Raw genomic sequence first — 72,089 nt, 5'->3', positions numbered from 1 at the left:
ATAAAGAGCTAAATGGCCAATAGCAAGACAGGAGAAAGGATAGGCAAGGCTGGCAGGCAGAGAGAATAAATAGGAGGAGAAATTTGAGAGGAGAATAGGAAGAAAGCAAGAAAAGGAGGAGAGGAGGACACTAGAGGCCAGCCACTAGCCACCCAGCCAGTCACAGAATAAGAATAAGATATACAGAACTAATAAAAGGAAAAAGGCCAGAGGCTAAAGGTAGATGGGCTAATTTAAGGTTAAGGAAAGCTGGCTAGAAATAAGCTAAGCTAAGGCCAGGCATTTATAAGTAATAATAAGTCTCTGTATATGACTTATGTGGGAGTTGGGTGGTTGGCCCCTCAAAAGAGGAAAAACAACAAACAACGCTTTGGCAGCAAATGTGGGGCTAGAATAAAAGAAAAACCAACATTTTGGTGCCAAACATGGGGCTGTAGAAAGCTCATTGCATGAGTTGGCTGTTTGAAACCTGGGGCCTATGCAGGATTGTTTGGCTCGGCCTGGGAGGAGGGGACTAGACCTACCTGGACTGAGTCTACCAGGTTGACCTCAGTCTGTGGGGAAGGCTTTGCCCTGGAGGAGATGGGAATGGGGGGGGGGGGCGTTGTGGGGAAGGTGAGGGGGACGGGAGGGGGGGGAGAACAAGGGAATCCGTGACCGATATGTAGAACTGAATTGTATTGCAAAATAAATTAAAATAAATTTAAAAAAAAAAAAAAAAGAAGGAACAAAAAACTAAGTAAAAATGCCTGCCACTGTGCAAGCATTGGCATTCTAGAGCTCTAGGAAGGTTAAGGGTAGTTCTTGGTCACCTAGTTCTGACCAGGTCATGGGTTTTAGGCTTGGCTTTCACAACCCAAGAAGGGAGCGTAGCCAGCCACCAAAGTCACCTGCAGAGGTCTCAAGTCACTCCACATAGCAGCTTTTTTTTTCTCATGCAGACAAAAAAGGCTTAAAGATACTCAATAAAAGAGGTCCAAATGGAGAAACCTCTAAACAGTTTACAGTGTGTTTAAAAATGTGTGTAGGCTTAAGAAAAGAAAAATGGTATATTCATAGAAAAAAAGGTTAGAAAATAATAAAGTCTTTAAAGAGAGAGTAAAAGTAATACAAAAGAAAAAAGCCACATAAGATGGGAAATACACAGGGATTCTGAATCCTGTATGTTATTGTGTTGACTGTGAATTTTTTGAATGTTGATAAGCAAACAACTGCTAAGAGACATGGGATTGTGAGCTGGACTGCTAAATTGAATCAATCTAGATACTTTAGAACTGCCTTAACTTTAAAAAGAAGTAAAAAAATGTATTTGTCAAATGAAAGTAAAAAATGCTTTGGAGAAGCAGTTTTGCTTTTGTTTTACAGGAAACAAGAGGCTGTGGATTTGTTCCAGGTTAATATGGATCAGGTATAATCAAGGAAGACCTCCTGAAATTTGACAGGTGGTATCTATCAACAAAGGTTACTGCTGGTCTTCCCAAGACTTGGTCATTATCTCAAAATTACTCTCTGGGACTTTAAGATACTTCATCCACAGACAACAGGAAGCAGTCTAGAGAAAACTACACCCACATTCCCAAGAGTTGGGGGTAATGGGTAGTTTTTGCTTATTTGGTAGGTTATGAATGTTTGTTATCATTTAGGAGAATACAGCAGAATTTAAAGTTATTTTTGTTACACTGTATATATGTTTCTACTCTTATTTAAGTTATTGTACCTATGCAGTTCATTTAAAAATATAAGGTATAATTCTAGTTTTTGAAATTCATTATTATAAACTATATAGGATAATCAAGCAACATAGGTCAGTAGTTAGTCACCTATAATAATCAAATTTTTAGATATGTTATTGTAGCAGGAATCTTAAAAGTTCTTATTAATAAAAACAAACCCAGAGCCAGGTATTGGGGTGAAATGCTGGAAGATCAGAGAGACAGAACATGCCACAACTAACCTCACCTGGCCAACTTCTCAGCTGATATGTTTCCTCAGACTGGATGCCTCTTAGCTAAACTGTGCTGCTCAAAAGCCTAAAAGCTTAACCAGGCCAAAAGCTTCTAGTTTCTGGTCCTCGTGCCTTATATACCTTTATGCTTTCTGCCATTACTTCCTGGGATTAAAGATGTGAGTCACCATGCCTGGCTGTTTCCAGTGTGGCTTTAAACTCACAGAGATCCGGATGGATCTCTGCCTTCCAAGTGATAGGATTAAAGACATGTGTGCCACCATTTTCTGGCCTCTATATCTAGTGGCTGTTCTGTTCTCTGACCCCAGATAAGTTTATTAGGGTGCACAATATTTTAGGGAACACAATACCACCACATGTTATATGTGTTCTCAAGATCATATAGAGATATATCTTAGATAGACAAATGGTTTTCAAACACTTCAAAGACCTACAGAATATGGCATTTAAAATGTTTTGTTAACCTAAAGTTTTTCATGATAATGAGACACATCTGCTCCTGGCAGCACCAATTTACTTCAGAGATGATGGGCATCAAAGAAACTTCAACAACAAAGGACTTCTAATGACATTATTCTATACTTGTATATCAGTTTCTAATTCAGCCATCATCAGAGAAGCTTCATCTTGAAGCAGATGCAAGCAAATACAGAGATTGACAGCCAGACAATACACAGAGAGTGAGTCTTTAGAACACTCAGTCCAAGCTTAGCAGCGGTGGCACACACCTTTAATCCCAGTACTCAGGAGGCAGAGCCAGGTGGATCTCTGTGAGTTTGAGGCCAGCCTGGTCTACAGAGCGAGATCCAGGACAGGCACTAAAACTACATGGAGAAACCCTGTCTGAAAAAAAAAAAAAGAAAAGAAAAGAAAAAAAAGAACACTCAGTTGTAAATGTGATGTCTTCATCAAATCCTTCCCCTCAGAGCTCAGGAAACTGTGGAAGAGATGGTGGGAAAAGTGTAAGATCCATAGGGAATGGGGGACACCAAGGAAACGAGGCCTTCTAAATACAACAAGACTGACACACATGACCTCACAGAGATTGTGGCAGCATTGGGCCAGGACAAGTATTCACCAGATTGGGTCCTAGGGATAAAAAGAGAAATGGACGCATGACCCATGCCTAACCCAGAAGCTATTTTGGGTTGATAACCACTTACAAATTTAAAAAAAAAATGTTTTCTACAAGGGAGTCTCACTGAAGAAACAAACGACTCTTAAGGGTAGAGTGTATGCCCAGCAGTAGATGGCCAACAGAAAAAGAACTCAAGGGCATCTTTGGAGGTTGTTGGTCTCATAATGTTGTGTCATGGCAATTTTATTCTTTTCTTTTCTCATTATACCCTACGTGCTCTTTGTGTACATATTATGGCTTCCAGTTCTGTGTTTTTATGGGATACCTGTGGGTGGGAATGTGTGTTTCTCTGCATTTATATGTGTTTCTTGTGCTTTGTCTTTGGCCCTTTTCCTTATGTTTGCTTGCTTTGTCCTGTTTTGATTTGTTTGTTTTCATTTCATCTTATTATATTTTATTTTATTATTATTCCTTATATGCCTGTTTGTTTTTTAACAAGAAACAGTGTGTAGATCCAGATGGGAGGGGCAGTGGGGAAGAATGGGGAAGAGTCAGCAGATGGGAAATTAAACCATAATTAGAATATACTGTATGAAAAAGAAGTCTATTTTCAATTTAAAAAAAGAAAGAAAAAACCTAGAAGAAGCCAGTGTGGGTGAAGAAAACATTAAGAAGAAAATGAAGTATTAGAGCTTATAAGTTCAACCAACTGAACCAGAGATATCAACTTGAAAGTCATTAAAAATGGTGAGTGAAGTTAAAAATATATTAGTAAAATTACCACTAGGAAGAAAAGTCAGAAAAATGCTTTTTAGTAGAATCACAAAGATTTAGAAAATATCAAAAGTTCTGAGTGTGACTATTACTGGAATGTCTAGAGATAAGAGTGAAAATGAGCAGAGAGAATTGGATAAATAATGTCTGAGAATATCTAGATCTAATGCAAGAAAATAATTTACAAATTTAACAAACTTAAAAAACATTCAAGTAATAAATATGAAGAAAATTGTATCTGTAAAAATCATGTGCATGTTGCTTATAACTAAAAATCATGTGAGATATCTGTCATATTGCCAAAAATAAATGATATGGTATAAAGGGAAGTAAAAATTGGAAACCAAGGAAGCTAGGTGACACTAAAGGATATGTCTAACTACTAAATTAAAAAAATGTACTCAAAATCCCATATTCAGAAAAAAAGGCCTTCTAAGAGTGACAGAAAAATAAGACAAATGAAAGATTATTCCAGACAAATGGAGCTAAGCTTGCTAGTTTCCACTAAATCTATACTCAGAAAATGTTAAAGGAAGATCTACAAACAGAACAGAAAGACACAATATTGACCCTCAAGTCTTCAGAAAGAAACAAGGAAGGTTTTAAATTATAAATACCTATGTTAATACACAATCATATTTCCTTTTAGTTTCTCTAAAATGCATATTTATTATCTAGAACACAGACTATATTTCCTTGTGGGCCTCAAACTCCATATTAGTGTATCACTGTCGAAAGCTGATAAGGAGTATTGCCTGCAGAAGTTGCAAGATTTTCATAGCTTGTGGGAAATATTTTAATACTAATTGTAAGTAGACTGTTGAAGCACCTGGAAGCAATTTCATCCCTTGAGACCACTGAAAATACAAAAGTGCATTTTTAAGCCAAACACTAAATTAAGAGAGAAATTGTAAGACTATTTAAATAAGATAAAATAATAATGAGATAGGAGAAGAAAAAAACCAACAAAAAGACTATTAACATATTTGACACTGAAAGCACAAACCATTGAAGATACAATTAATACATTAGACTTAACTGCAACTGAAACTATTACAGGGTTAAGGACATCAATAAGAGGATGAAAGCATGATACAGATTACAAGTAGACATTTGCAAATTATATACTCAACAAATTACTAGTATCTATTTTATATAAAAAAATTCTCAAAACTCAGTAGTTAAGAATGTATTTGAAAATTTGTATATTGAATAAAACACCCATCTGTTTGCAGGAAAACCCTGGCCTCATGGTTTGCTCTAGCCCTTAGGATAAGGCCGAGGAACTGTGGATGTATGAGATAGCACAAGGGTAAAGTAGAAGATACATATGCCAGTCTAGAAAGAGGCTAGCTAGGCTAACATAGTATGATGACAGGCATGAAGAAAACCTTTCAGATTATCCATATGACTGCATACAGACCTACATGGACTCTAACCCAAACATTATGAAAGCAAAGGGAACAAAAATGATATAAAATAAGAGACAAATAAGCTTTTTATCCCATGCTAGTCATTCATCAGACATCTACCTGTAGGCTCTAGTAGAGCCAGTGTTTTTGGAAAAAAAAACAGACTTTGAGTTAATACAGAGTAATCAAGGGGTTTGTTACAACCCACATGTCAGAAGTCTTGTCTTAGAGAAAAGCTCATGGGATACAAATAACATGTCCCTCACCTCTAAAACCTCCCAGACAGGTGATTTTCAAAGGGAACCAAGACCAATTCCAGAGGCCTCTTTGGGTTTTTCTTTGATAATATCATGGAAGAGAAGTCATTATGAATGTCCTGACTCTGCTGACAGGTTGACATCTGAGTGGATTCTGGAGAATTTTCAAGGGTATTTTATAAAACCAGTTTTCAGGGGTTTTATTTTTTTTTAACTAATAACACACACCGTCTTTGCTTTATGTGACCATCTCAAACCCCACTGACTTTTATGTGGTCTAGTCTTAAGGGGAACCTTATAGATAATAGATTACGGGACCCAGATTGCATTTCCTTTCTGCCACCATGTCACAGTCTGTAGTTGTCTCAGTGATGCGGTAAGATTATAATCCAATGAAAATAAATTTCTGTGAGTAGCTCATAGTTGTAATAACTGGGCATGACTATTGTCTGCTTCCCTTCCTTGGAAGCGTGCATGGCTCCTTCTGGTACCATGAAAGCTAGTCCTCAGGTCAGATCCATCTGGAATTCTCTGGATCCTATGTCTAAAGTGTATGTTGTCTTCAGCAATAAGGACTTGCTTTAAACTTCTGGGAAGCAGCCAAGGGCAACAGCAAAAGCTGATAACGTTTTAAGAGTCTTTTAGACTCCCCTGACAAACTACTCAGAAGGGAAATTTCTCACGGTAAGTGCTGGGGTTTCTGCTAGATAGTCTGTGGCTCTTCTTGGGAGCATTGTCAGCATGACACAGTAACCCTAAAAGGGATTCAAGAGTAGCTTGCACATCTTGGTAACGAACAGCTCTCTAATAGGATTTAATAAGTCCCATTAAACAGTAGGGAAATCATGCCTGGTACTGGAAATATAGCCAGCTACCCAGGGCTAGTGAGGTCATGGATCTTGGAGGAGAACCTACAACCACCACTTTACTAAGGCAGCATAATTCTTAACTGCATTATAAAGGCCCTCTGAATGTGGGTGACAGTTACGTGGCTAGATCTGTTTAGGGTGCCCCTGGCAGTGGGTCCAGGACTTATCCCGGGTGCATGAAATAGCTTTTTGATTATATAATCAAAAAGCTATTTCATGATTATTTATTTATTTATATATATATATATATATATATATATATATATATATATATATATATATATAAATTACAGAAGAGGCCATAAATCTGGGAGATCAAGGAAGGGCACATGGGAGGAGTTCAAGTGAGAAAAGAGAACAGGAGAAATGGTGTAACCATATTTCCAGTTCAAAAAAATGAAAAAAAAATTTCTTTGAGTATACACTTTTAGAAATAAATTGTGAAATAAATATGTACAAAAGTCAATATATCCTTCTTAGATAAGAAATGTAATTAATGTAGAAAGAATAAGGAAACCAGAACAAATTAGAACACACATTAATAATCACTACGGGCAGAATCCACTGGTAAATGTTAAAAGTAGTGAGCAAAGGTTTGAAAATAAATAGGATAATTACAAGTCTTCAAGGTATTGCTCCTCAAAGTATTTATTTCAGAAGGAAGAACAGTAATTTGCTATGAAAAAAACTGCAAACACCATTTTAAACAGTGATAAAACGAGAAGTAACACAAATATCACCCATAGGGCTGAAATTCTCTCAAAGTCACAGATTTTAAAAGATAGAGAGGAGGAAAGGGTAAATCTATTAATAGGTAGTTCAGAAAAGGTTACAGTTTCCAATTATGTTGGAAAATATGCCTACTGCCCCTCATAATCAGATAAATGCAGATTTTAAACTTTTAAAACTATCCTTCTAGATCTACCTGACCAGTTAGAAACTGAAAATACCTCCTAACTGTGAGAAGGTTGAAAAGAGACTCCTACCTCAAGTGACCTTGTTATACACAGGAGCATGGATACCATAACCCCTTTAGAGTTCAACATTATTCTGTCTTCTGGAATTTAAGTAACACATCCTCTTTTACTTAGTATTTCATCCTTGACATTTACTTCACAAAAACAGGAGTCATCTTCAGAAGTATAGTAGTCACATATCCAGTGATAGCTGCAGCAGCTCATTCTAAGTCCCAATGAAAAAGCATATTCAAAATCCAAAGAAATCAATGAAAATACAAAAAATTACCAGGTACTAAAAAATTAATTAAAACTATATAAGGAAAGCAGTTTTATTTTGTTTCATTTGTTTGTTTGCTTGCTTCCAGTTCCTGGCTACTAAGAATAAAGCTATTATGAACATAGTTGAGCAAGTGTCAGTGTGGTATGATTGAGCATCCTTTGGGTATAAGAACAAGAGTGGTATAGCTGAGTCTTAGGGTAGATCAAACCCCATAGGCAGGACAGACTGCAGGTCGAAGGTTATCTGGCTGGGCTGACAACCCAATCCCTTCACTGGAAGTGTTGCCTGGTCATAAGAGATGGCCAGTTCAGGCCATATAACCTCTATTGCTAGGAGATCCAGCTGAGGTCATCTCTTTGGATTCCTGGGAGTTTCCCTTTTACCATGTTTCTGCCTAACCCAAAAATACACCCCCTTTCCAGTTGTCTCTTTCAATAGTCTGTCCTTCCATCCGCCCAAAACTGATCACTCATGTTCACAGCCCCAAAGGCCCCAGTCCGCCCATAAAATCTCTTCAATTTCCCCTTCCTAGGGAAAGCCAAGCATCCCCCTTGAGCCCTTCTCATAATCTAGCCTTTCTGAGCCTCTGGATGGTAGCATGGTTATTCTTTACTTACAGCTAGTATCCACTTACAAGTGAGTATATACTGTATTTGTCTTTTGGGGACTAAGTTATCTTACCCAGGAATGTTTTTTCCTAGTTCCATCCATTTGCCTGTAAATTTCATGATGTCATTTTTTTAACCACTGTTAAAACCATTTTTTTAACTCCATTGTGTGAATGTACCACATTTTCTTTATCCATTCTTTAGTTGAGGGGCATCAAAATTGTTTCCAATTTCTGGGTATTATGAATAAAGCTGCTATGAACATAGTTGAGCAAGTGTACTTATGGTATGGTTGAGCATCCTTTGGGTATATGCTCAAGAGTGGTATAGCTGAGTCTTGGGGTAGATCAATTCCAAATTTTCTGAGAAACCACCATCTTGATTTCCAGGGTGGATGTACAAGTTTGTACTCCCACCAGCAGTGGGAAGTGCTCCTATTTCTCCACATCCTCCCCAGGATAGGCTGTCACTTAGGTTTTTTATCTTGGCCATTCTGACAGATAAAAGAAGAAATCTCAAAGTACTTTTGATTTGCATTCCCCTGATTATTAAAAATATTGAACATTTCTTCAAATGTTTCTCTGCCATGCTGTGGATATCATTCCGTATAAATAAAACACGGATTGGCCAGTGGCCAGGCAGGAAGTGTAGGTGGGACAAGGAGAGATGAGAATTCTGGGTAGTGGAAGGCTGAGTGGAGGAGACACTGCCGGCTGCCACCATGACAAGCAGCATGTGAAGATGCCGGTAAGCCATGAGCCACATGGCAAGGTATAGATTTATAGAAATGGATTAATTTAAGATGTAAGAACTAGATAGCTAGAAGCCTGAGCCATTAGGCCATACAGTTTGTAAACAATATAAGTCTCTGTGTTTACTTGGTTGGGTCTGAGCAGCTGTGGAACTGGCGGGTGAGAGAGATTTGTCCTGACTATGGGCCAGGCAGGAAAACTCTAGCTACACTGCCATTTGAGATCTTTCTGTTGAAAATTCTCTTCTTAGATCTGTACCCAATTTTTTAATTTGATTATTTGGTTTTTTGATGTCTAGTATCTTGAGTTCTTTATATATTTTAGAAATCAGTCCCCTGTCAAATGTAGGGTTGGTGAATATCTTTTCCATTCTGTAAGCTGCCATTTTATGCTATTGACAGTGTCTGTTGCCTTACAGAAGCTTTTCGGTTTCATGAGATCATATCTATCATCAATCTTACTGCCTGTACAATTAGTGTTGTATTCAGGAAATTTTCTCCTATGCCAATGCATTCAAGGCTATTTCCACTTTTGCTTCTATCAGGTTGAGTGATTCACCTGGTCTTGTTTTTTGTGCTGATTGATAGATATGGAGCTATTTTCATTCTACATGCAAAAATACAATTAGACTATTTGTTGAAGATGTTGTCTTATTTCCATTGTAAAAGTTTGGCTTCTTTGTCGAAAAATTAAGTGTCCATGTGTGTGAATTTACATCTGCATCTGGGTCCTGGATTTGATTCCATTGATCCACCTGTCTGTTTTTATTCCAATACCATGTGGTTTTTATTACTATAACTTGGTAGTGGAGCTGGAAATCAGGGATAGTTATACCTCTGGAATTTCTTTTATTGTACAGGATTGTTTTAGCTATCCTAGTTTTTGTTTTGTTCTGTTTTGTTTTTCCATATGAAGTTGAGTATTGTTCTTTCAAAAATCTGTGAATAATTGGGTTGAGACGTTCATGGGGATTGCATTGAATCTGTAGATTGCTTTTGTTAAGATGACTGTTTTTGACTATGTTTATCTTACCAATCCATGAGAATGGGAGATCTTTTCATCTTCTGATATTTTCTTCAATGTCTTTCTTCAAAGACTTGAAGTTCTTGTCATACAGGTCTTTCACTTGCTTGGTTAGTGTTACCACCAGATATTTTATATTGTTTGTGGCTTTTGTGAAGGGTGTTGCTTCCCTGATTTCTTTCCAAGCATATTTATCATTTGTATATAGGAGGGCTACTGATTATTTTTTTAGTTAATCTTGTATCCAGCCACATTGCTGAAGGTGTTTATCAACTATAAGAGTTTCCTGGTAGAAAATTTGAGGTCACTTATGTATGCTATCATTTCATCTGTGAATAATGATACTTTGACTTCGTTTTTCCAATTTATAACTCCTTGATCTCCTTTTGTTGTCTTATTGCTCTAGCTAGAACTTTGAGTACTATATTGAATAGTTATGGAAACAGTAGACAGCCTTGTCTTTTTCCTGATTTTAGTGGAATTGCTTTGAGTTGCTCTCCATTTAATTTGATGTTGGCTATTGGCCTGCTGTATATATTTTTTATTATGTTTAAGTATGTCCCTTGTATCCCTGATCTCTCCAAGATTTTTATCATGAAAGGGTGTTAGATTCCATCAAAGGCCTTTTCAGCATTTAATGAAATGATCATGTCATTTTTTTTCTTTCAGTTTCTTTATATGATGGATTACATTGACATGTTTTCATATGTTGAACCATCCCTGCAAGTCTGGTATGAAGCTTACTTGATCATGGTGGATGATCATGATGGTGTTATTGGATTTGGTTTGCCAGTGTTTTATTGAGGATTTTTTTTTATCAATGTTCATGAGGAAAACTGGTCTGTAATTTTCTTTCTTTGTTGAGTCTGTGAGCAGTTTGGGTATCAGGGTGACTGTTGCCTCATAAAATGGATTTGACAATGTTCTATCTGTTTTTATTTTGTGAAATAATTTGAGGAGTGTTGGTGTTAGCTCTTCTTTGAATGTCTGGTAGAGTTCTGCACTGAAACCATCTTGCCCTCAGCTTTTTTTTTTTTTTGGTTGGAAGACTTTTAATGGTTGCTTCTATTTCCTTAGGGATTATAAGTCTATTTAAATTGTTTAACTGACCTTGGTTTAATTTTGGTGAGTGGTATCTATTAAGAAATTTGTCCCTATCTTTTTGATTTTCCAGTTTTGTAGAGTAGAGATTAGTACTGTTAGTATTGGTATGACCTAATGATTATTTGTAATTTCTTAGTGTCTGTTGTTATGTCCCCTTTAATTTCTGATTTTGCTAATCTGGATATTCCTATTATTCTTAGATTTGATCTTTTCATAGTATCCCCAATTTCCTACATGGTTTTTTGTCAGGAATTTTTTATGTTTAACATTTTTTGACTGACATATCTATTTCTGATTTCCCTCCTTTGACCACAAGGCCAATTAGACTGCTGTTTCTTGCCACTGACATACGAATGACACTTATTGCACCTTTATGAATATATATCCATGCTGATAATTATTGTGATTCATAGGTGTTGCAGCTGTATGAGACTGTTTAGTTGGTTCCCTTCCTTAGCAGTTTGCATAGTACTGAAACCATGGAAGCTATTCAAACATGTTTTTTATAGCATTTTTATTTTATAAACTTATATAACTTAATTTCACATATCAGCCATGGATTACCCCATCCTCACTCCTCCCACCCCTAGCCCTATGCCCCAATCCACACCCTACTCCCACCTCCTCCAAGGCAAGGTCTCCCCTGGGGAGTCAGGCCCAGCCTGGCAGACTCAGCCAAGGCAGGTCCAGTCACCTCCTCCCTACACGAAGGCTGAGCAAAGTGTCTCAGCATAGGTCCCAGGCTCCAAAAAGTCAGCCCATGCACCAAGGACAGGTCCTGGCTCCACTGTCTGGGGGCCACCCAAACAGTTCAAGCTAATCAACTGTCTCACTTATTCAGAGGGCCTGGTCTAGTTCCATGGGGGCTCCTCAGCCATTGGTTCACAGTTCATGTGTTTCCACTAGTTTGGCTATTTGTCCCTATGCTTCCTCCAACCATGGTCTCAACATCTCTCGCTCATACAATCCCTCCCCTCTCTTGCCGACTGGACTCCCAGAGCTCCACCTGGAGCTCATCCATGGATCTCTGCATCTGCTTCCATCAGACACTGGATGAGAGTTCTATCATGACAGCCAGTGTGTTCGGCCATCTGATCACGAGAGCAGGTCAGCTCAGGTACTCTCTCGACCATTGCCAGTAGTCTACAGTGGAGGTATCTTTGTGGATTCCTGGGGACCTCCCTAGCACTCTGCTTCTTCCTACCCCCTGGGGTCTTCATTCATCATGGTATCTCCCTCTCCATTCTTCCACACTGCTCCTGATCCAGCTGGGACCTCCCTCTCCTCTAAGTTCTCTTTCCCTTGCCCTCCATTAACCCTCCCATACCCCCAGTTTGCTCATGTAAATCTCATCATCTATTTTTCTGTTGTTGGGCAATCCCTGTGTCTTTCTTTGGGTCCTCTTTACTAGGTAGCCTCCCTGGAGTTGTGAAATGCAATCTGGTTATGCTTTGCTTTACATCTAGTATCCACTTATGAGTGAGTACATATCATGTTTGTCTTTCTGAGTCTGGGTTACCTCGCTCAGGATGATTTTTTTTTCTAGTTCCATCCATTTGCCTGCAAACCTCATGATGTCATTGTTTTTCTCTGCTGAGTAGTATTCCATTGTGTATATTGCAACATTTTATTTATCCATTCTTCAGTTGAAGGGCATCTAGGTTTCCAGGTCCTGGCTATTACCAATAATGCTGTTATGAACATAGTTGAGCATGTGCCCTTGTGGTATGATTGAGCATTCCTTGGGTATATGACCAAGAGTGGTATAGCTGGGTCTTGAGGGAGGATGATTCCCAGTTTTCTAGGAAAGCACCATATTGATTTCCAAAGTGGCTGTACAAGTTTGTATTCCCACCAAAAGTGGAGGAGAGTTCCCCTTGCTCCACATCCTCTCCAACATAAGCTGTCTTCAGTGTTTTTGATCTTAGCCATTCTGATGGGTGTAAGATGGTATCTCAGAATCCTTTCGATTTGCATTTCCCTGATGATTAAGGATGTTGAGCTATTCCTCAAATGTCTTTTAGGCATTTGAGCTTCTTCTGTTGAGAATTCTCTGTTTAGCTGTATAGCCCATTTCTTAATTGGACTGTTGGATATTTTGATGTCTAATTTCTTGAGTTCTTTATATATTCTGGATATCAGGCTTCTGTCAGATGTGGGGTTGGTGAAGATCTTTTCCCATTCTGTAGGCTGTCATTTTGTCTTATTGGCTGTGTCCTTTGCGCTACAAAAGCTACTCAGTTTCAAGAGGTCCCATTTATTAATTGTTTCTTTCAGTGTCTGTGCTACTGGTGTTGTATTTAGGAAGTGATCTCCAGTGCCAATGTGTTCAAGACTACTTCCTACTTTCTCTTCTATCAGGTTCAGAGTAACTGGATTTATATTGAGGTCTTTGATCCACTTGGACTTAAGTTTTGTACATGGTGACAGATATGGATCTACTTGCAGCCTTCCACATGTTGACATCCAGTTATGCCAGCACCATTTGTTGAACATGCTTTCTTTTTTCCATTGTACAGTTTTGGCTTCTTTGTCAAAAATTACATGTTCATAGCTGTGCGGATTCCCCAACGCACATGGGAAAAGATAGGAGCAGTGGTATCCACCTGTAATTCCATCCCTGGGGAAACAGAAACAGGAGGATCCATGGGGCTTACTTGCCAGCTGTCTTGTGGAATTAGTGAGCTCTAGATTCAGTGAGAGACCCTTTCTCAAAACAATAAGATGAATATCAACTGAGGAAGACACAAGATATCAACATTTAGGCTCCACAAACACACTAGAAAGTACATAAACAAAACTAAAGATATAATGATCCTTAGATCTACATTATATCCTTATTCAGTAGCACATTTAGTCATTTGGGAAATTTGGTAAATTTGGTAGTTACTTCTCTCAGTATACTTTCACAAAAAGAGCTATGGTCACATTGCTGGGCTGGATTTCCTCCACAGAATCACGTCTTCACTATCTTTTACATACTTATTGTAATTTCCACTATTTCCATAGATTTCTTTCTTCCTAGGCCCCATCTCTTGCCTGGGAACCCCCGCCTAGCTCGGCCCCAGATGCCGGCCATCAGGCAGGGCTCCTGCAGGAAGGCTCCCTGTTCACCAAGACCCCTCCACAGCAAACTCTGCAATCTGCATGCCCTGCCACCATTCCCATCCATCCAAGACCCCAGCCACTTCCTGAGGCTTGGAAACCAACCCCCAGCTCTGTCCAGGTGAGTGATTGTGTTCATACCCAACCTCAAACATGTTTTTTTTTTTAAAGAATTGTCATCTTTAGAGTTTTGCCTTGATTTGACCTACCTGCTAAGTATTGAAAAGAGATAAAGGTGGTCCTTTGTCATTGAGTTAAGTACAAACAGTTGTGTAGAATGCTGTAGACAGGTAAGAAAGGGTATCTTAAAGATTACAGATGCCAAAACACTAACATAGAAGCACAAGGAAAGACAGATGTGAGAGTGCCTAGAAATAATCTAGCCAGACTAGTGTAAAATAATATACTTGAAGTTATTAACCCTGAACAATCATATGTGTTGATGTCAACCTTAACTTCATACCCTACAATGTGTCTCTGGACACAGAAAAGGGAAATCACATGACATTGATATGTAAACAACATGTGAGTCTTCACCTTTCCATGAATGCCTACATATCATCTTCAAGCACAAAGGCTGGTGACAAATGCATTACGAAGATGTATCATAGCAAGAATCCTATCTCAAGTTTGAAGAAAAACTATGGTCAAAGGCATTCATCATAGTACTATCCATCAAAGTAAGTCATTACTTGTGGGTGACATGATCTGCATTAATTTATTTCCACATTTACAATGTTAACTTATGAGTGTTGGTTTTTCCCTATCTGTACTTTAGTTTCACATATTTTATCATTTCACAGCAGGAATCCACCTAGCTTATGTTTCTTTCTACTATTAATTCATAACAGATGAATACAATATTTCACAACATCATTCAATGCTGAATCTAATTCATTAATTAGTAATTTTTTATTTCCCCCACTCATTAACTTACTGAACACCATTTCCTTCTAAAGACACTAACCAGCATTTCAACAATTATATTTTATAAGCACCAGATTAACATTAAAAAGGAGAATTTGTTATCAAACCAGACAGACGCTAACTCAAATTATCCAAGAATTAGAATGTTTTTAAAGTAAATATATCAGCTGGGAAGGAGGCTCAATAGGTAAAGTACTTGCTATGCAGAATGAGGAGTTGAATTTGGATCCCCAACGCACATGGGAAAAGATAGGAGCAGTGGTATCCACCTGTAATTCCATCCCTGGGGAAACAGAAACAGGGGGATCCATGGGGCTTACTTGCCAGCTGTCTTGTGGAATTAGTGAGCTCTAGATTCAGTGAGAGACCCTTTCTCAAAACAATAAGATGAATATCAACTGAGGAAGACACAAGATATCAACATTTAGCCTCCACAAACACACTAGAAAGTACATACACAAAACTAAAGATATAATGATCCTTAGATCTACATTATATCCTTATTCAATAGCACATTTAGTCATTTGGGAAATTTTAATACCTAAATATGATAGTTACTTCTCTCAGTATACTTTCACAAAAAGAGCTATGGTCACAATGCTAGGCTGGATTTCCTCAATAAAATCATGTCTTCACCATCTTTTACATACTTATTGTCATTTCCACTGTTTCCATAGATTTCTTTCTTCTTAGATGACACAGAAAAGTAAATCTTAGGTGAAACATACTGAAAGAAAAACACTTTGACTTATAGTTGGAATTTAAAATTATTCTTCCTGTGGTATGACCATTGTACCTGTGGCCCAGCAGTGGGGCTCTCCTCTCCCAATAGGGCAAGCAGCATGAACTGCAACAGAAATGGCCTCATATTGTGGGCCGGGTCTGTTGGCCCAGGCACAGGGCCCACCCTGAAAATGCTCTGGATAGGGATGCATTGCATGATATTCCCAAATAATCAATAAAATTATTGTGTTGGAAAAAAATAAAATAAAATTACTCTATTCCTGTAAGATAAAGAGATAAAGATGAAATAAACAAACCTGGGTGAGATCTTTTTAGAGAAGCAGTCAGGAGCAGACAACAAAGGCTACCCAGCCATACTGCATTGTCTACATAAAGGTGCAATCAGCAGTAGCTGCTAGGAATGAGTTTCCTTCTGGTATACATCTATAGCACAAGAACAGTAAGTTAGAGAGAGATTGCCTGGGTTGCAATAGACACAAACAGGAGCTGAAAATACCATGGATGGAGAAGCTAACTGGAACAGCAAGTGCGTTCAGAGAAAGAAGAGTCATATAGGAACCCGAGAATAATATTCTTATCAGAGCTCTCTAGTGAATCGCCTGAGAAGGAAGGACACTCAGCACTGTCTGGAGCAGTAACATGAGGGCATGGGAAGAGTACAGAACAGTTTCCAGGCTGAACTCCAGTAAGCCTGACAACCAGGAGCAGAATATCAAGGTAAACACATGTAAGCAGACCTTCCACACCCACTCAGTCAAGAAAACCCTATGGTCACCAAAACAACAGAGGATAAGCTATAACTGATGGGCAGGGCTTCTCAGACCAGGTAACCACAGTGGAAAGTATAGTCCGACCCAGAAAGTCTTCTCTGTAGAAAAACCTACAGACTTAACTTCTTTGAATACTAAAACTAGCACCATCTCCTCCTGAAGAGACTGCTACAAAAGACAACCAAGGGCAAGAGAGAAACCACATCATCGCATCTAGGAAAAAATGAAATAACTGCCAAGATTATATGTATTCGGGGTCACTTCAGTTCCTCTTTTTAATTTCTGTCCCTTTTTACACTTTGGTACTTCAGTAATTTTGATTATCTTACATCTCACCTGAATAGGCCTCTGTGACTGACCTTTTTTTTTCTGGACCTATATTACTCAATAAAAATTGCCCTGATGTTCCTAATGCCAACAGCTATAGACTCTCTCATCATTACTCCTCTGTCCTCTGTCTATTGCTTCTCAAGTTATCTGTCAATTATTAATATCCTTAACTCAAAAATGGAAAACTAAATTATATTTCCCTATAAAAAAACTGGTGTCATAGTCTGTGATGATATTTTGTGTATCAAATAATAGCCTGTAGCTAGAGTTTTCCTGCCTGGCCCACAGTCAGGACAAATCTCTATCACCCACCAGTCCCACAGCCGCTCAAACCCGACCAAGTAAACACAGAGACTTATATTGGTTACAAACTGTATGGCCGTGGCAGGCTTCTTGCTAACTGTTCTTACAGCTTAAATTAATCCATTTCCATTAATCTATACCTTGCCACGTGACTCATGGCTTACCAGCATCTTCACCTGCTGTTTCTCATCGTGGCGGCTGGCAGTGTCTCTCTGACTCAGCCTTCCACTTCCCAGCTTTATTCTCCTCCTTGTCCCGCCTACACTTCCTGCCTAGCCAATGGCCAATCAGTGTTTTATTTATTGACTAATTAGCAACACATTTGCCATACAGAACATCCCACAGCACTTGCCTGAGGATCAAAGTACAGAGCCAGCAACTAGATTAAAAATAGAGTGTAGCAGGAAATTTTCTCTGGTCAAAGTTTTCTCTGGTCCCGCCAGGCCCCTGCAGTCCCACAGCCTATATAAAATAATCACACAGAGGCTTAATATTATTTATAACTGCTCAACCATTAGCTCAGGCTTATTACTGATTAGCACTTACATTTAAATTAACCCATAATTCTTATCTATGTTTAGCCACGTGGCTTGGTACCGCTTCTCAGTTTTGCCTTGTCATCTTGCTTCCTCTGTATCTGGCTGGTGACTCTGACTCTGCTCTTCCTCTTCCCAGCATTCTCCTCTTCTGCTGGCCCCACCTATACTTCCTGCCTGGCTACTGGCCAATCAGCGTTTTATTAAACCAGTGTACAAGGGCATTATCCCACAGCATTTCTCCCTTTCTGTCTAAACAGAAAGGAAGGTTTTAACTCTAACATAGTAAAATTACATATAATAGAACAGTTATCAAGCAAGAATTACAGTTACAGTATCTAGTCTATTTGTATTTTGCAAATTCAAAGAAAATATTCTATCTATACTATATTTGTGAGTCTAAAGTTTCATATCTAATTTATCTTTTATCATAACTAAGGAAAATTATAATTGTAACTATCTAGTCTTCAACTACATCCAGAAGGATATAATATTATCTAAGTAAACAGGAAGAGCATTGTAAGCAACTTTCAAAAATCTGGAATAACAGAGATAGTTGGTTGCCTGGACAGTTACCCAAAGTTCCTCTGTTGGGGCATCCATCTTCAGCCCATAGGTCTAGAGTCTCTCAGTCACTCCTCTCTGTGTCCTATTGAATGTCTGGCAGTTTCTTCTGTGAAGCAGGAACCTGAAGGACCATCTTGCTTTGCAAAGTTCAGTGGTCACCTTCCTATGGGTTTTGCATGTCCAGTTTATACAACACTTTGTCAAGTTGTCCAGACGAGTGTGGTTTCTTGCCCAAATGGCCAACTTTTGCCATGAAGAAGATAAACTCCATATGGAGTGTCTTTGGTGCCTCACCTTTTTTTTTTTTTAGTTAAAAGGGGGTTTGTTTGGGGGTAACTTATAGCCAGTAAACGGGTAGGTTACAGGATCTGGGAGAGGTGAGGTGCAGTCCAGCGGGGTCTCTGGAGAACTCTGACTCAGTCTGCCATCCAGCATCAAGGATCATGAGGAACCAAGAGGGCCTGCATCTCTGGATCTTGGGTTTTAAGGGCTCCTCTCCCATCCACACCCCAGGGTCAGGTTCTAGGTAGGTGTGGCAGTTACCAGCTGCTTCACAGGGGCGGTGCTTCAAGGTCAAAGCTAGAACAGCTACCCACTACAATAGAGGACAGGCAGTGGTGGCACACACCTTTAATCCTAGCACTCTAGAGGCAGAGATCTATCTGGATCTCTGTGAGTTCAAAGCCACCCTGGACTACATGAGATTGATTCAGTCTAGAAGAGAAACAGACCCAGGCAATGGTGGCACATACTTTTAATCCCAGCACTTGAGATCTCCTGCCTCTGCTACTAGTATTCAGGAAGCACATATGCCTTTAATCCTAGCACTAGGAAGGGAGTGAAATAGCTAGGCAGAGAAAGGCATGTAAGGCATGAGGATACAGGAATGAGAGCCCTTTCACCTGGGGACTCAGAGGCTTTCAGTCAGAGGAGTTGTGGAGGTGAGAAGTGGCTGTGGCTTGTTACTTTGTCTCTCTGATCTTTCAGTATTTACTCCAATATCTGGCTCTGGGTTTTTATTAAGACCATACAGATTTCGTGCAACAATATTCTCTGAATATTACAATCAAAGCAGGTGAATGAAATATACAAATGTGTTCTACTACAAGTTACCACAATTGGGATCAATTCATTACATATTACTACAGTTGTCTTCCCATCTAAATAGCAGCAAGGAACATATATCTAAGTGAATCTAACTCAGTAGGAAGACTCATATAAAATAAAACAAACTAAAATGATGGGAAACAGGGCAAAATGAAAATTAGGGGACACATCCATCAATAAAGACATGCAAAATATAACAAAGAAAGACAAAAGCTTTAGGTAAAGCAATCCACTATGGCTCTTGTTTAAACCCACAGATCCTCAGCACTAGAAATCAATGATAATGCAATAATTCAAATACCAGGAAAAAGATTACAGGCTACTACTCTAAAAAGAATAAGCAGGTACGTAAAGGACACAAACACATGGATAGAATAAGAAAATCAACCAGGAAGAAGATAAAAGAGTTAATGATATAAATGAAATAGCATTTAAAGGAGAAATTCAGAAATGTAGAAGGAAATTCAACAAGGAAATTAGGAAAAAGCACAAAAGAAAAGCATTGGAAATGAAGTCAATCAGTTAATTAAAAACAAAGAGGATACAACATCAACAAATTAAAGTAAGCAGAAGAATTAATTTCAGACACAGGAAACAAGGTTAAGATGGTAATACAATCAGACATGTATAACAAAAAAAAATGAACATGACCAGGACTTCCCAGAACTACGGGAGTATTTCAAATATGCAAATCTAACAATCCAGGGACTGAAAGATGAGATAAATTTTGAAGGCATAGAAAATATATTTAATGGGATTATAGCAGGAAGATTCTCAACCTTGGACAAAGAGACATCTAAACACAAGAGGCATTTAGCATTCCCCACAGATATGACCTCTCCATGGCATGTTGCCTCAGTTTCTTGTCCTTTTGTTGTGATAGCTAACAAAGGCAACTTAAGAAAGAAAGGGTTTGTTTCACAACAACACCAGGTTATAGTTCATCATGGCATGGATGGAAGTTACAGCAGCAATAATTGAGGGGCCAGTCACATTGCATCTGTTGTCAAGACGCAGAGTCATGAAATTAGGCTTTTGCTCAGTTAACTTACTCTACCTTATATAGTTCAGGATCCCCTACCCAGAGAATGGTGCCAGTCACAAAGAGTGGGGCTTCCCACTTCAATTAAAGTAACCAAAGTAATTCTCTAGTCTCTGTCCATACTACCTTGAATGCTGGATCTCATCTGATGATTCCCCAAAGATATGCCCAGAGGTCATCTCCCAGATGACATTACATTCTGTTAAATTGGTAATTAATACTAGCAAATACACACATGATAATAAAGAGGGCAAAAGGATAATAATGCTACAATCTGTAACCCAGAGATACTAAGTAACAAAGAGGAATCAAGATGGGACACATGGATCTCCCTGGGAACGGGAAATAGAATAGATTTTGTGAGTGGACTGAGGGCTGATGGTATGGGAACAGGAGCAATCAGGTGGGGTGGAAAAGAATGGAGAGACAGAGTACTGGAAGAGATGACTGGAATTGGGGGCAGGGGGCATTTTTTGTTTGTTTGTTTTTGTTTGGTTTTTCGAGACAGGGTTTCTCTGTGTAGTTTTGCGCCTTTTCCTGGAACTCACTTGGTAGCCCAGGCTGGCCTCGAACTCACAAAGATCTGCCTGGCTCTGCCTCCCGAGTGCTGGGATTAAAGGCGTGCGCCACCACCGCCCGGCGACAGGGGGCATTTTAGAAGTAATGTGGAAACCTAGTGCAATAGAAACTCCCTGGAACCTACAAGGGTGACTCCTAGTAATGGTGGATAAGGAACTTAAACAAGCCATCTTCTGTAACCAGGTAAGGCTTCCAGTGGTGGGACTGGACATGAACCTAGCCACAAAACCTTTGACCTACAATTTGTCCTGACTGCAAGATGTGCTGGAGTAATGATGGCTCAGAACTTGTGGGAGTGGCCAACCAATGACTGGTCCAATTTGTGGCCTATGCCACAAGAGGGAGCCCATGCTTGGCACCGCCTGGATGAACAAGAACCAGAGGCTGGATAACCCAGAGACCTAGGTAAGAACCAAATATGATTAGAAAAAAAAAAGTCAATGAAATGATTCCTAATGATATTCTGCTATATTCATAAACTGGAGTCTAGCAACCATCATCAGAGAGGTTTCATCCAGCAACTGGAGCAGATGCAGATACCCAAACCAAACATTAGGCAGAGCTTGGGGGAGTCCTTGGAAGATGGGAAGGAAGGATTATAGGTGTCATAGCGATCAAGGACATCACAAGAACACAGCTTACAGAATCAACTACCAAGGCTCTTAGGGGCTCACAGAGACTAAAGCGGCCATCAGGGACCTGTATGGGTCTGAACTAGGTCATCTGCATACATGTTATGACTGTGTAACTTGGTTATCTTGTGGAACTCCTAACAGTGAGATTAGGGGTACTTCTGACTCTTTCTCTTGTGCTTGGGACCTTTCCCTCCTGCTGGGTTGCCTTGTCCAGCCTTGATATGAGGGTTGGTGCCTCATCTTATTGTAGCTTGTTTTGTATGTTCAGTTGATATCCCTGAGAGGCCTGCTCTTCTCTGAAAGAAAACAGAGGAAGAGTGGATCTGGGGGAGAGGTTGAGAAGGAGGGGCTGGGAGGAGAAATTGTAGTCTAGATATAATATATGAGAGAAGAATTTTTTTAAAAAGCACACAAAGCATGTGCTGCTGGAGAGATGGCTCAATGGATACAGTACATGATGTGCAAGTCATGACCTGAATTTGTGTCCCTGGGACCCAGGTAAAGGCCAGGAATGGTGATACACACCTGTGATCCTAGTGCTGAACAATAGAGACAGGAGGATCACAGGGGCCTGCTGACAGCCAGTGTAGCCAATTGGTGAACTCCAGGTTCAGTGGGAGACCTTGTCTCAAAAAAGTAAAAGAAAGAAAGAAAAAAGCTCTCTCCTACACTATGCACATATGCCCATACACACACTCATACACACAGTGTTGAAGAGCCCAAATGATTTTTTTATTTGATTGTGACATATATATTCAGACAGGAGAAAGAAAGAATTGATAAGACAGGTACAAGGCAAGAGATAAGAAGACTGAGGGGGGAGAAGTTACACACATAACTACACATATATTTCTCTTTCTATTTTCATTCTCTATTTCTTAAATAGTTTCAAATAAACAACTGAGTTAGTATTTTTTAAATAAAATAATGGCTGGAGATAGTCAACTTTTCAACTCCGCTAAGCTTCTCTACATAAAGATAATAAGTCTATTTCATAAGGCTACCGTGAAAACACACAGTATCTAAAGCATTCTATTCAACAAGCTTTGGTGAGACATGCTAAGACCCATGTCTGAACACTTCTGGCTCTATTTAGTTTGTGGCCATACTGCTGCTGCTGATGATGACTCATTTACCCACACTAGCTACAAGTCACTTCCACACTCACTCCACCTTCACTTTCAATCTTGCATAAACTGCCTACTCTAGGAGCTCTCTGCAACACTTTGCTTTGTCTGCATAAAAGAATCAGCTTTGTTGAAAGAAAATGCACCTTCCTCTTGGGCAAATGCCTACTCTGAGTTAGAAGAAGTGTGAGATGTCCGAGTAAGCTTCAATATCTGCAGCATAATCCTCTTCTTGCTAATATCCTCCTACTTCCTGTGTTCCTGAAATGAATGCAAGCTTGCAAAGTGTCTTGCATTTTATGTGGTTGTAAAACAGATTTCTATCTTGTCCTCTTCTTTTTATTGAGTATTACTTTGTCTTTGGAAGCAAAAGGGATGTTTTTATTAATCAGCTTTTGGACATATAATTTATGTCCAATAAAATTACTCATTCTGGATGAACATTTTAATGAGTTTGGGGAAATGTACACAGCCATATAACCTCTATCATAATAATTTCATAAAAATGTTCTTCATTCCCCCAAAAGTCTTCCCCTGCATTCAGTAACTTTCCCATACACCAATCCCAGTTAGAGACCCATTTTCTTTTAGTTTCACTGAAAAGCCCACAGTCTTTTGTTTCTTAGCTTTAACATTCTTTTGAACTTCACCCATGTTGTTGCATATGGTGTTTCACTCTATGGAATTTGGAAATTCATTCATCCATTTACCAGTTATAGGAAATCTTTCATAATAGTCAGCTATAGTGAATGAAGTGGTTCTGAGCGTACACATAGCTATGCTGTCATTTCTATAGGAAAAACACATAGGAGTATATTGTAAGGCTCACATGGTAAGTCTATGCTGTTTTTATCATCTTTTCAGTAAAATCTCTCATGTTCAGAATCAAGGCCTCCATCAGGTAGATCTTTGGTAAATGTCATTTCCCTTTGCTCCTGCAATTTCCTAACAGTTTCACCCAAAAATCAAAAGTATTTACTTGGGGTGTAGACTAATCCACCTCTTTTATTATTCATATTTTCCCTATTTGTGAGATCTTTGCCTACCTCAAAAAGGTCACCGAGATTTTGTAATGAATTATTTCTCTAGAAATTTTATGATAAATAAAATAATTTTTATATAATTATTTCATATAATTATTTAATAATTAATAATTGAAATAAAATAATTTTTATTTATTGTAAAATAATTTCACAATAAAGCTAGAAATCAAGTCATTTAATTCTTCTAATTTTCTTATTTTTTCAAAATTTCAAATTCTTCTGTGCTTCCATGTAGAGACCCACAGAGATTTCCTAGTGAGAACTTACTCAAAGTCCAAGAATCTGTGCTTGCTTTACCCAGCAGGGCTGTATAAGGGGATGATTTGACCATGTGGTTGATTACCAGGTGTTTGGAAGGGTCTGCAGTGTGCCGTGCAGTGTGCTTTGATCTAGCAAGGGAGGGCACTGTTATAAAAAGCCCTTTTGAAGCGGCAGAAGGGACCATTGGGTTTTGATCCAGGTCCTCCTGAAGCTATCCTGTGTTTCTGTCTTTCTCCTCTTTGATATGTTTCTATCTAATATTTCTTATCCTTCTCTCCTCCTCATAGGAACCCTTCTAAAATGTAGGAGCTGGCATCCCACACTTCCACACAAATTTTTATTTAAAAAAATCAGCAAAATAAATGTTTCTGGGATTTCTAGAGGGATTATACTGAGTCATCAGGAAAGTGTAAAAATCAACATCCTAATAGTAAGTCTTAGTTCATGAAAATGACGTAGTCCTCCATGTACTTAGCTCCCCTTCAACCTTTTTTCCTCACATGATGTTAATATTATTGGCTCCTGGTTGAATCTTGCTGCTGTGTCTGGAACTTCTCCTGACCTTGAGCAGTGACAAATACGACCTGAGGAGCTATAGCCCACGTACAACGCTTGAAGCATGACTCCATCTTCTGAAGTACAGCCATCCATGTTTTATCCTATTTCCATTGTGAGTTAATTCACTTACAAAATATGAAGAGTAGGTACGAATCTGCAGTATCCCTGGGAACATTATTCAAAGTCCAAGTTCAATGCCACTTCATAAAATGTTTACCATTGAGTGAGCAAGTTTTCTTTTTAACTCCAAGAATTCATATCACAAGGCAGAAGCAAACAAGCCACTTGAGAGCCTTGATACACAACATTCTATCCTAATATATTGTATTTGCAAACCTATTTATTCACCCTCTTCTTACATATGTGGGTCATTACAGAGGCCATCACAAACAGAAGTGACAAGAATCAATCTCCCAAATCTCTGAAGACTTGGTTAGAAGATGACCCTTCCTGGGTACTACAGATGATTTCAAAGCCATGGCAAAGAGTTGGGAGGTATAGATGGAATGCTAAACCCAGTGGGTCTGAATAAAGGCTGAGAATGCGGGACTATGAAGAGATCCACATAAGCCTGTTCGGACTTACTGTGGAAGAGCCAGTAGCACAAGGTAGTAAGGCTGAAATCTAGCCTGACACACGTTAGCAGTCCCTGAACTCACTGGCCAGAGTGACATTGGAAGAGAGATTTTCCCCAGTTTTCAGGCAGGCAGCATGTGAGCTGTGAAGCTATGGACCCCACAGTCCCTCTTCCAATGCACTGAAAACTGGTTAAAGGGTAAGGAAGATTGTTCAAGGGAATAGAAATAAAATGCTTTAAATACCTTGAGCAAAAAGGGAAGTTTGTTGAAGGATGAGGGCTATCTCATGAACCAAAGGAAGGATGTTGAGTGACCCACAGAAACTTCACATCTAACAGATATCCTCACGCCTGCCTCTTCTTATTTCTGTGTCAGCTGCTTGGTAACACATGATGCTACTGGATCACATATAGGCTGAACGTGCTTCCAAGTTCAGATCCATGCTCTTCAATAGACACTCAAAGGTCTAGTAAGTTAAGAGGGAAAATGACAATCATTCTCAAACGATGTATGTATGAAGCAGCTACCTTGGGACTACAAGGAGAGAAAGCCATTGTAAAGAACAAAAATGCCTTTTCTGACACTCTGATACAAGGAGAACTACCTCACAAAATTACATGCAGAGAAAGTTCCAATTACTAGCACGTAATTGAATGTGACTCCTTAAAAAGCGAAATAGAAAAAGTCGCAGTCTATAAACAGGCAGCCATTGACATCTACAATCTCATCGCTAGTAGCCTCAAATATTTAACCTGTGTGTTGTGTACATTATTCCCTCCACATGTAGTCCCTTGGCATGTTTCTTTTTCTTTAAGAAGGCATCTGCAGTGATCATGTATTTAGTGATCTATTTCTTGCCTCTCCTGACCACTTGATTAGCTCCTGATTTTATTTATTAATCATTTTATGTAAGTAGTTCATCTATTCCACATTTTAAGCTTCTTAACTATATGGTAATTACAGTTCACAACACCCGTAACTAAAGCATTACTTTCTTCAATTCTTTGATGCTTATAGTCTGGCTAATCTTATCTGGGTAAAGTAGGATTTACCATTATTTCTACAAAGAACTGAGAAGTGGGGCCCACATTTTTCATAAACAGAATAGATTCATTGGGACCTGTTGAAAATTGAGATTATAAGGCGTATTTAAAAGGCATAATAAATGGAATCTGATTAATGGATTGTTGTTGGGATTTGGCACAGAGAGCATTTCATTTGATGATCTCCTCCCCGAGACATTATATTAGTAAGTTCACCAGGAAGATGTAAAAAATATGATCCAGAATCACTAACAATAGACTTTTATTGAGGAGGCAATTTCAGTCTTCATGCTTACACAGTTTCTTGAATTCAGTGCAGTTCTTTTTACTGCAATATGTATATGCAGTATAATATAGATTAACAGAATATTCTTAAGCAATCTGTATATAATGTTTAGAGCTTCCATAAGTGAAAAACAATAGGTTCAAAAATGTTGCCTGACTTGCCAAAAGGGATCAGATAATTTTAATATCATAAAATCTAAGTCAATGATGCTTTAATAACTGTAATTTCACTTTATTTATGACACCCACCCTGTACCCTGAGAAGCACATATGTCCTTAGGTTACAAAGAAAACAAAAAGAGGGGAAAAAACATAAATATTTTCTTTTGAGTTAATTCCCTAAAATCTTAAAGGAAGTATTTATGATGGATTTGGGGCGGTGGTAAGTCCAATCTTGCTGCTTGAGTTCAACCACGGTGTAAATTTTATTATTTCCCTTGTTGCTTTTGCCCTTCCAGTTTAAGAATTACATATGTCCAAATATATTTTTCTTTTAATAATGTAATAGTATTTTTCCATGTCTATCTAGCAAGAGCAGAAAATTGAAACCAAATTGGTCTTTTGAAGTTGCACCCAGAATCATCTCTTTCCTATCTCCTCCCACTGCTTCTGCAGAGGGATATTTGTGAAGGAAATTAGATCCACTGCTTGTATAAACCGGTGTGGTGTATTCAGCTGGTGGCGAGAAACATCCAATTAACTGTTCTAACAATGGCTGGAATAAGCGGATGGTGTTTGTAGGCTACTGGGATGTTTCTGATTGGCTGCTCGCTCTTGCTCTTTGTGTTAGATCATAAACACAGCACCGAGACATAGTCCATACGCTGGCAAACACTGGGTAGAAAGGAAGGGAAGTGTCCTAGTTGTGGCACGCCCCGTTTGAGCTCCTGTTTATATACGTAAGCGTGAAGACAAGACTTACTTGAACTAATTGGAGTCAGGTGTTACTAATAACAAAACAGGCTATAAGTACGGAAGGTGATGAGGTTTTTGGCACTGGGGGAGGTATTGGTGGATATTAGCAAAGCACATTGTACAAATATATGAAATTTTCAAAGAGTAAATTAAAATATTATTTGAAATATTGCATGTAACACACTCTAATGGCATCTATATTAAAGTTATCAATATTGTTACGGATTCATTATGAGAAAATATGTGGTTGCCATCAGATAAAATAGAAAAATCAGAAGAAACACAGTTAGAATCAATTTTATCCACATTTTTTATCCTCACTCAGTGTGCTTCTCTTGCCTGGAAAGTGAAAACAGGATGTGTTTGCTTTCTGTCATCTATACAGCCTTCAGAGAACACAAGAACATAGATAGAGGGCCAGTGAGATAGCTCAGTCAGTAAAGGCACTTGTCACTAAGCTTATTTCCTGGATGTAGAAGGAGAGAACAGACTCCCCCAGATTGTCCTCTGGCATGCACACACATGCCATAACACATTCACACCCACACAGGCACACATGGGCACACAAAATAAAACTTTGTAATGTAACTTAATTTTTAAAAGAAATATAGATACAACTTCTGTTTTCCAACAATTTATGATATCCTCAGCAAAAAAAAAATGATAGCTTATATAAAAAGCAAAAATAAACATAAGAAAAACAGCTGTGGAAATTATATTGACTTATTGCTCATCAGAGCTAAAAGACATCAGGCACTATTTATTATTTTTTAACATAGGATCCCTTGGCATGGTGCTTTTATAATTAGAAACTATTCTCTGTTAGTCAGGTATCATAACCAGAAAAAGAGAATGAAAAAAGAGAGGAAAGAGAAATTACCATCATACAGAAATACTAGGAACATGTTTTTTTTTTCCCTTTTTTTAGCTATAAAAAAAAAAACTATCCTAGCAAGGATTTGGGGAAAATAATCTTCCACACACAACATTGATAGAAATGTAAATTAGTCTAGCCAGCATAGAAATTAGTTTGGAGGCTCCTCAAAAAATGGAAAACAGAGTACCAGTTGATCCAACTCTACCATTCCCGGGTATACTACAGAGATACTTGTACATCATATTTACTGCAGTGCTATTCACAATGGCACATTAATGGGATCAAAAGAGATGCCAGCCAATGAAAGATGTGATATATAGACTATCGACTTGAGAGCAGGGAGAAAGTGAAGGGATTTGAGGATATGGGAGGGGCTAAAGTGAGGAATGAGAGGGGACAAGTGATGTAGTACTATTTCAATTAAAAACATTAAAAATCATGACAGTTAGGGTGTTCGGCCATCTGATCACCAGAGTAGGTCAGTTCGGGCTTTCTCTTGACCATTACCAGTAGTCTATTGTGGAGGTATCTTTGTGGATTTCTGGGGATCTCTCTAGCACTTTGCTTCTACACCCTAACTGTCGCAATAGAACTCTCATGCAATGACTGATGGAAGCAGATGCAGAAATCCACGGCCAGGCCCCAGGTGGAGCTCCAGGAGTCCAATTGGTGAGCGAGAAGAGGGATTATATGAGCAAGAGATACTGAGAACATGATTGGAAACAGCACAGGAACAAATAGCCAAACTAGTGGAAGTGCATGAACTGTGAACCAATGGCGGAGGAGCCCCCATGGAACTAGACCAGGCCCTCTGGATAAGTGAGACAGTTGATTAGCTTGAACTATTTAGGAGGCCCCCAGGCAGTAAGACTGGGACCTGTCCTTAGTGCATGAGCTGGCTTTTTGGAACCTAGGGCCTATGCTGGGACATTTTGCTCAGCCTAGGAGAAGCGGCGAGGGGACTGGACCTGCCTCAACTGAATCTACCAGGCTGAACTGAATCCCCAGGGGAGACCTTGCCTTGGAGGAGATGGGAATGGGGGGTGTATTGGGGGGAGGGAGTGTGGGAGGAGGGATAACAGGCGAATCTCTGGCTGATATGTACAATTAAATTAATTATAAAATTTAAAAATAAAAAAAATTAAAAATAATAAAGTAAAATAAATACATGTAAGTAGAGGGGGCAATATTTGGGAGGAGGAAAGGGGTTGGCAAGAAGAGGAAGGAAGAACAAGAAAGGGAAATAGAAGTGTGGATATGATTAAAGCACATGATGTGTAGGTATTAAAACCTTATAATGAAACCAAATTAATTAGCACAATTAATGTACAATAATGAAAACTGAAGGGAAAAAAACGTATTTTTAATTACATCATTGAAAAAGAAAAGCAAGTGGTACATTTAGAAATATAGTTATTTTTACAATCATGTAAGTAGTTATCACTACACACTGCAGATAAAAATCACCTTTGCAAGCAGTTTTCTCACTAGAAGACAAATAATGACATTGACTTGAATGTGTTTAAGTTATTCTTAGAGAATTTACCATGACTACATGTTAACGGGGCTGGAAATCAGTCAGGTTTGTCTGAATCCATTGCCTGTGTTCTAACCTAGTATGTACTTTATGTTGTTATATTGATCTACCATTGTGAGATCAATGGATTACAGGAACTTATGCCAGGGTATTTGGGCTCTTTGACTAATCGTGTCAACTATTGTGGAACACTATCTCTGGGTATGACTGTCCTGAAATCAGAATGGCTCTGATTACCTATATAATATCCCAGCAAGATTGAACACTCTAAAATCCTCTCACAGGGAAGGGGATTCTCATGAGGCACAAACATACAAGGTCGCTGTTCCAGAGAACATGTAAGTGATTAATAGTTGCTGAAGTAGACTTTGTTCAGCTGTGTATCTGTCTACAAGTTGTACATGTTCTTGTACACAACCCCTGACCCATGCTCCTATAAGTAATATCAGTTAAGCTCATGTGTTCACCAAGGTAGAATTGAGAATTAGAACAGTGTGTTTGCTCTGTGGTTGGCACTATATCTGGAATGAACAGACATTATAATCATGTCTCCCCAGAAACTTAATACAACAAAAGTATACACATGGAAGTATCAAGCATACACAGGGACAGAAATGTCCCCATATATTTGACATGCATCTAAAATTATTTTGAATTACAATATAAAGATGGGGTTGGTATTTTCTACCCATTCTACAACAATAAAGAAACTAATATTAAAAGAAAAGAAACTGAAGTAAAAGAATAAACAGCCAAACTTGAATATGAAATGCTGATCTCTTCCCACTGGAGCCATTTCTTTCTCATACTTAGATATCAAAGAGAAATCTTAAGAGTTCACATACCAGGGTATCTATGTACACAGTTTTATGACTTATACCATGAAACCTATGTCTAGTAACAAAAAATTAGTCATTTAGACTGTGGTTTATTCATCATTGTTTTTCCTTGTCATCTACCTAGATAGTCAGAGAACAAAATAATCTAACCTGAAAGTATGGTCGTGCAGACAAATTGCTAAATGGTCTTATTAAATAAAAAATACCCAGAGCCAGATATTGGGGTTAAAACCTGAGAGATCAGAGAAATAGGAAAAGCCATAAGCCAACCTCACCTTACTGACCCTCAGCTTCCAAAAGAGAGACCTACTTCCTCTATACCCATGCCTATATGCCATTCTGTTCTCTGTCTCATTCGCTCTCTCTGTCCAGCTACCTCCAAACTTTTATGGTTAACTAGTGTTTGAATTTAAGGCGTGTGCCACCTCACCTGGCTCTGTTCCCAGTGCCACCTCCCCTGGCTCTGTTCCCAGTGTGGCCTTAAACTCACAGAGATCCAGACAGATCCCTGCCTCCCAAATGATAGGATTAAAGGCATGTGCTCCCATTGCTTGATTTCCATATTTAATATAGTGGCTGGCTTTTTTCTCTGATCCTCAGATAAACTTTATTGGACTGCACAAATAAAAAATCACCACAGAGTCAGTAGATACAAATACAGAAAAGGAGGTTTATTGATTAAATCTACCACAAATCATAAGAGCCTAGTTGTGAGCTCTTTTATCATAAAGAAATTTGAATGGTATAGGCTGTGTAACTGGCAACAGAAAAAAGATATATTTTCTCACTGTCTAATGCTGCTTTGGCCAGGGGTGGTGGGAGCAGAGTGTGGAACACAGAAATGCAAAAATGTCAGCCAAGTCAATTATATTTGTTATCCTTATCAAATTTCCTCAAGCAAAATGATTTCTAGAAAGTATCAGTGGGCCATATAACAATGTTTGCCTCTTCTCGCAAGGCCAAATTGATTCAGAATTTATGTTAGGCATGTGATGTTAGCTATGATTGTCAGATGAAATGTAGAGGTCTAGAGTTCAGGAGAAAAACATTAAGTCTTCTTTTCTCTTGGAAGCCACAGTGGAATAGAGTGGGAAAACACAGCAAAATTATAGCCTGTCTTTGATCTGACTGAGAACTAAATTACAGTGTAATTGTGAGTAGAGAACAATATCTGAGAGCTGTCCTTATGATCCCAACTGCTCTCCTGTCTGAAACTTGAGAGATAGTTACCCTGGTGTAGCCCAGGTGGAGAGAAGACAATCTTAGATTATGCTACAAGTAGGAAAATAGTGGCTCAGTATGCACAGAAAGCCCTAAGTTATTTGTTTCTGGAAAGTACTATCCAAAGCAGAAATTCATAGTTGTGTGTACTCAAACATAAAAAGTTTGTACTATATCCTGAGCGCTTCACTGTTGCACTGGCTTTGGCAAGTTAATTAATGATTTTAAACTTTATTTCATCATCTGCAAAGTAGGAATGCTGCCACAAGGGTATTAAGCAAATTAATGCCAAGAAGACGGCTTATCCTTAGTAACCAGCGTGAAATAAGCCTTCCATAAATGTTCATTATTACTAACAGTCAAAAATAGGAATAAATCATTAAGACTGCTATCTCAATCACTTTTCTTGTTGCTGAAACCAATGCTGAGAAGAAGTAACTTTAAGAAAAAAGAATGGTTTGACTCTTTGTTCGAAAGGATGGAGTCCACTATGGCACAGAACTCATGGCATCAGGAAGGCAGGAGCAGAGGCTTCTGGTCACATTGCATGCACAATAAGGAAACCAAGAGTGGACTGAAAGTGGAACCTGGGTTCAACAGATTAAGGCTCACCCCCAGAGTTACACTTCCTTGAGCAGGGCTCCTCCTTCTAAAGGTTCTAAAACTTCAGAAACAACACCATTAGCTGGGGAATACATATTCCAACACATGAGCTTATGGGGGGGTTTTCACATTCAAGCCATGTTCAGGGGTTATCAATTTACAAAACTCTGTATATTAATCTAAATTATAAGAAACAAGTAACTGTTTTCAAATACCAGCCTAAGTTGGTCCCCAACTGAGATTCAGTAATTTCTAGGTGGAGTACACAACAGTTGGAGGTAGACACCCGAGTTACAAAGGTCTGAGTAAAGGTCGAATTGGCTGAGTAAGTCATTCACTCTAAGCCTCAGATCTCTTTCTCACATGAGAATCATAACATCTATGTAGTAATAGCTTCTCTGTTGCTGTGATAAAATACCACAACCAAATGCAGTTTAAGGAAGAAAAGGTTCATTTTAGCTAACAGCTCCACAGAGATAAGAATTCATATGACAGGAAAGGAATGGCAGCAGAAGCAGAAAGCAGAGAGATCACAGTTCATCCACACACAGGAAACAGAAAGAGAGATGCGGGGGGGAGAGTGGGGTAAGGCTCTAAACCCTCAATGTCCACTCCTCACCCCCAATGACTTACTCCCTTCAGATACCTCCTAAAGGTTTTCCTAATGGAAAACATGGGGTACAACCTCCATATCAAGTGGTGTCTACTCTCCAAACTTGGCCAAATACAGTTGACTGTAGTAGTTAATCAAAGATATATGACTACTGGGGGGAAAGTCTGAGACTGATTTAATTTGCTAAAAGGCTACAGAAATGTGTTTTTTAAAAGAATTTTCAAATTTATTCCTAAAAATAAAGTATACCTTCATCCTAACTTCCCCATTCTACCATGACCCAACAAAGAAACACTCCTTATGCGTCTCATGAGCCAGTAAAAAAAAAAAAATCATAACACCATTAAACTCTCCACGAAAAAGGGATAACTGAATTTAGGATCTCTGAACCTAACACCCTTTGGGGATGGGGAGACTTGGACTGGAATCCTAAGCAGAAAAGCAAGGTTTCATATGCCACACAGAGGACAGGCAATTTCAGGTTTCGAGGGACATTTTCTTATTCTTAATATTACACATTTTAGTGTTGCAAGTATATACAAGCATGATAAATAGAGGAACATGTAATGACCATTAGGACTATAATATGTGTATAAAGAACCCATCGAAACAGTCTCTGCAAATAAAAGACCGTACAAATGCTAATAGCCCCACCTCTTATGGGTAATAATAATGTGTCATCTGGCTGAAACTGTTTCTTAAGTACTTTATGTTCTCTGCTGGACTCAAGTCATTAATTCCATTTATGCAGTTAACGGGGAAATCCTGTGTCCAAATTAAGGTCCTGAATGAAAATACTGGAACTAATGACAAAGGGGAATAATTTTTTTCACTACAGCTATAATATTGCTTTGTTAAATCATATTTTTTGACCCTGAGCTTTACTTGGAATGCTGAATACTCTAACCTGAAAAGACAGACTTTGTACTCTTACATCAATACTGTGTTCAGGGTGGTCGACCCACATCGTAAGTTCTCTAAAGCACCCATATTCCCATAGGTGTATGAAGGTTCTCAACTTTTGTGATGTGTCTATCAATCAGTACAGTGACTCTGTACACCATGCCACACTTCCCAAACTCTTTAAAATGGTGCATCTCTAGTCTGTTCCTTCTTCTTTGTGAGATACAGTAACAAATGGTATACAGCAAACAGCAGGGTCAGCCTCCTAAATATACCAGCAATGGAGTTTCTGGTAAGGTGACAACTTTCAGGCTAGTTTTCTTTTTTTCTTTTTCTTTTTTTATGGTTTTTCAAGACAGGGTTTCTCTGTGTAGTTTTGGTGCCTGTCCTGGATCTCTTTCTGTAGACCAGGCTGGCCTTGAACTCACAGAAATCCACCTGGCTCTGCCTCCCAAGTGCTGGAATTGAAGGCGTGTGCCACCACTGCCTGGCCTAGGCTAGTTTTCTTTATCTTTTAAGTAGATGAAGAAGTAAGAAGTATTATTACATAATTATTCATTTATTCATTATTCATTAATTATATTTATTAATACATAAAAAAGAAGGAATGGATGGAGACTCGGAAAGGGGACAAGGAAAGAAGATATCCTGTAGAGTAACCACTTGATGTGAAAGTTCCCTGAGAACCCTGGATGGAATAACCCTCCCCAGATCCCAAAGCTTTTCTACCAGAATCTGCCACGGATCTACATGGTTTGGAAACAAAGACTGTGAAAGAGTACAGAGCATCAACCTTCTTCAAGGAACCACTTGGGGTTGGGGAAGCTTTGAGCAGCATTGATAGTCCAGTCTCTTCATAAGGTAATGGGGTGCAAGCTGGGTGTTTAAAGAGAGATTATGCATTGTTGCTATGCTTCCAAAAGGAGGATCCTACAAAACCACTTCATTCTTGTTCTGCAAATCACAAGCCTGATTAGACTGGGAGACTTTGGTGGAGGAACCTAGAACAGCTTAAATGACTGCTGTCAGCTGGTCTGCAAGTGTACATCCCCTGGGGGAAACTGGGCTCCAGCCTCTGTGTGATTCCTTATGATGACATTCATCATAAAATGAAGCAAAGCACCAATAATAATTCTACTGAGATGATATACACAAACTGTGACTCTCCTACTCAGAGAAGGGCATATGGAAACTCTGAGAGCAAAAAATATTGCTAAAGTAGTGAGTGACTTCAGCCAGGCTGCAAATTCTAGGAACCTACACAAGCACAAACTGGCTTCCTTGGTAGTTAGCCTTCTCCTGGAAAACCATCATAACTGTTTTTCTTAAGGAAGTAGGAAGGGAAGGGAAGGAGGGGAGAAGGGAAAGACAAAAAAGTACTTTAAGATGCATAAAAAATTACTAAAAATAAATGATATAAAAAGCCCCCCAATTCCACAAATCACCAGTGTGGATAAACGAGATAATATTATTTGGAAAACATCATTCTCCACATTTTTGTATTTTTTTTAAAACATGAGAAAATGGCTAGAATGAAAAATAATTTCATGAAGAAAACATTATGTTAGATAATCTTAATAAAAGACATTGGGTTTAATTTTGAATAGCAGACACATAAGAAAAGGAAGTTGAAATGTTAAGTTACCCATAAAGTCTTCTTATTACAGAAAAAGACTGGGTTCTATTTCCAAATTCCCCAGGTCCCTGTGACAACAGCATGACTGATCTGATTCTGGCACAACTCCATCCCATTGTCAAAATAATTTGGACTAAAGAGAAGTTGATTTTCAATTAAAATTGGCCTTAGGAAAGTCTGAGGAGCCTCAAAATAGTCCCTCTATACCTAGGACTTTCCTATAGACCTCCAACAGGGTCTTCTATATTTATCTTCAGTCACTTGGATGGTGGAACGTTCCTGTCAGAGTCAGCATGTGGCTGAGAGTGGTGTAGGGCTTTCTTTCTGGATATAAACCTTCCTGTCTTGCACCAATAATATGGTCGGGAAACCAGAGCCCTGAGCAACAAGACCAGAACATTCCCCCACTAGCCCCTGTTTTTTTCTTTTTGTTGTTTTGTTTTTTTTTTTAAAGGGAGCAGATTATTTTACACTAGCTTTCCCATTGAACTCCCTACACCCCTTTTACTGAAAATAGATTCTTTTTCTAACATAATATATCCTGATTATTGTTTCACCTCTGTAACAGGTGTTTTCTTTTGGGCCACCAACCAGCTCCCAAATCATGACATGGAGACTTCTTATTAGTTATGAATGCTTGGCCTTAGGTTAGGCTCATTTTTTGCTAGCTCTTATAACTTAACCTGTTTCTCTTCATCTATGTTTTGCCTTAAGAATTATTATCTTTACTTCTGTTTATCTTACTTCCACTGCTCCTTTCATGTCTAGCTGGCTGCTGCCTGGGCTTCTGGCCCTAGCATGTCCCTCTCTTTCTCCATCATTCTCTCTTCCCTCTTCTCTTCTTCTTCTAGATTTCTCCTTTTTATTCTCTGTGCCCTCTAGGCCCACCTATCCCATTCCTGACCAGCTATTGGCTGTCTTGCTTTTTATTAGACCAATCAGGTGCCTTAGGCAGACAAGGTGAAACAAATGCAACCCATCTTTACATAATTAAACAAATGTAGCACAAAAAAATGCAACACACCTTTATATTATTAACAAGGCAGCAGAAACAAATGTAGCACACCTTTACAGAGTTAAAGTAATATTCCACAGAATAAAAAAAGTAATACATCTTTACATAGTTAAATATTCCACAACCCACCTCCCTCTACTCCACCCAGTTGTTCTCTACCTCTCCTTACATATAGATTCACCCCCTTTCTCTCATTAGAAAACAAACAGCCTTCTAAGGGATAAAAATAAAATATACTAAATAAGATAAAACAAAACAAGCACATCAAAATAGAACAAAACAAACAAAAAGAAAGAAAAGAGCCCATGAAAAGGCACAAGAAACAGATACCTTGGTGTGCCCAGGAATCCCATATGAACACAAAACTGGGATCCATAATATATGTGCAAAGACCCTATAGGGTAAAAGAGAGAAGAAAATGTAAATAAAATAAAATAAAATTTAAAATATTGAGAGATAATTTTAAAAAAACAAAAGAAAGCCCACTGTGGTGGTATTGTGTTCCCCAAAATATTGTGCACTCTAATAAACTTATCTGGGGTCAGAGACAGAACAGCCACAATATTAAACAGAGGTTAGGCAGTGGTAGCACACGCCTTTAATTCTAGCATTCCAGAGGCAGAAATCCCTCTGGATCTCTGTGAGTTCAAGGCCACATTGGAAACAGCCAGGTGTGGTGACTCACGCCTTTAATCCCAAGAAGTGAGCCTTTAATCCCAGGCAGTGATGGCAAAAATAGAAAGATAAATAAGGCATGAAAACCAGAAACTAGAAGCATTTGGCTGGTTAAGCTTTCAGGCTTCTAGCAGCAGTTTAGCTGAGATTCATTCTGGATGAGGACTCAGAGGCTTCCAGTCTGAGGAAATAGGACCAGCTGAGGAACTGGCGAGGTGAGGTAGCTGTGGCTACTTCTCTGATCTTCCAGCATTCACCCTAATAACTGGCCTCAGGTTTGATTTTATTAAGAACTTTTAAGATTCATGCTACAGCCCACACATGACATTATGAGACAAGGAACTTCCAAAGATGCTATTGAGTTAAATTTGTGTTTCCCATCTACTGCTGAGCATGCAGCCTACACTTAAGAGTAGTTTGTTTCTGCAATGACACTCTCTTGGAGAAAACTAAATCTTCATTTCCAAGTGGTTATCAATTGAAGATTCCCTCTGGATTAGTGATGAGGGCATGTGTCCACTTCTCCTTTTAGCTGTATGATCCCATCTGGTATATAACTGTGTGGGCCCTATGCATGCTCTTCATTCTCTGGGAGGGATTTCACATGTGGTTTTAATCATGTTGATTTAGAGAACCTTGTTTTCTTTATGTCCTCTATCCCCTCTGCCTCTTATACCTTTTCTTGTAGCAAACTTTTTAGACTGCCTGCTCCAAAATAATGACATGGCGCTTCTTTCATTATTTATGAAAGCTCAGCCTATAGTTTAGGCTTGTTCCTAACTAGCTCTTATAACTTAAATTGACTCATTTATATTAATCTATGTTCTGCCATGTGGCTGGTGGCTATTACCTCTCCTCCCCTACCTAACTTCTTCCTACCTAGGTATTGTCCATTCAGCTCTTTATTAAACCAATCACAGTGACACATCTTCACACAATGTAAAGCAATATTCTACAACATTTTCTGCCTCCTATTCTGCAGGGTTCCCTGAGCCCTGAAAGGAAGGGTTTGATGGAGAGATTTCATTTAGGGCTAAGTTTCCCAAGGTTTCTTACTCTCTGCATAATGTCTGGCTGTGGGTCTCTGTATTCGTTTTCATCTGCTGGAAGCTTCTATGGTAATGGCTGAGCAAGGCACTTGTCTATGAGTATAGTGGAATGTCATTAGAAGTCACTTTATTGCTATTATTATTTTTTTAGACCAGTATCATTTGGTCATATTCTAGGTCCCTGGGCTATCTAGTCTCAGGTTCTTGGTCACCCAAGCAAGCAGTGTCAAGTATGGGATCACTCTCTTTGAATTGGGCCTTAAGTCAAATCAGTAATTTGGTGGTTACACCCACAAGCTTTGTGCCACCATTGCCCTAGAATATCTTGCAGGCAGTGTAGAATTGTAGATCAAAAGATTTGTGGCTGGGTTGATATTTACATTTCTTCTTTGGTAGCTTGTAGAATACCTTCCTGTACCAAAGACACTAGCACATGGATATAATGGCTCCATGTAGGCATGAGCTTGAACTCTCCATGTTCAGCTAATTATGTAGATGATGTTATTTAATTTAGATTGCCTTTATATATGTATTTAGAAAGTTTCTCCTGTTTTAGGTTCCCATTTTACTCCTCAAATAGCCTGTAGTTTAGCTGTCTTTCCCTATATTCCCTTTCCCTTTCCTATCCTCTCTCCCTCTCTCCATTTGATCCTCCCATTACAGCCCCACCCCCATCCATTCATAGTTATCTATTCTATTTCCTTTATCTAGGGAAATCTATCTGTCCTCCCCTGATCCCTTACTACATACTTATGTAGTAAATATGTGGTTCTATGGATTGTAGCTTGCTTATCATTGACTTATCAGCTAACATCTGCATATATGTAAATATATTTCATAATTGTTTTCTAGGTCTGCATTACCTCATTCAAGATGATGTTTTTCTAGTTCCATCCATTTATCAGTTCATTTAATTTCATTTTTTAATGGTTGAATAATACTCCATTGTGTAAATGTACCACATTTTCTTTATCCATTCTTCTGTTGAGGAACATCTAGTTTGTTTCAAATTTCTGACTATTTTGAACAGGGCAGCAATGAACATGGTTGAGCAAGTGTCTCTGTGTTAGGATGAACTTTATTTCCAATTCAAATCTTTAGCATGGAGAAATAATACAATAATTGGTTTTTATCTTATTGAATCCAAATTTCTATGCTGAAGCCCAGGATCCTCACTTTAGTAAATCCTAGTGGAACTGACCAGAAAGTCAACACAGCCAATTATTAGGAAAGCTTCAGTCATACATTCATCACATCATCACTCCCAGAAAAAGTGTAGACACTGTGATTCAAGAAAACAGAGGAAGAACAGGTGAGAGGGGTGTTCACCAGGTAGTACTGTAGTGCCAGTATCCAACTTGTGATGAATATGAAATGAATAAGTCTTGCATAAACCTGTCTCATACTACACGCTCCGTGAATTATTGGTCATACATGTATGGATGTCTATGTTCTTATTCTCCTTACACCTGACTCTTGTTACTACGTAAGCAAAGATGACTCATGTCTAACAGAAGAACCAGACCAAAGATAGTTACAGATACAGCTCCACAACTTGACAGTTGTGACATTCACCCAGGGTTCTCCATGTTGTCTATCACCAGACTCCCAATATTCCTGGGGCCTTGTCGTATCTGACCCTCATCCCATGGACCACTAAATGTGCTTCTCAACTCACCTTTCTTTGTTTCTGCTAGTCTGGAACTCCTGTGTTCAAAACCCACTTAGAAAATAACTGTTTAAGAATTCTTCACCACATAGAAATCACAATAATTGTACATACAATGAAATTTTGGAGTCGCCAACTCAGGAAAATTAAATGGCCTTTTCAAATGATCAACAAAGCAAAATATTATTAATAAGAGGAAAGTTACAATGAATTTGTTTATTATGAAGAAATAGGAAGAGTGATGAATATAAAAATACAAAGCCATTGATCAATATTTTTATAAAAATATAAATACTTGATAACTACATACACATATATTTATTGCTATATGTGATTATAGTTATAACTATATATTCATATACCTGCTCATATAAATTCATGAATAACTAAGGTTATAACTATAAATATGTGTATGTTCTTATAGGATCTATAAAAGTGTCTCTCTCTATAACATTCTCTAATTTCATTTGGAGAAAGTGGTTTTTAATTAATAATAACATTGCGAATGTACAATAATTTTAAGTACCATAACAGTACTTAATTCAAAAAAATCACAAGAAAAGGCTGTGTCATGTCTAAATTAAGACAAGTACTTCTCTCCAAACATATCAGTTGACAAACATTTCAAATAACAAGAGCCTTTATGACTATGTCTAGGTGGCTGAGATAAGCTGAAAGTCAATATAAAACACAACTTACCCAACTTCAATCACAAGCATCAGGACATTCCACGGTTATCAGATTCTGTGCTCTGGTCACTCAGTTATGACACATACTCTCTATCTGCTGATCAACACTGCACAAAAAAATACATCCTCTTGTGCATGCAAATGTACCCAGAGCTACTTAAACTCCTTCTCTCTCTCTCTCTCTCTCTCTCTCTCTCTCTCTCTCTCTCTCTCTTTTGTTTCCTCCTGTAACAGTATTCTTAATCACTGTTTTACCCACTCTGCCAAAAGCCCTGGAGTTTTCATGACATCAAAAAGAAATCTGGAAATTTATTATGTCTATATCTCAGTGTCTAACACTTAAACAACACTCAAAAGTAAAGATATGATTGTAAAATAGGCACTGGTTTTGAAAAGAAAGGGGATCAGTGTTAGGGCAGGCTAATAGGAGTGAATACAATCAAAATACATTATATGTATAATATATGTATTATATGTATAATACATAATATATGTACAAAATACATTATATGTACATGTATTCGCATTTCATTCTCTTGTCTGATACAATAACTGACAAAAGAAACTTTAAGAAAGAAAGAGTTTATTTGGCTTATAATTCCAGACCACAGTCCACCTCTCAGGGATGTCAAGAAGGAACTTAAAGCAGTTAGTCACATCTACCACAAAGAAGAAAGAGCAGAGAGAAATGAATGCATGCAAACATGTCAATGCTCAGCCTGATCTCCATATTTACATAGTTCATGATCCTTTTTCTACAGAATGATGCTGTCCACAGTGGACTGGATCTTTCCAAATCAATTAACAACTGGTCAAGACAATCCCCCACACATAAGCTCACATGCCAATCTGATCTAGCCCCTTCATTGAGACATTCTTTCCAGGTGAGTATAGATGCATCAAGAAGATAGCTATAATTAATCATTTCAGCATGATAAAAAAAAACAAACAAAAACAAAGCTATTCCTTGATGTCTTTGAACCTGACAAATTTCCAGTTTATGTTAAGTATGATTTTAATGCAGTATCTCGTCTCAATCTTTTTTTCTTTTGAGATTTCCTGGACCAAAAAACTCTATCCCTCTATGTATTTAATGTCTTTCTTTGCACCGTGCTATCTCTAGAAAGATAAGTACATAGATAACAGGGTAAGAAGTAATGTTTCTCCCTCTTTCACTCAAAGGTGAGGATAAAGAATAGGTCAGAGCTTTGTCCAAATTACTCTAAAGGTGTCCCAGGCCTTGTCTGTGGCTCAAAGGGCTTTCTCCTTTCTCTTCTAGGTAGGCTATTTATATTAATTAACATTCCACCACTGAAACAAAACATCAAGACCAACAAGTTCAAGTAGGAGGGAGATGGATTTTGGGCTCCTGCTTTACATCCAGGATCATCTAGTCCTATTGCTTTAGGTTTAAGGTGAGGAAAACCATGGCAACAGGAGCATGTGGTTGAGGATGATCACTTCATGGCAATTGGGGAACAGAAAGAGAGTGAAAGGGCCAAGGAAAAAGATACTGCCTTCAAAGGTGCAATCAGATGACGTACTTCCTCCAGTTACACCCTAGATCCTAAAGTTTCTTTCAGCTCCCCAAATAATCCACGACTGGGGTCCAAGCCTTCATCATATAAAAATGTGGCACATAATTCCTTGTTAAATCATAACACCATTACCACTGTAGTTACAGTAAATAGAATACTAGGGTTTATGCTGATGTTTGAAAGTCAAAATGTTCAAACAGAACTGCCATCAATGGTATCTGGGGTTGTGATGGCTTAGAAGCACATTTATGTGTCAAAGTCAGTGCAGGAAGGAAGGAAACATGTGCCTGGCTACTAGAGGAATGCTACCATGTGGTCTTCCATCATCATGTCTTTAAAAGCAACATCAAGAAGACAATAATGATAATGGTCCCTTTAATATCCTCCCCAATTTGTATCACAGAGCATCATTGCCTTTGTCATGGTGTTGCAATTGTATATGATATTTAAAGTCAAATAGACAGAGCCAGAGTCACCAACTGAGATTTTTTTTTTTTTGAAAAATTATTGAAGACTGAATTTCTTATCTGGAATAGCATATTCTTATCTTGTATACTAGATAATAAGAGTAATGATGTTTGCTATAAAAAAGAGATACTGCAGCAATTACAGTACTAGATATCTAAGATAAGACAATGCTACATTTTAGGGTCCAGGGTTTGCCAGGAGCTAGGATGATGACACCATTTTCCCTAACTGGAATTTCCACTCCAAGAATCTCAAAAGCCCAAGCTTGAGACAGATTATAGACTTTTAAAGTATCTTAAAAAAATAAAATCATGTCTTCCTTTTCATTTTCCATTTGAGTATCTATTTTAAATAATGAAGGAAATTGGAAAATATTCAAGACAATGAAATGAAAATCTCTGTACCTCAACACTAACAGCCATTCAATAAATATTAATGATCATCATCATTATATTTGTCTGGGCCCAGTTACTTCTTAGAAGTAACCAACACTGGATATCTGGATTTATTTCATATCTACAGCCCAAACTCTAATCTCTCCTTGTCTTACAAATAGTCTCTCTGTGGTGGTTTGAATGAAAATGGCCCCCATAGGCCTATAGGGAGTGGCACTATTAAGAGGTGTGGTCTTGTTGGAGTAGGTACGGCTTTGTTGGAGGAAGTGTACCACTGAGAGTGAGCTTTGAGGTTTCAGATGTTCAAGCAAAGTCCAGTGTCTCACACTTTTTATGCTTTCTGCCAATCCAGATGTAGAACTCTCAGCTACCTCTCCAGCACCATGTCTGGCTACATGCCACCATGCTTCTCACTATGAAAATAAAGGATTATACCTCTGAACTGTAAGCCAGCCCCAATTAAATGTTTTCTTTTATAAGCATTGTTTGTGGTCATGATGTCTCTTCATAGCAGTAGAAACCCTAAGTAAAACACTCTCTGTCCCCTTTTTAACCTTTAGGGGGTGGACCTCCCTCCTCCTTCCTATCCTCCATTTTTATTACTGAACCCTCATGCCTATGTTTTTCCTAGCCTTGACTTTGGAACAATCACTCTGATTGTACTGATGATACTTGGCAAGTCATGAGAATGTGACTCAAAACATAATGGATGTTGCACTGGTACACAGTAGAGGAAAGACTTCAGAATGGATTCATTGGGACATAATGGAGGAATGATTTGAGAATCTGAAAAAAAAATGTTTTAAATATGATTCCGTGATTCTTAACTGGATCAACTCATTTTCTGAGAGTTGAGAAAGGAAGCAATAAAAGGTCTTGGTTGAATTTGAAGGGAATGTTTTTCATGTCCTGTTTGAAGGCTGTGCTTTTGTCCTGCCAAAAGAATATGACCTTTTAAACAATCCAAGATTCTCATTTGTCCCATGGTGTATTTTTCACTGGAAAGACAAGCTTGCTCCAGTTGATGGTTTTGTAGGTCCCCGCTTTGGGGCCTGATATCAGGCAAAATATATCTCAGTTTCACAAAAGTACTTCTCATATCAGATTATTTATTTGCCTAGAACTCAAGACAAAGTCCTGGAGGAGGTTCTGTGAAGGCTCAGCAAGATAAATATTATCTCTGGCTTTTGTTGCTGTCAAGATATCTAATGAAACTCCATAAAGATGAGAGAATACTAGTAAAATGACATTGAATGACAGAATCATTTAGTAGTAGAGAATAAGAATAAGTTTGAGTCAATTCTTTCTCTTATTTCTATTGATCCAGAGGTCCCAATTTTCATTTATCATTAGATAAAAATTTAATGTAGATTAGAACTTCCTTGATCAAGGATGTCTCCAGGAGATATGCCAAGAAAACCAAAATTGGTGTTACATTATTTTTTTAACCAACTCACTGTTATTTTTTTTAACCAACACTTCTCACTTAGTAGATCCCAGAAAGTGATCTTACTAGCATAAGCCTTAGACTCCAACAAATTCATTGCAATGAACAACAAACTAATCTTGTACACCTAGCCATGACTACCAGAACTCAATCTACAAAGATGCAGAGTGGGCTATAAATGTGGCCAAGGTTAAAATATGCAGCACAACTTGTGCCCTACAGCAACATGACCAGCATGCAGAGCATCCACCAGGCACCAGTGCTAACTTTATAACAAACTTAGGGAGAGATGAGTTATAGGGTCAGAGAGGTCTCTTGACAGGAAACACAGCACATTAGCTCTTTGCCCCTCTACTGTCTGATAGCAAAGACAAAAAGGCATATGTGAGGAAGAAACAAATAGGAAGGAAACTGTGAACAACAACAAAATCCTACATATTTATTCCCTGCATTGTATTTACATTTTCCCTTCTAACCCTCTTCATTTGTTTGCTTGGAATTTAAGTCTTTCATTTTGTGGTAATTTGAAAGAACAGCAAATAGTAATGTGTTTGGATTTTTTTTGTTATCTTCAGTGATTCCAACAAAAGCATAAAAGAGAGGATCTTGCCTGAGCTACTAAATACAGATATATTTCACAAGATAACTCTGAGCATAAACTCTAAAGCCTCCTTTTTTCTAGGCCTTTTCAATATCTCTCTACACTGAGATGTCCATTAAAAACAATCATCAGCATTATTTCTTACTACAGGGAATGCTTTAGAGTTTAAAATTGTCAAGCAGTAAACTACTATTGTAGCTTTTGGGGACAAATTATATTATATCTTGAGACACCCAAAAATTTCTCCTCTAGATAAATTCTTTTCAGGGTTTTTAACTATTTTGCATGCCTGCTACAATGACCTTATAATGACTCAAGCATTTATTGGCTCAAGAGAAAAAGTAAAGAATGAAGCCACTCTGTATTTATAATCTTCACTCTGCTCCAACAATGAAGGCTTAATTCATCACCAAGCCATTCTTCCCCTTAGACTAAGTTACCTCTCAGGAGCTGCTATGAATGTCATGCAAATAAATTCTTGGCAGGTCACGCCACTAGTTGAGAGACATACACAAATTCTTACTTAATCCCCTTTCTCACACTCTATCTCAACATCCTTCATTTCCAACCACATAATGAATAGCAAGTATATTTTCCCTGCTGCCCTTTTATCAGTGACATCATCTTTGCCACCTTAAATCTGAGCTAGGTTGTTCATTCAATTAGCAGGAGATGCTAATGAGGATAAAGTCTTGAAAATTTGGTACACAGTTCAGTGACGTCTGGCCATGGCCTCCTAAGTCAAAGTCTTACCACTAGCCCATCCAGGCACATCTTAGAAAGTATCCTATATTCACAAAGGGCACTCAAAAATAGTAATGTAGTGGTTCTTTGGACAATTCTAGGAATAACTGATCTTCTCAAGGGAAACCTATTTCAGCCACCTGGAGGTGACTTGAATCTGTCTTTTGGGAATTTGAACGTCTTGTTTGGGAGGGGAGGTTTTTCAGTTGTGGAAAAAAGAGGCAAATGCCATGCACATATCATGTAACCAAACACTTAATTAGATGTGGTTTGGGTATTATACTAATATACTTAGGTTTCTACTACAAAATATTGTAAATCAGATGGCACAAACAACATGCATTTATTTCTCATAGTTTTAGAGGTTGAACCTAAGACCAGTTATATCAGTCAAGAGTGGAGGCTTTCATCCCAGCTTCCTTCTCACCATGTCAGAGACAGCAAAAGTGAGGGAAAGAACACTCCAGTGACTTTTGCTATAAGGGCACTAATCCCATCATAAGGGTCCCACCCTGATGATTTCATCATTTCTGAAAAGCTCCATTTCCAAATGGCAGCACATTATAGGTTTGGGCTTCAGCATTTGAGTTTGTAGGGGACCCAGTTCAGTCCATAGAAGAAACTGACTGAGTAGTGTAGAACCATTGAAGAAGACCTAAGCCCAAGGAATTGAGAAGTCTTCTGCTTCATGTAAAATATTGATATGCAAGGATAGCAGGGCTTTGAAAGGAGGAAAAAGGACACTTTCACATCTCAAAACACACTGATTCAGACCATGCCATTTGATATTTGCTTTTCATTAGTGATGATAAAACAAGAAGGTGTTTAAATCAGAGTTAAGCGTGAGAAATGAAAAGAAAATATTCTCCATGTTAACCAGTGCAAAGATGCCTGCCCTTTAGAGGCTAGAGTCGGTGAAATACGAAGCTACACCTCACTAAGCCTTCTAGACCAAAATAAAAATGATTTCATATTCACCCATCTTCTCATTCAAATTTAAGACCTGAATTCCTTCTCAAACTTAAGATTTATTGTTACATAGGATGAATTTTAATTTAATAGATGTGGTGATACATTGTGTACCCTAATAAAATTTACCTGAAGATCAGAGAACAGAGCAAGTCATTAGATTAAACATAGAGGCCAGACAGTGGTGGCACACAAATTTAATCCTAGCTCTTGGGAGGCAGAGATCTGTCTGGATCTCTGTGAGTAAAAAGCCACCCTGGACTACATGAGATTGACTCAGTTTAGGAGAAAAACAGAGCCAGGCAGTGGTAGCACACATCTTTAATCCCAGCACTTGAGATCTCATGCCTTTGCTTGAGAAGCACACACACCTTTAATCTCAGCACTAGAGAGGATGAGATTGGAAGTGATATGGCCGAGTGGAGAAAGGTATACAAGGTATGAGGAGACAGGAACTAGAAGCCTTTTTGGCTGAGGAAGCTCTTTTGGCTAGAGCCCTATAGGCTAAGGCCTTCCAGGCTTAGGAGTTGGTGAGATAAGAGGTGGAAGCTGTGGTTTGCTCTGCTTCTCTGATCTTTCAGTTTTCACCCCAATATTTAGCTCTGGGTTTTTTATTATAAGTCCTTTAGAAATTTGAACAACAAATAGGCATCATCACTCTGATACCATGATGCTTTTGTTTTTGTAGCATAAGGTCTCTGCAAATGCTTGTCTAGCCTCAAATTTTCTGAGTAGTCCAGGTTGGTCTAGAATTCACACAATCCTTCTATCTCAGCTTTTCAAGTGCTGTAATTACAGCTATGCATCACCATTCCTGGTGCCTTTAAACAAAATTAATCTTGTTTAAGGAATACCAAGGTTATGCATTTTTAACCTTTAATGATCTTCAGATCCTTGTTTTAGAACCCCAACATTTTTGCAAAGCTAGGGGAAAGGCATGGTTTATTTTAGTACAAGCCAAAACACTCACAATAAGTTTCAAGGTAAGTCATCTTTCTGGAGTAAAACCAGCAGCACAATTAGCCTGGTGTTCCTGTGGACTCTTCATCACAGAGCAGTAGCTTTCAGGAAGGCAATGTTTAATGTTTTAAGTTAACCAAGAATGTCTCAATCAGCCTCACATTGAATTTTCTTGGCTATGAGGAGCAGGTAGAACAAGAATAGCTGTGCTGTTCTTTGATAAACCATGATGATGTTTATATAATCATGAAGAAACCAGCCGGCTGTTAGTTTTATTTAATTTATCTACATAGATAATAACAAAAAATGTGGAGGAATTTGTATTCTCTCATTATTCAATCCTCCATCATTTTTTACAATTTGAGTAAATTTTTCTCTAATTTTAAAGGATGGCATAATAGGCATTATTGTATGTCTAAAAGAACAAATTGAAGGAGAAAATGCTAATGTAGACTCACAGTGTCAGTGGCTCAAATCCATGGACACTTGGCCATGTACTTGAACAGAACAGTGTGGTGGCAGGAATGTGTGGCAAAGGATGATCTCCCACTCGTGGTGAACAAGAAGCAAGAGAGCAGAAAGGAGAGACCCATAGACCAGATATAACCTTCAATGGCATGAGCCTAGTGACATACTTCCTTCATCTAGAACCCAACTCCTAAATTTTCTGCCCCCTCCCCAAACACTGCTGCCAGCTTGGAACCAAGAGTTTAACAAGCAAGCTTGTGGAGAATAGTCAAAACACAACAGACAGTCAAGATTATGGAAATAATGATAAAATACTTTAAGGTGCAAATAAACTTTATTCATAAGGGTAACTTCCATCTCAAAGCACCACAAGGAAGAGTATGGAAAGTTTCTGTGCAAATTGCTCACATAATCAATCATTAGCAGAGACAAGTACCTTTGAGTCTGTGAACCTGAGAATCATCAAGCTTAAAAACAGAATACCAAGCATATTTGGTGTAGTGTGTGTGTGTGTGTGTGTGTGTGTGTGTGTGTGTGTGTGTGTATTATGTGTGTGACCTTTCCTTTCATAATTTTGAGAATAGAAACAGTATACAAAGGTTCTACTATGCTTACTGTGGGTTGCTAATTAATTTCCTCTAAAAGTAGCAGCTATTACTCATTGAATGCATATTGGACTGGGAAGTACAATATACTCTTGAAATATTTAAACTCATCACCCCACAATTATTTTAGAGGGTGTACTATTATCGTCCTCATTCTATACTCAAGTAAGTGGAAAAAAGCCTATGGCCACAGAGCTGATACACTGCAGAGCCAATTTATTAATGTCATTCTACCTTTGTAATGCTACAGCGTTCTGTACTGCCTTGGTTTGTTTACTATTGCTGTGATGAACACCACGGCGAAAATCAAGTTGAGGAGAAAATGATTTACTTGGCTTTTCCATCCCAGTCAAAGTCCATCAGTGAAGGATTCCATGACAGGAACTAAAGGCAGGAACCTGGAGGTCGGAACTGAAGCAGAGGCCATGAAGAAATTCTGCTTACGGGCTTGCTCTTCCTGGTTTGCTCAGTTTGCTTTCTTACAGGGCTTAGAACCACCTGTCCATGCATGACATCTTCCACAGTGTGCTGGACCTCCCATGCCGTTCATTAAAAGACAAAATGCCCCCAGATTTGCACAAAAGCCAATCCGATGGAGGCATTTTTTTTTTTAGTTAAGGTTCCATCTTCCCAGATGATTGTGCCAAGTTGACAAAAAAATACTAGCCAGCACATACACCACAATACAAACTACCTCTAAAATACCCTAGGTCTAAAGAGTAACATGTACATTACTTGTGCTCAGTGTCTTGTGAAGTTATGTTTCATGTGAATGTCTATCTGAATATCTAATAGAGTAGCTATCACTATTTTTTTTTAAGTTTCACGGAATCTAGTTTCTAATCTTATTCCCACCTTAAGCTTCCATCCCTCTAATACATAATTCCATACATCATTGGATCGTAAGAGGAAATGTCAGACTCCTTTGTCTCTTTAGTGAACTGGATGTTCACTGTGGAGACACAGCTGAAGAATTCTTCTCATAAGATAAATCTTCACCTCTGAGAAGCCTTTGAAGGCTGAATGAATTCTCCATCTAGTGACAGACTAATCCAGTAAAATTGAGCTGTCCCTTATTTGACAGAGAATTCTCATTGTTCTTGGATTCTATAGCCTTATCATGGCTACAGGTCACATGACTTCCCACCTGCAGCTTCTGCCCCTCCCCTTATATTCATTCTGACCCAAATAGATTCCTTGTCCCCTGAATTAAATGAGAACAGCCAGAGACACTAAATTTGTTGATGTTTAACAAGCTATTGAAAACTTTTAAATATATTTTCCTATTTCCACAGCACTACCCAGGCATCTTTATTTTTCAATTATTTTGCAATATTTCTGTTTTTATGTCACCCTCTCACATTAAACAGTAATAGTTTTAAGGTCAAAGACCCTTATTTATTAATCTCTATAACATAACATGCAGTTGGCACCTTTAATTAATAACATCAACTAATCCTCAGTCATCATTACATATTATTATCTCCATTTTATATAAGGGAAACTGAGGCATGAGGAAACAATACAGTATCTGAGACAAGCTAGAAGTTTATCTAACTCTAGAGCTTTGAGTAATGAAGCTCTATCTTCCACAAATGGCCCTAAAATAGTAACTCCCAGTTACTAATGCAGCTGCCTTTCAGTGAGTGTTAGTAACCCGACTAGATAAGTACAGACCAGTTTTAGCCAAAGGTGCCAGAGCTCAGGCACAACTACCCTAAAGTTAGGGCCCTGCCTTCATCACTATTTGACTGCTCTGAGAGAAAATGATGGATAAAATTTCCTTCTTTCCTGCTCCACAATTACTGCAGACCTTTCTACAGACCCACATCTCAATGTTCTGTAGCAACAAGTGAGACCAAGAACTGAAGCACGGGTGATAGTTTCTAAGTATTTCAGCAATCCACCCAGGAAGCAATGAAAATCATCGCAAAAGGCAAGTGTATCCTAAATGCCCTAGAAATACATCTTCATACTTCATTAGCAACTAACTGGGCATTCCCTATCTTCCAATTTCCCTGTGCTAATTATCTGCCTCATAGTAAATGCAGGCAATTAAAAAGAATTACAAGTATAGTATCTTTTGCACCATAGAGAAAGGTTTCTCATCCATTATGAGAAAGAGACTGCAGAAAATGCCAGTTGTAGAGGATCTCAACTCCTGGGCTTTGCTTTGTTATCACTGTATGCTCCTAGAGGGACAACATTAAAAATAAAGGCAGCATTGTGTTTGTGTACACTGTCATGAGGCATTTGTGTTGTGTGATATTTTGTTTGTGTTCTGACAAATAAAGCTTGCTTGAAAGATCAGAGAAACAGAGGAGCAGCCATCAGTGATCTCCTACATCTCCCGATCCTCTGACCAAAAGGGCCAAGATCCTGTCTCCACCCCACCTTGTCCCTTCCTGTCTCCATCTCCTGAGTGCTGGGATTAAAGGTGTGAGCCAACCTCACCCAGCTTCTATGGCTAACTAGTAGCTAGCTCCACCCTCTGATCTCCAGGCCAGCTTTATTTGTCAGAACACAAGCAAAATATCACACAACACATTTGTGTTACTGTCCACCACTTAAACATAACCCAACCTCATGTTAAACAGCATGAGGGACTAGAACTAACAGAAATAAGGGAACAAAGTTTAGATGGAGACAGAGGGGAATAGAGAAAGTAAGAAGATGGGTGGGAAGGGAAGAGAGAGGGGAATGATGGACAGTGGCGTGTTAGAGAATACCCTGTTCATCAACAAGCCTGGGCTGGCAGTTACCCACTGAACATCTTGTTAAGTCTTAATAGAATATCTATGAAACTCAGCATAGCTGACATCCATGAAAACTGATTAGTGGCACTTACAGATATAAGTCTTTAAAATGCTCTGTTTTCTTAGCTCTATCCTCTTTCATACTTATGTGAGAGTATAAAACATGTTTAGAGAGTGGAGATAGATATGTGTGTTATTGTGTCTTCTTGCATTCTTTTCCTGTATGAACCTTCCAATCTACCCAGGTCAGTTTTGTCTGTCTTCTTACATGCATTGAGGTGAGCTATATTTAAGTTTGTGTTAGGTGTCAGCACCTGATAGAGAAATTCAAACCATTGAGACTACATGGACACTTTCTTGCAACCTGATTGTAGAACTAGACACCTACGCTTTAACTAATTAAAGAATAATCCCAAAGTAATCATCACCAAGTGAAAAATAAGATGCTTCCTCCTATTTAATTACATATTTATGCTATCTTTGTAGCTTTGTTCTGCCATCTTGTTATTCCATTCAGAGTTTACAGAAATCCTTAATGAACACCACTAAAAATAACATCCCTCAGAGACGCATATGACTTACCTTGATAATGATGGTTTCATTGCTTCTCTTATTTTATTTGTGCAGCAGGTGATCATTAAAATTAAGCTCTTGATTAAAATTACCCAGGGTAATTTATCTCGGGCTGAATTCTCACTTAACAAGTGGAAAGATTCATAAATAGTGATGGAGCTCAAGTTTTTACCATGCTTAGTAATTCCTTGGGGTAGAAAGTGTTATGTTAGCACAATATCACAATAATTAACTGGAATCCAACCCCCGAGTATCAACAGAAATTCACAGAGTCATTGGGAAGTGTAATAAAGAAATTGTCACTATTATTCACATTTTATGAAGGCATTATTACCTAAATATAAGACTGAGCCTCCAGGAATGTTTAGATGGAGAGTAGGATATTTTCTTATTTGACATTATTCCATATAAATTGTACACTAGCAGCAGTATATTGTATAATTAAATAAACTTATTCATTGTGAGAAAAAATGGTAAATAATCAAACTATGGTTTGAACACAAATGTGATCAAGATTGCTAAATTTCTCCTGAACTCTTGTTTTGTTTCCATCAAACTAGTGATGAAATTGTTGTTGTTGTTCATGTTATTATGATTAGAATATTAATTCTCACTGCTTCAAATGGAGGAGACTCTGAGCAGCTACTGAAACTATTCTGAATGCTTCCAACAATACGGGAACATGTCTAGCTGAGAAAGAGCTAGATCCAGATCTATTGCCTTGAGGACCTCAAAGACACAGCACATGATTGAACAAATCTCTTGGCCAATGAACTTTGATATGGAACCTACATGATCAAAGAAACACAGTTATTTCCAAAATCATGATCATCACAGACTCACAAATGCCTGTAGCTGGTAAGAATTTTTTTAAAGATACTGTTTATAAAAATTGGTTGCTTTGTACATTTGATAGCAGAGAATGCATTTAGTTCTCTGCAGTTCTACAAAATAAAAAATACAGAGCATGAGACCTTATGGTCTGCCTCCATGTATCATGTGCATGTGAGTGCATGCATGTGTGCTTGCATGTGGGGGGGGGCGGGATGCCTTCATGAATACCTGGTGCACATGGAGGACTGCTGTGGGATGGTCTGTATGTCAAATGTGTTATTGATTGGTCAATAATAAGATCACTGATTGGCCAGTGGCCAGGCAGGAAGTATAGGCGGGACTAACAGAGAGGAGAATTGAGAGAACAGGAAGCTGGGTGAGAGAGACACTGCCAGCTGCCATGATGAAAAACAGCATGTGAAGATGCCGGTAAGCTACGAGCCATGTGGCAAGGTATAGATTAATGGAAATGGATTAATTTAAGCTGTAAGAACAGTTAGCAAGAAGCCTGCCACGGCCATACAGTTTGTAACCAATATAAGTCTCTGTGTTTACTTGGTCGGGTCTGAGCAGCTGTGGGACTGGTAGGTAAGAGAGATTTGTCCTGACTGTGGGCCAGGCAGGAAAACTCTAGCTACAGAGGCCAAAAGAGGCTATCAACTCACCAGGAACTGGAATTACAGATGGTTGTGAACCACTGTTGAGTGCCAATTCTCTGGAAAAGCAGCCAGGACTCTTAACCACTGAACTATCCCTCCAGACGATGGTCCCTCATGTCTTACTGGGTCCAGGCTCTCTCCTACCCAATTGTTGCTCTGTCTAGCCTACCTATATAGTATACAGGCAGTGCAAATTTTTATAACTGAATTAGTGAAAGTTTCAAAATTACTGCTAATGACATTTTCTACCATAAACATTGAAAAATAAATTAATTGCCACCCCAGTTAGGCTATTTTAATGTTTCTAAGCATGTTATTTGTTCATTTGATTATATACAATCAATAAGTACTTTCCAGGAAAAAAAAAAAACTTAGCAGTAAGAAAAGAAGTATGAGTGTATTTGTAATGTTGGAAATTTGCACAAGGAATTTGAACCACCCAGGGTTAGCATGATTTTATGAAGTCATGTAATACAAGGATATATTGGAATAATTGTCTTCTTTATTAGTAATTGCAATTTCTATGAGGGAGATAGCTGGAGAAAACTATGTGGAGATTATAATTTTAAATAACTACATTAAAAGCAGTTTTGAAATGGCTTTTGAAGTCTAAATTCATTTGAAGCAGATTTGGCCAGGCCATTTCCATCACAATAGAATTTTTGAAGTGAGTGCAGAGGGCAAAGGGGGTCCATTATCGACAAGTCACCTGGTCCAGCCACAGAGATAGATGTGAAATTGTCCTATACTATAATGTCTGCAGGGCTTTATCCAAACTTGAAATAGATGCCCAGAAAGAAATGCACAGTTCTAATAACCTTTCTCCTTTATTTTAATCCTGGAGGCCTATTTCCTCCTACCCATTCCCCTTCCATGAGAGATGTAACAGAAGGAATATCTGGCCACCAGTCATGGAGGAGAGTTGCCCACAGCACGTATATGATGGAAAGTGGTAGCTGAGGTTACACTGAGCCTTTAAGTGCCAGCTTATCTGCTGTCTGGCAGAATCAAATGGGTGCCCTAGGGAGTCTGAGAAAATTAAGAGGGACCTGAGGAACACAGAAGATAGGTATGTAGACCGGTCCAAGGGTGAAGAAGAAACATCAGAGATACGTTCAATTCTGAGGCTCATCTGTAGAGCAGCAAGTGCTTCTGAAGCAGAAAATGGATGCTTATGTGATGTATTACTGCTCCCCATTGTCACATTCATTAGTCTGAACTCCAGTGCCACAAATCCTGATTGTTCCACTACTACATGGGTAATTAAGTCATGGCAAAAAGTAAAATTCCAATGGTGGTACGACAAAGAAAACATTTCAGTCTAGTGCAATTTCAACAAAATGACACCAGTGCCAGCCACAACCAAGGCCGTTCTCTTGACACTGTCATATGTCTTGAGACTAGGCACAACCACTTCCCAGAAGCTATCTGGGTCTTCTTTATACATTGGCTCCTATACATTCCACACTAGCTTTCTCAGAGTTCTAGAAACCACTATGCTCTTTGAAAAATGATAGCTTCTGCCTTCTTGGCACCCCAACAGCTACACAAGAAAAGGAATGACCTTGAGAGAAGAGAAAATAGGAATCCCCATCATAAGTAGGTTAGGAGGCATCTGTCCACTGGCAACCAACCCTATTTACAAAGTATGTGTGCTTAGATCCCATATATAATTTTAGGGGTAAAATAAGAGAACAGGTTTGAATTAGTGTTTTGATTCAGTGGAGAGTTGTTAGAAATGCAAAACTATTTGATGCCACATATGATGGACTCCATTTGGACTTGTGAAATTAATTTAGATGTTTAAGGCTAGCAAGTAGTTGCTCAGAGCTGACAAGCAGCTAACAGCCTCAATGTGGCTTCAGCTCTAAACATTAACTTGGCATCACTGTCCCAAACCCTATTGTATGTAACAAATTACTAATTGTTATTTCTCAAGCTACATTACCAACTCCTTGAATTTATTGGTCAGCTATAAGGGCTGTGTAAATTACTCATATTCCCAAACCTAGATTAGTATTTAGCACACAGAAGGTATCCATTATTGATTAAGTGAATGGAAGACTTCATACGGACTATCAAGAATATGTACTGATGTCTACTTGACAATCAATTAGCCTCCAGGAACATCTGTGAGGGGTTATTTATATTAGGTTAGCCTCTGGGGCATATCAGGGAGGCATTATCTGATGAGATCTGTTGAAACAGGAAGAGCCATCCCAACTGTGAACAAAAATGATATTCCCTGGGCTTGGGTCATGGGCTACATGAAAGGGAGAAAGCTAGCTGAGCATGGAGATTCATCCCTGCTTTCTGATGGTGGGTGCAATGTAATCAGCTGCTTCAAGCTCCTGTCACCTGACTTTCACTATGATTATACCCTTGAGCTGTGCATTTAAAGTGCTCTTGTCACTAATTGCAGCTATTGGATTTACCTACATGCAGTCAAACAAAACCAGAGAGTAAGTGGAGGAGAAGTCTCTACTTATGGCTGTCACCATCCTTCCTATTTCAGTTAACACCATCATCACCTATTCCTTTGGGCTCAGTAAAATGGGTAAAGAAAATGGCAAGCTGGAAACAAGATAAAAATGAAATAATTTGCACCAATTAGGATACAATGGAAAGAATTGCATGTTAGTCTAGAAGCAATAAAAGCTGGGATCCTAGAAACCAAGGCAGACACTTTCCTGAGGTATCTATGAAAGCATTTTTCTCACCATTTACACACATTACATCATTATTTAGTGTTGTGAAAGTACTATGAAAGCATTGATACTAGTTTACCAGAAAACCAGCAGGCAGAGAAACCTGGTATCTTATCCAAGGACTTGTAGCTACTCAGGAGCCAAGGTAAGAGCTGACCACGAAACACTGCTTCTTAAGGTTTGCTTTTCTTTGTCCTTCAGGAGGCTGGGAAATCATTTCTAGTATAGGGGGGCTTGAATACACAGAATAGAGATAAAGGAAGAATTTGATAGTACCCTCCTTTCTTAACATCTGCTCTGTTTAACTGTTCCCCTGACAGCAAGACTTCTACTCAACCTCAGCATGGCGCTGCCTCTCAAAAATGTGTTACATCTCTATATGATATGAAGCAGATTAATATCTTTAATCCAAGAACTAAACAGGCTTTCAATTATTTATCAGTATAAATGAGAAAGAAAAATGCATGGCTTCAGTTTCATTGAAGTCTGGAACAAATACATGTGCACACACACACACACACACACACACACACACACACATGCATGCATGCACACATGCACAGGTGTACACACATGTACACACACACCATCAGGAGTCTTGGAGTTTGACATTTGATGTCTATTCTTTCGAAATACAGCATTTTCCTCATCAGAACTCAGACACTCTAAGGTTTAAGTACTATCACAGGATTTCTTTTGTTGTTATTCAAAGATTAGAGCCCCTTAGAGTCCAGGGAGATAACTAAAAGTGTGCCACTTCAGTTCCTCATCACAATATTGAATAAAATCTCATGTAATAGGAGCCTTAGTCAAGCAGGGCAGGTGTTTGCAGGGGATGATACAATCAGAGTCTATCCTTATCTCCGGGCTGCACGCCCAAGCTTTTCTACTCTAGGAAGGATTTACCAGCCTCCTGGGGGGGAAATAAAGCAGACATCAGAAATGAGAAGCTGAAAACAGCTGCAGTAGCAATGCTGTAGGGTGGTAGTGGCACCAAACAGGACTTAATGAATCCAAAGCACTTTCTCCCCAACATTAGATGCTAATATCAGATGAAAGATGTCTATTGGATTGGCCTCTAAAACAGAAAAAAAAATGTCCAATTGCATAGCTGATGAAAAAATGAGCTTGCTACTAAACATTAAATGGATCAATAATCTATTAACTCTAATCTTGTTAGCAGTGATCTTATAGGACAATGTGTGACCTGTCTTTTTAAACAAGCTTCCCTCACTGTCTTTGACTAAAACAGTTTTCTTTTTTTCCATATTCAGGATGGATATACTTAATACTCCATGTTAATTCAGAATAGATCTGTGCCTTTCTTCAAATGCTGTTCACCTTCTAGACATTTTGGAGATCATTACAGTTTTGCTTTTTTATATAGCTGATAGTGATAGGAGTTTATAGCCAGAAACCATAGCAGAGGACCCAGCAATATTCAGTATCTCATGTCAAGATAAAATGTTATAAAGTACTAGATGACAAATCATCTTCTCACTGTCTTTGCAGAAATGGACTGCCTCATGCACTCCCACTGGGGGAGAGAAAGTGAGGAGAAAAATCAGAAAAAGACCATGGAAAAGAAAAAAAAAATGTTCTGATGAAGAATTACAGAATGTGAATAAATTGATACAGAAAACATAGTTTTATGGTGAAATGTTTGTGTTTACACAAATTTAAAGAGAATTTAGAAAACAAAGCTGTGTTGAGACTGGAGTGCTTAAAGTACCCTTTATATGCATTTGCCCTGTAAGAACGAGAACGCATTGTATAACAATCCTAGTGATCAGACACTGTGAAGGACTCAGCCCACTGTGGGTCTCAGGCAGTCCTCTGAAGACAAGAGTGAACATCCATATGAAATTAACTTCAATTCCCACAGTGACCCTGACCATGAGAAGATTCAAGCAGAGGGACACTCCAATGACTCCAATTGTGAAAAGTCATGAAAGAACACAACAGAAGTTTCAGAGAAAAGCATATTCCCATAAATCAAGATAGAAGCAAATGGTAGAAAAGGGTCATAAAAAGTCAAGAAAAGCAGTGATTTTAGGACAAAGATTCAGAAATTCTCTCAGATTCAGAATAAGTAAATATTGAAATGACTGTTTAACAGGATTTGACAAATTCCTTGTGTGAGGCAAGCAAGTATTACAGACAAAAGGCAGGGGCCATCCTTGACATCAGCCAAGTGTCTCTGCAGCACTGTAAGGTGAAGAAAAATGCATGGCTTTTTTTCAGAAAAAAGGTTAGATGATAGAGGAAGTTTGAGGGGCCTTGGGCCCATCAAAACACTGGGTTTCTGTTCAGTGCACATCTTCATTACTACAGCTGTTTTCTCAAGCACCATGCAAAAATAAAAGTTCTCCATTCCTAAACTAGATTTATAAGAGTGGTCTGGGGCAATGGCTTAGCAGAAAAATGACTGGCTATACCATTTTTAAGAATCTGGTTCAGATCCCCAGAACCAGTACAAAAGCGTTTATGGTGGCCCATCTGTTGATCACTGAGCTCAGGGTATGAATAATCACTGCTTACCTGCAGTGTCTGGTGAAAAGTTTAGTCTCCCTGTGTGTGTGTGTGTGTGTGTGTGTGTGTGTGTGTGTGTGTGTGTGTGTGTATGTGTGAATGTGTGTGTGTGCATTCATATGGTGATACTTTATTTGTACTGAAATGCGATTTTATTTGTATGTTAATAAATAAAGTTGCCTGGGGGTCAGAGCTAATAGCAAGCCATAGCAGAAGCTGGGCAGTGGTGGTGCACGCCTTTAATCCCAGCACTTGGGAGGCAGAGCTAGGCAGATCTCCGTGTGTTCAAGGATACAGCCAGCATGGAGACACATGCCTTTAATCTCAATACCAACCATAGAAGACCTAGAGGTCTGTATAGATGGGCAGTGACTGTATAGAGGTCATGTGGTTGGGTTTACAACCAATGAGAAGGCAGAACAGAAAGTCTCTATAAAGACAAACACACAGGAAGTACCTCGCTTGCTGAGGAGGCCAGCAGTAGCAGTGAAGGGTAAGGTTTTTAGCTCTTAGCTATTTGCTCTGACCTCTTGGGCTTTCATCTCTACATTGGCTCTGTGTTTCTTATTTAACAAGACGGTTACATCTACACATTCAGGTATGCCTGTGTGTATGTGACAGCCTGCCTGTGATTGTGCAAGTATGTCTGTGGAAGTACAAACATACACATTCCTGTGTGTGTGCACGTATAGTATGGTTGTTGATTGTACTTCTCTCTCTCCCCACCCCCGTGTGTGTGTGTGTGTGTGTGTGTGTGTGTGTGTGTGTGTGTGTGTGTGTGATTTATCTTGGGACTGAACTAAAACCAGCATATTGTTTATTGCCTTAGTCTCCCTATCTATTCAAATTTCCATACCAGTTTTCAGTAATAAATCAGGTGGGATTGTTTATTTTAGGCTAGTTATAGCATGCCATGGCAAAAAAAAAAAAAGTAAAAACAAAATAAGTTGTGGAATAAGATAGGCCATATTATTAATATTTCTTACCTCAGCTTGTGGCATTGATGAACAACACCTATGAAACCTTCTACTTCTCAATCTCTAAAATGGATTTAATTTGACTTACTATGGCATCAGGGCATTTAACACTATGTTTGGCAAAACACTACGTTAGTTTCTGTGGATAGAATGTGGACTCAGACTATCAACAATACTGGCAGCAGTTCAGCAGGAAATTGCCACATTCCATTTCATTTTGTGTGTGTTTCTTTTGACAAGCGGGAGCACTTTGTTGTGATATAACACCATTATAACAATTTTTGGTGGGTTTTGCTAGTGATTTTGATACTATAGCCAAAATATCAATTGTCAAGGACTTGCCTTCCCATGTTTCCTTCTTCTACAGTTTCATGTTTTATATTTAAGTCTTGAATACATTCCAAGTCAATTATTGCGTTCAGTGTAAAATAAGGATCCAGTTTCAATATACTACTTACAGATACCAAGTTCTCAAATCATCAATTAATATACTCTGCTTTTTCCACTGTGTATTCTTAGCATCTTTGCCAAATATTAGTTAACTATATACAATTAGGATACTGTTTTTGAGATTAGTTTTGACAATGTAGCTCTAGGTAGCCTACAACACAATTTGTAGCCCAGTCTAACTTCGTGATGTAGAGAAAAGGAAACTCTCATATACTGTTAGTGGAAATGTAAGTTGACACAATGACTGAGGAAATCAGTGAGGAGTTCCTTAAAACAACTGAAAAGAGACTTCCTCCCTTCTTATCCAACACCCCCATTTGTGAGCATTTATCCCAATAAAATGTAATAGTATGTCAAAGAGCCATCTGAACTCTCATGCTCACTGCAGCATTTTCCACAATGAAGTTATAGGAACAATGAAAGGATCCATCCACGGATAAATGGATAAAGAAAATGTGTGGGGGCTGGAGATGTGTGCCTGGCATTTTTCTGGCATGTACAAAGCTGTAGGTTCAATCCCAGCACCCCAAAAAACTGGGCAAAAGTTTGGCCTGTAATTCCAACACTCCATATATGAAGACAAGAGGATCAGATGTTCAAGGACATGCTCAGCTACATCATGAGTCTGAGGCAACCAGGAATATACAAGAGAAGTATATAATCATTAACTGTATGCCTTAGTTAGTGATGGATAGTTTCTGTTTGTCAATTATACTTCAGTAAAGCTGGGGATCTAAAGAAAGAATTGCTACCCACAAATTTCTCAGTATGAGAGCAATTCTACATAATTGAATAATTGATTAGAGGCTTAGATGTCCCTATTACATTTCAAATTATGGTAATTGTAACATTCAATTTTCATAAGGAAATACAATAAACAAATTACCATATTCTAAGATCTTTATATCAAGTGGTTCTAATTACAGTCATTTTCTAAGAATTACTTTGAAGTGAAATCTGATCATGGTTATTAAATTTATTTTCAAATGTGACCACATTTTTGTCAAATAATAAGTGTGTAGTCTTACCAGAAGAACCAAGCTGATGTTCTATGGCACCTACATGGATACATGTAATTTCACCCAGTGAATTCTGAGTTAAAAGCTCTCTTTCCTTGTCTGTTCTGCTCTCATCCTGATTTTCATAGATGCTTCAATATGATCTTAGTGGCAGCAACCAACCAATTGTGAAAGCCACTTGGACAAGAACAAAGAGAAATAAGACATTTAAAATAAAAATCCTCCCAGAATAGCTGGTCCTGAAATGGGCAGAACATTAGAAAACTATCAGAAAACAGCACCTACAGTTACTTTCATTAAGGATAAAAGGAAGGAAGATGTAGCTGAGCCCTCTCTAGTGAGCACCTCACCTCAGAGATCTGGAGCGCTGGTGCTGGTGGAGCCATCACCACGCCTCTGGCTAGAGATCTTTTACAAACTTCCTTGGAAGAGGAAAAGAAAAAACCTAAGAAGAAATGGCTGGTTCAGAGCCCAGATTCTTACTTCAGGGATGTGAAATGTCCAGATTGCTACAAGATTACTACAGTTTTCAGTCATGCCCAGACAGTGGTTCTCTGCGTAGGTTGCTCAACAGTGTGTGCCAGCCCACAGGAGGAAAAGCCAGGCTCACAGAAGGCTGTTCATTTAGAAAAAAGCAACACTAATCATCTATACAAGTTCCTGAGTTTGTGTTTTTCACAGAAAGCCTTATCAAGTCAAGACAATGTAACTGTGTTTGATTTCATAAAGTATACAACAGTGATCTCCTATTTCGGTGTCAGTTTTTCAATAAAGTTTTAATTATGGACAAAAAAAGGATAAGAGGAAGAAGGTATCCTGAGAGAACTTGTGATTACTCATTACCAGCCATATCAGCATCCACAGAGATCCATGGCTGAAGCAGTCTGAACCTCCCTCCTGCTTCTCTGAATCACAGTTGCAATGAATCCTCAGCTCATCTGTTCTGCGTGGAAAGCAACTCCACCCAACAAAGCCTGGTCATGCCAGCTTCAAACACTGGGCAGAATGACGATGCTATCAGAATACTGCCACAGAACTTGGGAGAGTTTTCACAAACACAAACCAAAGGGCCATAGCTAACCTAAGAGAAAAGGAGACGTTGATTCTGGGGCTAACAGAAACTGAGTATTGGGGGAAATGACATAAAATTCACAACCCTGTGGTGGTATTTTATTTGTACTGAAATGTGATTTTAATTGTATGTTAATAAAAAAAGTTGCCCGGGGGTCAGAGCTATTAGAGCCATAGCAAGAGTGTGGCGGCGGTGGCACACGCCTTTAATCCCAGCACTTGGTAGACAGAGCTAGGTAGATCTCTGTGTGTTCAAGGATACAGCCAACATTGGAGACACACCGCCTTTAATCTCAATACCATAGAGGACCTGGAGGGCTGTACATAAAGGCAGTGACGAGGCAGTCACGTGTTTGGATTTACAACCAATGAGAAGGCAGAACAGAAAGACTATTTAAAGACATACACACAGGAAGTAGGCCCCTTTTTTCGGAGAACTCTCTTGGCTGAAGCAGGAAGGGTAAGGCTCTTAGTTCTGACCTCTTGGCTTTCTTCTCTGAATCGGCTTTGTGTTTTTTATTTAAAAAGACGGTTGTTTACATCTACACAACCCAGAATCTGCACTTAGTAATCCTGGGCATTCTCTGCCCCACCCCCCCAGTATTACTAACAGCAGGGGCCATGGCAAAAGCTGGAGACTAAGCACAAAGACATTGACTTTAAACTCTCTGGTTTGTACAACTCGCCATCTGCACGTGGGAGATTATTTCCCCTCTCTAGTCCTTGGAGTCCCTGTGCATAAACAGAAATTCCATGTCTTTGTTCATTCTGTCATATGTATGTACTTGTGCCTGAGTGTGTGTATATGTTCTACATGCATGCAGATGCCCACGGAGGCCAGAGATGGATGTCAGATCCCTTGGATCTGGAGTAACAGGTGGTTGTGAGCCACTTGATATAGGTACTGAGAACCAAACCAGGCTGCTATACAAGAGCAGCTAGCGCTCAACAAGGAGGCAGTCTCTCCAGCAACTGTTAAGTAGGGACTTCCATACTAAAGTGGACATAGTAAAGTAAAACCAATTCCATATGGTGATTGATGAGCTGTACCTGTTACATTATACTTAATTAGTGCTAATCATTGTTAACTTGATTGTTTTACTCTAGGGTCATAGAATAGAAGCCCTCTAAAGTTATTGAATCCATCAATATCTTCTTTTGAAATCCTTCCTCCAAAACATTATAGCCAAAATCATGAAATTTGAGGATTACAAGCACAATTTAAAAGTAACACAGGGAACTGGGGAGATGGCTCAGTGGTTCAAATGCTTGCCTCACAAGCAAACAAATCAGAGTTCAGAACCCCAGAATCCATGTAACTGGAGGGTGAATATGGTAGCCCACCTGTAATCACGCAGCCTGGGAGGGCAGAGAGAGGGGATCCTGGACAACTTGGTTAAAGAGACTAGCCAGATCTTCAAGTTCTGGGTTTGACTGAGAAACTCTGCCTGAAGAATAAGGTAGAAGATTGATTGAGGGAGATTTCTAATATAACTTTGGATCTCCACATGTGTGCACACACATGCTCTCATACACATGTGAATACATGCATACTACCCACTCCACATGTATGCACACAATGCTCCCACACACATGTGAATATGTATGTGAACATGCATACCTCTCACACAAACTCACGAAAAAGGAAAAATATTTTTAAAGCAAAATGAATAAAAGATTTTGGCTTTTTCTTATTTAAAATGAAAAAAAAACTGAATCAAGAAACATGTTACAGGATGATCCTGCCAATTGTTGACTGCCTGACCCAGTGAACCACTTCATCCTCAGGCTCAATTTCTCAATTTCTCAATCCATAAAATGGAGGAAGAATGCAACTTGTGCACGATAATGAAGTTGGATTAAAATCTAAAAATGTAAGCTTTATTTAATATTTCTACCCTTTGATCCAACATTGCAATTTATAACATTTACTTGAGGAGGTAATTCAAGTAAAGAAAGGAATTTATGTTAAACAATTAAAAATTCATTGAAGCATCTTTTATTTCACTTCATCTTTTTTACATCATTTAGACTAGAATACACAACTAAATATTAGTTTTTTTAAAAAATTAAACTGATCAATACCATTGTGCCATATGAACTGCACTCCTCTGTGAGAAAATGTTTATGACAAAAGTAATGAAGGGTCTGGAGAGATGGGTAAAGAGCTGGCTGCACAAGCACAGATACCCGAGCTGGAAAATTCTCAATACATTCATAAGATGCCGAGAGCCAAGAGTGGCTGCTTGCTCCTGTAACAGTTCTGAACAAGAGGGTGTGCAGAGAGGGATCCTTAGGCTTGCCTGCCAGGCAGCTTAGCAACTATGGTTCAGTGAGCGACCCTGTCAAAGCGGTCGAGTAACAGAACTGAGATCACCCTCTGTTCTCCATATACATGCACACGTCTATACATACATATCACACACGCACACACACACACGCACACACACACACAGACACACACACACACATAAAAATGATAACACATGTAAAATAATGTAAAAATTATGAACAAAATGATAAAGCATATGAAAAAGAACACTGGCCTCTAGTAGATCAAGATAAACATTTAAAATGTACTTTGAAAACAGTAAATGTCATGTATTAATGGAAGTCAGCGACACAGAATTTAATTCAACAGAAAGACTTCAATGTATGATCATGATTTCCCTATTGACTTTATACCCATACCAGAGTATTATCCTTTCACTTAATGAAGGTGGTGGGATTTTGGGGGTTTTTGTTGTTGTTGTTGTTGTTTGTTTGTTTGAGTGGTTGGTTGGTTGGTTGGTTTTTCTATAAACAAGAAAGAGGAGCAACTTCCTGAAGCTAGAAACCTGTTAAAATTGGAACTGTTAGCCAACTTGTACAGCCTTGAAAAGTCTATCACAGCTAAGGCTGTCAGGTTGCCGCTTCTCTGCTGAGGAATGTCTGCTGTGCGTCAGATATTCCTGGCCAAGAGATCTCCTTTCTCTAACTCATCGTGGAGCAGAAATAGCTGACATGTGGGCTTGATTTATTACCTGTCAAGATTTGGTACCTTGTGTTTCCCTTGACCTCTGATTTAAACTTCTTAAAAATCCAGCCTGCCTCGCTTGCCTGGACCACTCCTGCTTCTACTTTTCATAGTTGGATGCTTTCCTTCAACTCTCTGGCTCTCCCAACTGCAAAGACACTTGAGGCATACACTTCTAAATTGTCTGGGAGTCATATAGCTAGTGATTTGTAATATAATACAATCTTGATTATTTCCTAAGTCTGACCTCTCATTACTTAGGCAGATGAAGAAGAAAAGAAGGAGGGAGGGCAGAAGGAGAGAAGCAGGAAGAAAATATGAGTCTGCATCCTAGAATGTATAATACAATGAAAAAGACAAAACTCTAAATCATAAAGTAAGCACTAAAATGAGACAAACAGCTCTAACTCCAAAAAGAGACAGCAGTGAGGTGCTATGGCCATCCAAAGTCTTCAATTAAGAATTTACAAATTTACAAGAGAAGAAGAAAGGGTATGAATTTGGGTGGGTGGGGATGTGGGGAAGATGTGGGAGGAGTTAGGACATGGTAGGTCATAATCAGAATATATTATGTGAAAAAAATCTATTTTAAATTTAAAAGAAAAATTTACAAAATTCACAGCAGCAGATAAAAGGGCAAGACCCTGGCAGTATGTGTTAGTGCCTGGAATTATCCCTGACTCATCATATTGCCTTTTAAAAGCACCCCATTTGTTTCTCTGGCTGTATAACAGATTATCAGAATACATAGCTCATAGTTAATTTAAATCAGGGTCTAGACTTGATTTATTAGAGTCTTTTATTCCAAAGGTGTCCAAAAGGCACAGATGGATTCTGCATATAGAAATGAGTAAAGGAAAACATGTTCACTCAGATTACAGGACATTCCCCCTCCTTGTATCTCTGTAGCTAAAGACCTAGCCCTCTGCTGCTGTCGAGTAGGAGGCTTGTGGTCTAGAGTCTGTCACTGGGTCTGTGCTATGCATGTTTCTCAATATGATTTCTTCCTGTTTACTTCCTCAAGCTCCCTGGAAAGGCCACCTCTTCTTCTAAAAATTTGCATCTTATTAAATTCAGTACCCATAGGTAAGTTAGGATAAATATTTGTCGAAACAAAAAGCAACTCTTGAAACATGAGCGACTTCCAAAACACTCCTCTTGCTTGACAAAATCCACTGGCTAGAAGCAAGTCACAAATTCCCACCCAAATACCGAAAGTAGAGTATTATGTAGTTATATAGGACGTGACTACTGTTGCATGTGATTTTAAAAAATAGCTACAAGCATGCCTATGGGCTTCCCTTTCAGTATGGATAACAGGAGGAAACTCACACAGCAATGCAGTATCAGTGGATAGAGTTCCGGCCCCTTTGGCTGACATCCCAATCTTGTCATCTCTATCGATCCGTCACCATTTGGACTCTCTGGTCTCCCACCTATATGTACAAATCTCCTCTATTTCTTTAATAAACACAGACTTAAAAGAGAAAAGCATCATGTATTTTTCATCCTTTCTGAAGGATGATATTTGATAACATATCCCAAACAACATGGTCATCCCATTAGGCTCCTCTACTCTCTGAGCACTTTTTCTGATGTTGTCAGATGACTTCTGGGTCTCTCTTGTTTCCAGTCCAGATCTCTGGGCTCAAGTACCAATATATTAAGTAATATTTTCCACACTCACCCAGTGTCCCCAGTTTGTAGAATATGACACCTGCATTACTTCATTATGAAATAATACTGTCCTCCATTCCTACAGAGCTTTCTTCTCACAGTCATGTACCACATGGCATGGTTAAAACAAATATATCCATCCTTCAAAGGAAAGTCCCAGTTTGATGAGTTCCCCAGGCAGATTATTGAAAACCAAGTCCCCAGCCTAGACACGTGTGAGCTGATGCTTGTAGGACCTTACTGAGTATTTGATGAGTCTGCAAGATGCAACTTTTGTGTTTTCAAAGACATTTGACAGATCTCAACTCACTTTTTAATTTCATCACTGTCAAGACATCAATCAAGAAGTGGCTTTCATGAACCTATTTGTTGAGTGATCAGTGTTATATGAGAATCTGTGTTGAACTGAGAAGTGATCCAGTCAATGACTGCAAAGATTTCACAGTCCAGCTGTAGACACACACACATACACACACACACACACACACACACACACACACACACACACACACACACACACACATCATGTACATACCATTCACAAAATAAGAGTATATAATAAAAGATTAAAAATAAATTATAATGCTTTCCATGAAGTAGATACTTTTTAAAAAGTGAATTTTCAGAATGGTACAGCTAGAGGGTCTCATTTTTTTCACATTTAATATAAATTCAAAGATCTCTTCTAAAATCACCATTAACAAGATGGCGTCTTCCTCCTTTGAGATCGGATTTAATATTTTGTCAGGTAAATAACTGAATTAAAAAAGTAAAATCACATGGTCCAAACACTAGACTCAGATCTCAACAAGTAGAAGTTTCTAGCAGATGACCTGGGATTGGATAATTTTCCTCTACTGGGATTCTTCTCAGCCATGAAGACATCAATATCAATGAATATGTTACACAGTATGACTTCACTTCATGCCTGTGAAAAACAGAGCAAGTGGACAATTACTAGCATATGAATATTATTGATTATAGCTCATATTTTATCTTCATGTGCATCATTTTGTTTAAGTCTTATAAGCATTTGGAAGTTATTGAAGTAGCTACTTTATTCATTCATTTACTTATTTCCAATAGAAAACACCAATAACCAGGCTTGCTGAAAGTCACACAGTTTACTCACAGACAAGCCCTGTATTCCTTTCTTTACTTGCCCTCACCAGCCTGAGCAAATTCCTCAGCAGTTTGATAATGACCCAGTCTGGCTACATAATTTAATTAAAATTCAGAGCTCCTTATTTAGAATATATGAAAAAAATTGAGCCAGAAACTGCTGTCTTGAAAATATTAAACTAAATGGAGGGACCTTTTGATAGCTGCATAGGTCACAGGACTCTGAGGTTGACCCTGCTGACATTAAGGCATATTAAACTGAAATCAATAATCTAGGAAGCCGCTAATTGAAGGAGGCTAAGAGTTGAATATAGTAAAAGTTATCACTCTCCAGGAAGTCCTGAAATGTATGTGTGGCAGATACAATCCAAGTTATACCTTCACAATCACCCCCCTCCAAATAAATTATTCAGATTAGAAAACGCATGCCCATTAGCTTTTGGTGGACTAAGACAAATACGGTTTACCCATGATACTCAATGAACACATTAGTATGTATTTTTTCCCAAATGCAATGCACTGATAGGCTTCAGACCATGGCAAGGTAAAGGAATCAGGAAAGTTCATTCAGGAAGAGGGAAACTATCCAATTAGCTTGCAACTTTCAGCAAACATACTCTGTTTGCTCTATGATCCCAGCATGACTTCTCAGAATAAGCAATTCTAGGAAGATGACTACTCAGCTGCTGCCACAGCAGAGTGTGAGCTGGAATGGACACCTGATGTGCTATCAATAAACAGCAGGTGTTTGTCAGTGGGGTGGGCTGATCTATGGTATTTACTCCCAGAGAGGAATGATGCCAGTCTATCATTGCTCATTATCTCTGTGAAATCCTCATACTACATGAATCTAATCTCATTCCTTGGGAGGCAAAAGTAATTTGCCTTCTTGTAATTCACACTTTTATCTTTCGGGGGGGCAATGGTTCCATGTGCTCCATCTAGCATCCACCTCTCTATGGAACCACACCTGGCACTGAACTCCTGATTCTGCTGCCTCTACTCCCCATATGCCTCATACCCATATGCCTCATACCCAGTTTCATATTTTCATTTTAATGTAATTTTTGTTTGTTTGTTTGGTTGGTTGGTTGGTTGGTTGTTTTTTTTGAGACAGGGTTTCTCTGTATAACAGCTCTTGCTGTCCTGGAACTCTCTTTGTAGACCAGGCTGGCCTTGAACTCACAGAATTCCTCCTGCTTCTGCCTCCTGAGTGCTGGAATTAAAGGTGTGTTGTGGTGGTATTTTACTTGTACTGAAATGTGATTTTAATTGTATGTTAATAATAAAGTTGTCTGGGGGTCAGAGCTATTAGAGCCATAGCAAGTGCGTGGCGGCGGTGGCGCACGCCTTTAAGGACATGGAGGGCGGTACATTCAGGCAGTGATGAGGCAGTCACATGTTTGGGTTTACAACCAATGAGAAGGCAGAACAGCTAGAGTATATAAAGTCATACACACAGGAAGAGGCCCCTCTTTTCGGAGAGCTCTCTTGGCTGAAGAGGATCCCTGAATCAGGAAGGCTGAGGCTCTTAGCTCTGACCTCTTGGCTTTCTTCTCTGAATCGGCTCTGTGTTTCTTATTTGATAAGACGGTTGGTTACATCTACATTTGGCGCCCAACGTGACAAGAATCCATTAAAAACCGCTTAACTTGGCTTGGCGGCAGGTCCGGTTTCCCGCCAGGGCGGCCTGCAGGTCCCTTTTCCCACCAGGGCGGCCGGCTCCCTAGCCCGGGCCCAGGTCGGCTTGGCCTCAGGCTGGACGAACTTTGAGCTACTTGCTTAAAGCCGGTGCTACAGACAATTCAGGCCTGCCCTCCCGAACAGGGCCCCTGCCTGTAAAGCCAACGCACGTGGTTGGAGCTTAAGGTAGCCAGAGCCAAGGCTTGACTAGGCTCAAGCAAGAACACGTGGCTGGATTCAAGCTCTTAGGCAGAACTTGTGGCTACGGTTCTTGCGTGTTCTCTCTCTCTCTCTCTCTCTCTCTCTCTCTCTCTCTCTCTCTCTCTATCTGGATTCACACCTCAGACACTAGGTGGTTGTTTTGAAATTCCCTCGGATTTGTACTGTTCTACGAGGACTTGGTAAGTCACTTAACATATCAAATATTTTAAAGGAAACTATTTAAAAGAGAAATTTTTTTCCACATTTAAAAAAAAAATGGGTTTTCTGTGTTCATTGGAAGAAAATTGGGTTTTGTTTGCAATTTTAGACAGTCTGACAATGGAACAGCTATATGAGAAGATTAATGTTGACCGAATTATGCATTTTATTACTATGCTTATTCTCATTTTACTATTTAAAAAGATAGTCAATTTAAGTGCCAGGATGACAGCTTTAGAAAAACTTGATAAACCTGTAAAAACTCAGACAGAAGAAACTAACAGTGAAGTTGCTTCAAGATTGGATCATAGGGCTACAGAAAGAAAGCCTGTTTTCACACAGTTACCCTTAGTTTGTCCAGTAACCGTACAGCAGTTGCCTGATCAAATGACTACACAAAATATTTGGGCTCCAATTGAAATGTTAGATTTACGAAGGTTTAAGGAGGCAATAGTATGTTATGGAATGCATTCCCCATATGTAAAGCAAATGTTAAACTCTTGGTCAACATATAATAGGTTTATACCACAGGATTGGCGGGAGCTGGCACAAGCTGTTCTTGAACCCAGTCAAAGGCTTCAGTGGCTAACTTGGTTCAAGGATGAAGCTAAAAACATAGAAAAACAGTGGAGGGATAAAGGAATACAAGTCTGCCAGGATCAGCTTATTGGAGAAGGTCAATATGCTTCAGCACAAGCACAATGTTTATATGATGTCCAAACCCTAATTTTATGTCGAACAGCAGCCTTGAATGCATGGGACAGAGTTGAGGAACCAGGAAAAAAAACTGAGTCATTTACAAAGGTTGTACAAGGCCCAAAAGAATCTTTCACAGATTTTTTTACAAAGACTGGCTTCAGCAGTAAAGAGAATGGTCCCGGATTCAGAAGCTAGTAAGATAATAATTGAATCTTTGGCTTTTGAGAATGCGAATGCAGCATGCAAAACAATAATCAGGCCGTTAAAGGCAAGATCTGCACCTTTGGAAGGTTGGATTAGAGACACGGTTAATGTTGAAGCTCATGAGCATGATGATACGTGGGTAGGAGAAGCAATTTCAAGAGGTTTGAGGAATGTTAGATGTTTTGGATGTGGAAAGCAAGGACATTTGAAAAGGGACTGTAAACAGGTCATTCCTAGAAACAATGTTTCTTCAAGGAACAATGGCAACAGACTGCCCCTTCCTTCTGGAGTATGCAGAAGGTGTGGTAAGGGAAAACACTGGACCAACGAATGTAGATCAACAAGGGACAGACAGGGTAATCCTTTTCCTCAGTCTTCGGGAAACTCCCAGAGGGGCCTCATGCAGGCCCCAATGGCAAATCCAGTTCAAACCTTTCCTGCAGTCGTAGAGGAAACCCCTACTCAGAGCAATTAAATAACCAAATGCCTATTGGAATAAGTCATGCTGGTCAGGATGATGAAACAGAGAGAATAGAAAATTCAGGAGAAAACATAAAGAAAATTTTTTGGCAAACTTCTATTAATGAACAAAGACCAAAATTATCAATAAAAATAAATGGTGTTTTGTTGT

The 72,089-nt window shown here is 38.8% G+C and overlaps 1 pseudogene; it reads left to right on the top strand.

Moving 5' to 3' along the window:
- The first annotated feature begins 25,257 nt into the window (after positions 1 to 25,257).
- Positions 25,258 to 62,253, top strand: LOC128094914 (40S ribosomal protein S27-like; annotated as a pseudogene).
- Positions 62,254 to 72,089: the final 9,836 nt, after the last annotated feature.

The sequence above is a fragment of the Peromyscus californicus genome, unplaced genomic scaffold (assembly GCF_007827085.1).
Source record: "Peromyscus californicus insignis strain IS unplaced genomic scaffold, ASM782708v3 Scaffold_4__1_contigs__length_199733344, whole genome shotgun sequence".
Taxonomy (NCBI): domain Eukaryota; kingdom Metazoa; phylum Chordata; class Mammalia; order Rodentia; family Cricetidae; genus Peromyscus; species Peromyscus californicus.
The sequence above is the reverse complement of the archived record's forward strand: the minus strand, read 5'-3'. Positions and strand labels throughout refer to the sequence as shown.